This window comes from Mytilus californianus, unplaced genomic scaffold, assembly GCF_021869535.1.
Source record: "Mytilus californianus isolate M0D057914Y unplaced genomic scaffold, xbMytCali1.0.p SCAF_4, whole genome shotgun sequence".
NCBI classification, from domain to species: domain Eukaryota; kingdom Metazoa; phylum Mollusca; class Bivalvia; order Mytilida; family Mytilidae; genus Mytilus; species Mytilus californianus.
In genome coordinates, this window is record NW_026262690.1 from 73,974,754 (window position 1) to 74,046,842 (window position 72,089).

The window sequence follows — 72,089 nt, forward strand, 5'->3', positions numbered from 1 at the left end:
GATTATTTAAAGTAAACCAATCAGAATCATCCAATTAAAACAAAATGTGGAACATTCATTAAGTTTTGTATATGTGTTACCATTTGCATCAGCAATACCAATAACTATTAATAGGGTATGATTATTAAAAAGAAAAAAATATGACTAGTGGTGAATATAATTTATTTCACCATGACCTTCAATGATGCAGGATTTTTACTTTAATCTAAAGTTTAATACATACTATTTGAAATAACATTCAGAGTTGTTGCTGTAGCACATTGTTTGAAGCCAAACATCTATAGGTCCCAGCATCATTTGAATCTGCATTAAATATGGTGAGTGAAGGAACAGATGAAGTACTGCCGCTGTATTTGTTGGTTTTGGTATTTGATGTAATTGTAGTGACAGTACTTCCGACTATTCTCTGCCAGGTAACACTGGTTACAGTTGTAGTGGACGATACAGAACATATTAACATAATTGATCCTCCATTGTTCACAATGTAAGATGTCTGTTGAATTGTCACAGTTGGGGTACCTGGAGCTATGAATTAATTACAAGATTAAATCTTATTTCAAATGACTTAATATCAATTTGTTTTAAAGAAATCATACAATGATATGGGTCATTTTGAAAAAAAATGTTGAAATTTGAAATTGCTAAATCAAATCAAAGTTCCTAGTTTTAATTATCACCTTTATAGGAAAATCAAAACAAACAATACTTCTTGATCACTATATAAATCTTAATGATATTATACAAGAATATATTAAAACATTCTTTGATAGGTGATGCAATATTTTGTCTATCCTGTTACCATTTTCAAAAGGAGAAAAGATCTCGATAAAACTTTTAGCTTGTTTTTAATGAAATATTGTGATTTTCTTGAAAAAACTTCTATTTTGGCTGTGTATTGATACATTGTTTGTCAATTTTCTATGTTTAGTTCTATCCTGTTTCTAGTATTGTCTATCCTGTTACAAATAGAAACATTACAAATTGTGTGTGCTAAATTGTCAAAGATAAAAGTGTTGTGACCTGTAAAGGAGTTCAAACATTTCATTATGCTTATAAAAATATATCTATATACTATACAAAGACATTTAAGTAAAAAGTATTCTATACTTTTACTTTAACCATAGTCACAGAATATACAAATTTCTATATTTATGAATTGTGTTGTGAATAAATACTCCCTTTTTTGCAGTGATAATGTTTTGTTTTTTTTTTACAAGTATAATATTGTCTTAATTAACAAATGTGTTCGTAACAGCAAAGACATGATAAAAGACTATGCACTCATTTTTGATTACTTAATTTCTTGAATTTTCTTTCTCTTCAATACTATTAAAAAGATTCTAGGCTCTGAAGTTTACTCATCATCTTTTTATTGTTAAATTTGTTTTTAAAATTCTTTAATAACAGCAAATTTGTTTTTAAATTCATTTTTTTCAAGGGGAAATATCCTTTTCAGGTTAACTCAATAACAGGCATGTATAAGTTAGTACATACATCCTTGGTTACATAGACCGTTGTGATTTCTAAAGAGTACTGTTAATTCAGAAATTATTGCATGCTTTCAGTTTGTAATTTAGACATGACAGACCAAAATGTGAGAATTTCAGTTAGAAGAAAAGCTGCATACAAATATATTTGTCAGATTTTAGAATGTGCGTTTTATCCTTGGTTACATAGACTATTGTGATTTCTTAAGAGTTCTGTAAATTCCGAAATTATTGCGTGCTTTTAGTTTGTAATTTAGACATGACAGACCAAAGTGTGAGAATTTTGTTTACAGGAAAAGCTGCATACAAATATATTTGTCAGATTTTAAAATGTAAGTTTTACTATAATTGCAAATATCACCCAGTCACATTATTCTCATTAAACAAAAATCTCGCAATAATTTCTGAATTTACAGTAAATATTTTTTGGTAATTATGAAAAGATGTTAACTAAAATACAGGTCAATCCAAAAGGTACGGTCAATATGCAATTTTTCACTGGATATGTTATGAAATAATAGCTATTTGGCTAAAGGGATATGTTTTGAAATAATATCTATTTAGCTGAATGTTCTATCATTTCTATCAATAGGTTGAACCCATAAGTTCTTAATGACACTGCCATAATTGATCATTCAGGCATAGTTTGGTTCTAATTTGCCCTAAAGAATCATTCAGCAAAGCTTCATTCAAAATGGACCTAATTGAAAGTTTGGTTCAACTGGAACTAAACGATCATTCAGGAAAAGCTTGGTTAAAACTGGACGTTAAAGAATCATTCAGGCAAAGCTTGGTTTAAACTGGACCTTAAAGGATCAATCAGGCAAAGCTTGGTTCAAATTGGACCTAAAGTACCATTCAGGCAAAGCACGGTTCAAACTGGACCTTAAAGTATCTTCAGGCAAAGCTTGGTTCAAACTGGATTTAAAGTACTATTCAAGCAAAGCTTGGTTTAAAATTGACCTTAAATGATCATTAAGGCAAAGCTTGGTTGAAACTGGACCAAAGTATCATTCTAAAACACTTGGTTTAAACTGGACCTTAAATAATTCAGGCAAAGCATGGTTCAAACTGGACTTTAATGGATCAACCAGGCAAAGCTTTCTTCTTACTGGAACTTAAAGGATTATTCGGGCAAAGCTTGCTTCAACTGAGACTAAAGGATCATTCAGGCAAAGCTGTGATCAAATTGGACCTTAAGAATCACTCAGGCAAAGCTTGGTTCAAACTGGATCCTAAAGTATCATTTAGGCAAAGCTTGGTTCAAACTGGACCGTTATGATCATTCAGGCAAAGCTTGGTTCAAACTGGACCGTTAGGATCATTCAGGCAAAGTTTGGTTCAGTTTAACATGAATGTACCATTCAGGCAAACATAACTTCAATCTGGCCCATGATAACCTTAAGTTAGTATTCAGTTTAACACTAAAACAACTATAAAAATATTTCACTGAGAAAGATTCTAATGCTCTCTATAGTTAAAGTGTATCGAACATCTTCCCTAATAAAAATTAAGAACAGTTTATTATATATTTTCTTTATAAAGTCTTTCTAAAATATAATGTCTGAAATAAATAACAAAAAATTCTTTGTCATCAAAAATCAGATAAGAAATCAATCAAAGTAACATTTACTTTTGCCAACCTGTTCCTTAATATCGCAAAAATTCTATTGAAATTTCAGGAGCATTACACTAATAAGTTTTTATTTCTGATAGATGATATTTTGAAATAAACAGGTCACATAATCCATTCTGCCCCAAGGTTCTGATGGACTTTTTTTAAATCATACCATTTGAATAGTACCTATCTTCCATTTTTTTCATTTTATCTTAAACTTTTTTTCTCGTAATAACATATTAAGGGTAGTGTTAACTGTAATAATGCATAAAGCAATTATTTAGTATTTGACATCTCCATATGTCCTTGAACAATATTTAGTTCAAATAAGGTATGTAATAATTTGTACCAACCGTTATTGCAATAAATGTCAATAATATTTCTGCACAATTTATATTTACACTTTATTTACAAAGCCTGACTGCCAAATACTTCATAAAAACTGTTTTACCTAAAAGAGCTGTGGAAATTTGTTGTACAATATCAAGATTTTAAAAGCCTCAGGTAGGCTGTTATCATCTTTTATTTTCTTTCATTTTTCCTTTAAATGCAAAACATTTAGTAATATAATGTCTTTCAATGCATGAATGAATTTCTTTTAATTTGAATATTCTATAACACCACAACGCTTTGTGGATTTTCCAAAATATGAATTAACCGGTATACTGAACATTTCAATAAAACAAACAATGTCTTTTCCAAGAAAAATCCCTACCCATCGTGAATGAAATAAAACCTTTTGTTTTTATATCTATAGGTATACATATATTGGCAATACCTCAGTACCATAGTAGAGATAGAAAGTGTGTGCTTAATTTATTAAACATCGTGCACTGACTCAATTTTACTGGATATAAAAATACCCACTAGTACTTCAAAGGGAAATGTAATTCACTCCAATGGCCATAATCAGGTAAACAAATATGTAAATAATGTAGAGCAAAACTCATATGTTCTATCTAACTTCTCATTACATATTCATATATCAAATATCATCACAACATCTCCATGGTTAATGGACAGCAAATGAAAACAGTTCCAATGGCCACAAACATGTCAAATTTTAAGTAATTCAATTAGACAAAAATGATTTCTAAGGAATACTGTAAAAATGTTATTCAATGTAATTTTGTATTGGCTATAATTGATTAAAAGTTTGTTAACAGGAACAGAACGCACACATAATCTAAAACAAATCATAATATAATTACAAGTATTAGCTTTTCAAAAAACTTGTGTGACTTTAGATTCTCTTGAGAAGTGCCTCACTAGAAGGTAGTGCATTTTCTGGTATCATACATTGTAGCCTAAAGACTTCAGTTAAGGACATACTTTAATTTATTTAGGTGGGGAATTACTATTGATAAGAAAATCCAGTATATAATATGAAATTATGGTAATCAACATATATACAACATATTTAGTTTCTCCACTTTTGTTGCTGTTTGGATATCAAGTTTTTATAGCTAAACCTTGAAGCCCATCTGTTGGATATATATTATTATTCTTTTATGATCAAACTCAACTACTTTTCATCTAAATTTCGATATTGACTATATGAAGGCAGAGTACAGAACCAAGTACAGGTGATTGACTAAAATAATTTCCGACACAAGGAAAATAAATCATATACGTCTGATGAAAAAATTAAACCATAGGAAAACCAGAACCAATATGTATTGGTACCACATCTCAACCAAAACGAACCTGATTTAAAAAGTATCTCATTTCCATGGGAAAAATGATTCATTCACCCTAAATAAAACCTCAAAAAGTGTATCAGTCGCTTGTCTTGCTGTTAAAGAAAAAATAGTCAAAATGCAAAGAAAAGTGTACAAATCGTCATTAAAGGACACTTACACTATAAGGAGTTTACTGACAATTTAAGGTTTGATGATATATTTGCAAATCTTCCCTTGCTTATTTGTTTCGCTGTTTTTGTTCCCCTTTAGAGATTCGACTGATGATTTCAGCCACTTTGATACATTTTTAAATCTTGTCCTGCTGATCGTTTTCTCTTTTTCAGTGTCTCTTCATATGTTATGGTTTTTAAGATGGTAATAAAAATAGTACAAAATAATGGTAATAATTGTCATTTAAGGGCAATTACTTATATAAGGAGTCGACCAACGAATTCACCGATGAGAAAAATGTAGATCTTGTTTTGCTGATAATTCATTCAAAAATTTGTCTCTATCTATTATAGTTTTCAAGATTACTGGCAAAATTGGAAAAACATGGAAAAGCATGTTGATTAAAACTGGCAATTCAAACTCCTATGAAAAAAGTAAAATCACAAAAATAACGAACTCCGAGGAAAATTTAAAACGGAAAGTCCGTAATCAAATGGCAAAATCAAAAGCTCAAACACATCAAACGAATGGATAACAACTGTCATATTCCTGACTTGGTACAGGCATTTTCTTATGTAGAAAATGGTGGATTAAACCTGGTTTAATAGCTAGCCAAACCTCTCACTTGTACGACAGTCGCATAAAATTCCATTATATTGACAACGATGTGTAAGCAAAACAAACAAAAACAATAAGTAAAAAAAGACATATGCCAGTTTTGGTGTAAAAAGAGTGTTGGTAGATCTAACATTTTTAACATTTCTGCCGTGTAAGATTTTCTCTATGTATAGGGATATCCAAATTTAAAACCAAAACTTCACGTGTGGTCAGTTAACATCTGAAAAGATTCTATCACAGATTTCAACACTTTATGTGTTTCCTTTAAAGCTAATGGTATCTCAGCTAACAAGATGGTTTAATGGTGTGTTCAAGGCCATGCTATTGGTTGATACACACACCCCCTTTCCCAATCACAATACATAAAAAATGTACTACTCTACACAAAATATGCAAACAAGCTGGTACTCCAGAGTAGGAGAGATAAAATAACAACGAGGAGACAAAGAAATCAACCAAGATACAATGTATATTAAATTGCCTACAACTACTTCTTTATAATAGTATATTTGTACTGATCTAATTACCATTCAAACTGGGATAAGTACAGTTTAACTGACTGTCATTTGCCTAAAGGCAAATATTTTACATGTATGCATGTATTCAGCCCAGTTAAGAAAACCTAAAGATGTCATGGAAATGCTTGACATTTCAGCGAGGTTAGAGTTTTCCTTTAATGTTGAAGGAGTCACTGTGACTTTAAGATGAAAAACAGCATGTTTTTTTCATGTGTGTGTAGTGAATTTGTGTCACGAATTGTAAGATAATTTATACAATATACTTTCTTTTCCATTGTGTCTATAATATAGCGTATTTACTTAAAGATATCGGGATATGGGTACTTAGTGAAATCTAAACAGGAAGTTGTAATAAAATTAAAAAACCAACACGGACGAGAAATAAAGACAGCGAAATGTCCGGACTTAAATCAAATCTTTATTTGGGTAAGTCGATGCAAGCATATGATCGGTATTGTGTCTTATACTGTTAGAGGCATATAATGTTTAACAATCATGTTATATTAATGTGTAAACACGTTAATTATGAGCTATGAAAGTACAGTAGGTCGTGCATTTTTCCGAGTAGGTTTAACAAAATTTCAAACAAATATACTTTACAGTGGGTTAGCATTCGTTAGATGTCACTTTCCTATAGATTAACAACTGTTGGTTATATTGATAATTTAGAATCTTCGATAAAGCTGGAGTACGAATGCTGTGATAATTAATTCGTTTTGTGTGTCATTTGTATGCAAGAGTGACATCCCTTTGTACTATGTTTCAATTCCAAAAAGTCTATCGAATCAATGCGTGTATTGTCTCCCTTGAACAGGTTCATAATTTAACCTTTACTTATAGTTATTTGATTTAATTTTAGTTCATTACAAAATTTGTAAATCTAAAAGATCTTAGTATTTATCATTGGTTTATTAGACATTTATGTATATCTATAATTTCATTTATTTGTTTTGAAACGTATAAATTTGTTACATACCAATGTAAAGAACCTTTCATAATTTTATAAATATTATTTAGCTACGAATTAAATTACTTAATTTGATGAGGCAATCTACTGTTAGAGAACATATATTGTATCTGCCTCAAACGAATCCTAGAATTGTTTATTTTTAAGCCGTATTTTGGTAATACATAATATAAAAATTAATCTGTCTACTTTTAATTTAAGTTAAAGTATTCACGTTAATAACACATGTTTCATTCTGCTGTCAAGAATACACTGTTTTAAGTTGTTGTCTGCGTCATTAAACCTCCAACAGCATTGATCCCGCTACTTGTAAAAGCATTTATTGTTTTAATATGGTGTATATAATTCTGACAGAATTCATATAAAGCAGACATATTGCCTTAATTTATCTGCATTACTTGATTCCCTAAGGTAAAACCTCCTTTACACAAACACACACAAGATACACATACGCACAAACACAAAACCAGAACACATTAACCACCACCTTATTCCAGAAATTAATATCAAATGCTTAAGTGAGAGAAATTATAATTGAAACCTCAATAAAACATTTTAACTTTTTTTAAAAAGACTATATTTGAAAGCCGAATTATATTATCTCCCCATAATGATAAAATTTTGGGAAAATTTACCAGAGTTATCTTACATTAATCACAGAGAGGCGCTAGCACACAATTTTTTGATTAGACCTTAATTAACGTTAAAACATCTTTCCGCTAAAAATGAATGTTACTTTATTAAAATATAAGGACTTAGTTAGCCAAATCTACTAATTTTATTTGTTATGAATTTTTATGGCAATAAATAAACATGCTGCATAATATAATAATTATTCATTCCTTGGTGTGTGGAGATGGGACTCAGCAAAATCTGTTAAACTAAAAAAATAATGTAAAAGAATCACACTTACTGTTTACAGCCAATGCTGCAATAGTAGGACTTTGTCCTGTTCCAAAGGCATTACTTGCGAAACAATGGTAAGTGCCCTGGTCATTACTGTCTGTATTCAATATGGTAAGTCCTGGTACAGATGTAGTAGAACCATTGTACTTGTTTGTATTTGTATTGGAATTAATGGTGGTAATAAATCCATTCGAAGTGCGCTGCCAAAATACTGAGTTAAGTGCAGAGGAAGACGTTATTAAACATGCTAATGTTACTTGTCCTCCAGCATTGATTGAGTAAGTTGTAATTGGAATAGAGACTGTTGGAACTCCACCTGATGATAAGAAATTCAATGACAAAACTCAGACTAAGTTTCACAAGGATCATCCGGAAAAATATATAAGACTTACTTTAAGTGCAATGTTCAAATAACTCAATTAATAATTGATCAGACCTAAAATTTACAATCATTCGAATAAATAGGGTGAGGTCACTAAATTATTTTTTTGGTTGATATTTCACAATAATTTAATTTTGGATGTAACGCGTCTTCTGATTGGCTGACGTTGTTTTGTTTATCAGCTCATAGACATAATTCTGTCACGTGACCGTGACGTCATCAACGTTTTTTCATGGTTTACTCCGGTTTAAAATGGAATTTAGAATTAAATTATAAGAAATGACTGTAATATTTTTTTCTGTCTATTCGAAATAACATAAAAAATGTGGTGCACACTTTAAAATAACCCGCTACGCGGGTTATTCAGTGTGCACCACATTTTTGATGTTATTTCTTTATAGACAGAAAAAATATTACAGTCATTCCTTAAATATTTTATTTTTCATATATGTAAGTTGTCAACAAGGTCTTGACAAACTTGAAATTCATCAGCAGCTAAGAAAGTTAATTTGATCTTCAAAACATTGCTACTGTGGCAGGTATATGGATGTATTCATTTTATTGATTACCATTTTTTATGGATTGAGGTCAATTTGCATTTTTCTGCATATTTGAATTCATGGTTGTGCAAAAGTTTGTGTAGAAGACTATAGAAAATATACACTTCGTTGAACATTCAAATTCATGGTTTATCTATACCCATGAAATCTACAAAATTGATATCCTCCCAATAACATTTAACCCACAGTATTCCTTCCAATGCATGTAAACAAATTACTAAGACCTATTTGTTTGTAGAATCCTTATTCCTTAAGTGAACTAGTTCAACCCAGACTTGACATTTATGTTTCAATAACAAATTAGACTGATTGATTGACTGTTGTTTGCTTATCGTTTAGTAGCAAATTTACATGCACGTTCGAGCAGTGAATAGATCACCAAAAATCCAATAGGTTGGTTCTGCTTGTGGTTCACTTGGGTATGAGGGGCAGGAATTTCTACTAATACTGGATAAAAAGGTATACCGCAGGCCACCTTTGGACCCCTCATAAAGTTGTTATAATAAAATTTGTTAATTAATCTCCTGTTAGAAAGTTAAAAAAAAATATGTCACGTTATATATTACACTAACAACGACAATGTCTACACAAGATCTGACTCAATACCAAATCTCCAAATAGCAAAAACATTAGGCTATAGCATAAGTCAACCACTAACAAGGTTCCGGACTTAAAACAAGCAAATACATATAGTTTTTGAGATCTCAAATGTTTCATCATGTCAATTTGATGCAAATCATGGTACATTCATACATCTGTAACTTCTTTTTCCCCAAACGAATTTCTGAAAAAATTGTGTCATTGATTATTTGTTCAATTTCTACTGGGACAATATGTGAGGATATTTATTCTTATAATTAAAAATAATCTCAAAGGAAAATGGAAGCTTAACCCTTTCACGTTTCACCAAATTGGACCTTAACTCATAGAAAAGACACTATCCAAATTCAATCGAATATAGCATTCGCACCAAACCTTACATAAAGGTCATTGATGATCCATATGAAAGATAATTGATTGAATATTTCTGAAATTTTAATATTTCAGAAAATTTGTTTTTTTAAGTCACATTGTATCTTTCCAAAAATCAAGTGACATGCTAAAACTATAGAAAAAATACAAAATTCTTTTCACAATACAAAAGTCGTGTGGAGACATTTTTATGCGCTAATAGGATATAGTTTTGCAAACTCAAATTAAAAACGATGTTAGTTTGTTTTTAAAGAATTTGTGTCCTAATTGCACCCCCCCCCCCTTCCTTCATTTTGTCATTGCTACAGTCCAGTATGGGCCACAACACCAAGTTATTATTGGTCATTCATTGAATCTTTACTTTTGAAAGGCTATATTTTGTTTGCTGCTTGAATTGACATGATTAAGCCGTAAATTTGTGTCAAGTATTAGATTTGGACGAAAAAAACTTTTGAAGTCCGTTATTTTTCATGTTGCAGGCATCAACATTGCGAGTCATAAAGCACGTATTTCCTTTGTCTTTACCATTATGACAACTTTTCTGTTTCTATCAGACTTGAGTCATTGCTTTGACACCAAAACTATATCCTATAAGCGCATAAAAATGTCTCCACACGACTTTTGTATTGTGAAAAGAATTTTGTATTTTTTCTATAGTTTTAGCATGTCACGTGATTTTTGGAAAGATACAATGTGACTTAAAAAAACTAATTTTCTGAAATATTAAAATTTCAGAAATATTCAATCAATTATCTTTCATATGGATCATCAATGACCTTTATGTAAGGTTTGGTGCGAATGCTATATTCGATTGAATTTGGATAGTGTCTTTTCTATGAGTTAAGGTCCAATTTGGTGAAACGTGAAAGGGTTAAGCTTCCATTTTCCTTTGAGATTATTTTTAATTATAAGAATAAATATCCTCACATATTGTCCCAGTAGAAATTGAACAAATAATCAATGACACAATTTTTTCAGAAATTCGTTTGGGGAAAAAGAAGTTACAGATGTATGAATGTACCATGATTTGCATCAAATTGACATGATGAAACATTTGAGATCTCAAAAACTATATGTATTTGCTTGTTTTAAGTCCGGAACCTTGTTAGTGGTTGACTTATGCTATAGCTTAATGTTTTTGCTATTTGGAGATTTGGTATTGAGTCAGATCTTGTGTAGACATTGTCGTTGTTAGTGTAATATATAACGTGACATATTTTTTTTTTAACTTTCTAACAGGAGATTAATTAACAAATTTTATTATAACAACTTTATGAGGGGTCCAAAGGTGGCCTGCGGTATACCTTTTTATCCAGTATTAGTAGAAATTCCTGCCCCTCATACCCAAGTGAACCACAAGCAGAACCAACCTATTGGATTTTTGGTGATCTATTCACTACTCGAACGTGCATGTAAATTTGCTACTAAACGATAAGCAAACAACAGTCAATCAATCAGTCTAATTTGTTATTGAAACATAAATGTCAAGTCTGGGTTGAACTAGTTCACTTAAGGAATAAAGATTCTACAAACAAATAGGTCTTAGTAATTTGTTTACATGCATTGGAAAGAATACTGTGGGTTAAATGTTATTGGGAGGATATCAATTTTGTAGATTTCATGGGTATAGATAAACCATGAATTTGAATGTTCAACGAAGTGTATATTTTCTATAGTCTTCTACACAAACTTTTGCACAACCATGAATTCAAATATGCAGAAAAATGCAAATTGACCTCAATCCATAAAAAATGGTAATCAATAAAATGAATACATCCATATACCTGCCACAGTAGCAATGTTTTGAAGATCAAATTAACTTTCTTAGCTGCTGATGAATTTCAAGTTTGTCAAGACCTTGTTGACAACTTACATATATGAAAAATAAAATATTTAAGGAATGACTGTAATATTTTTCTGTCTATGAAGAAATAACACCAAAAATGTGGTGCACACTGAATAACCCGCGTAGCGGGTTATTTTAAAGTGTGCACCACATTTTTTTATGTTATTTCGAATAGACAGAAAAAAATATTACAGTCATTCCTTAAATATTTTATTTTTCAGGACTCTCGTTTTGAAATTAAAAGTTAAGTTATGTAACATTTAATATAGGACATTAATTTTTCACCTCCGGCTTTGAGATCTACCTGCTGCGGGTTGGTACATCTTTCCATTGCACCACTGGAATACCAGGTCAAAATGTCGAAAATTTTAGTAGTTTACTCTACCATTAACGATGTGAGAGTAAAAAAAAAACAAAAAAACAGCCTGTTTTCGTTTAGAAATTAAGTGTTGACATAACATATAATTGTTGCCAATTCCATTATTTTAAACAAAAATAGGAGGATACTTAGTCTGCCATTTTTCTTGACTTATGCCTGTACCTTCATTTCAACAAAGGTGTTTTCAGCATTACTAGGAGCAAGCCCTTAAGAAACAATGTTTTGTTACTTCTATTTCAACTTCGCTAAAATAAATTATGATATTTTGAGGGTTTTTGTCTCTTTTTCAATTATTTGCTAAGAAATGACCACAAATTTTGAGTGCATTTCAAATTTATGATTGCGTTGGTACACTTTAAACTACTTATTAAACTTATGTTCATTTTTAATCATAATTTGAATAGTTTTCTTTCAAAATACACGGTATAGTTAATAAAAAAAAGTCATATGGCCCCCGAAATCAACAGTATACTTTACCATACTCTATGGAAATATTGTGTTCAAATTATTAAAAAAAACGGTGTTTACGGGATAAAATCTTGTCAGTAAGAGGCGATTTGATATCAAACAGTACTTGGAAGAAGTTTAAAAGGCACAATGAATCATAAAACTGTGATATAGAGTATTGATGTGAGCCCTTAACCACTACTGTACGTAAACAAAAGTCAGAGATTCAAGACTTTACGCAAACTAGTTGCTCGAAAACTTAGCCAATCGGTACGAAAGTATCGATGGGAACGTGAAGGGGTTAAAGAAATGAATTCTTATACTACATAGCAAAACAACTTAAAAGTGGTTAATCTCTTAAATTTCAACGTTTTTTTATTTTTTTTTTTGTAAAACTCACATTTGCTGAAATGACAATAATTTGAAATTAACAGATTTCATAATAAGCAATAACAGTTAAGATAGAAGTACAGTAGTTTTTTTTTTCAAAAACAATTATCAGTGTCTTTAACTTACAGATAGTAATATTAAGAAATATAGGCAAGTATGATGTTTATAATATAAATTGTACATGTGCTTACTTTGTGCCAGAACTGTAACTCTATGTTACTCTACCCAGTTCCTGCACTGTTGACAGCAAAACAAGTATTGTCACCGGTATCAACAATCTCAGTATTTAATATGGTTAATGCAGGATTTGTTGTGATACTACCAGAATATTTATTGTTAGGATTATTTACAGTTGGGTTTATAGTAGTTATAGTACCACTTGAGTTTCTCCTCTAGTAAATAAACATTAGTTCCAGGCTGGGGGATACAGTACAATTAAGTGTTACTTAGTTTCCTTGCCTCACATTAATGGCACTATTGAGAATGATTACAGTTGTTAAATAGGGGAACATATTTAAAGTACACAGTTATGTCTGCAAACATTAAATTTTATGCATCAACTAAATACATCAACTTAAAGTTTGTTCCACATTTTATAAATAATCGAAATACTTTAAAAACAAGAATATGTCCATAGTACTCGGATGCCCCACTCGCACTATCATTTTCTATGTTCAGTGGACCGTGAAATTGAGGTCAAAACTCTACAATGAGAAAAAGCATATTATTGGGAACATGTGTACTAAGTTTTAAGTTGATTAGACTTTAACTTCATCAAAAACTACCTTGATCAAAAACTTTAACCAAAATCTTCAACCTGATGCGGGACAGACGGAGAGACGAACGAACGAACGGACGCAAAGAACGAAAAGCATAATGCCCCTAGGTGGGGCATAAAAAAGGTAGCATGCATTACCTCTCTTATCAAATGCAAGAACCACCACTGGAGTCTCTATCATATTAAAATCAGGTCTTCAATTGCACATGCTTCATGATATATAATGAGTGGTGCTGATGAAGTGACCTTTTAAGTTAAACACCAACCCATCATCATCATTATCATTTAAAGCTTAAATAAAATTAACGAAAAGACTAGTCCATTACATTTGAAAAAAACCCACACTGTTCATATATTATCTGCATACTTGAAGTCGTTCAACAAAATCTTGAAAAGTGGAAAGGGGGGGGGGGGGGGGGGATGTAACAATCAAATCAACAACAACGTTGCCTCTGGTGGTCATGATTTGATATACACAATACATTTTAAAAGATCCTTTCATAATTCATTCCTCCAAGTTTTGTTAAGACCAATGTTGCATTTCAGAGAAAACGAAAATGGGCACAGTATAATTACAATGACACACAACTATATCTGACAAATAGACTTATGGTCAAGTTGAGATAAATATTTTTTCGACTCTGCTGAACTGAAACTAATTAAATGATCTAACTGTACAAAAAGCATTGAATTCTGTTTTAATGTTATTGGACTGCATAAAAGGATAAAATCAGACATTTCTGAGTGAGCAACATCTAGATATAAAATAATGCAGAATAGACACATCACATTACTTACTATTTGAGATAACAGAGAGACTTGCTGTGGTAGCACTTTGTCCTGTACCAGGACTGTTTGAAGCAAAACATCATTTTACTGCAAGAAAATGACCTCTAATTCTGTTTAAATTTTTTGTTTGTAGTGCATACAATGATTAAATGAGGAATATCAGTACTTAATCTAGATAATAGATAGTGCTACTACTAGATATAAAATAATACAGAATGAATATAAACATTACTTACTATTTGAGGTAACAGATAGACTTGCTGTGTTAGCACTTTGTCCTGTACCAGCACTATTTGAAGCAAAACATCTATATGTTCCAGCATCATTTGAATCTGCATTGAATATGTCGAGCGATGGATTAGATGAAGTACTGCCGCTCTATTTGTTGGTGTTGGTATTGGATGTGATTGTAGTGATAGTACTACCGACTGTCCTCTGCCAGGTTACACTTGTTACAGTTGTTGTTGACGATACAGTACATGCCAAGGTCACAGAACTTCCCGAATTGACTGAGTAGGATGTCTGTGTAATGGTCACTGTTGGAACAGCTGTAACTTAACGAACAATTATATTTTATAGGAATTTTCGACTCTGTGTGATATGAAGGTGTTATGGAGTTGGGATATTCAAACATGCCCCCTGGTAGTTGTATGTTTATCTGACACAATAAATTCTGAAATATTATTTCATTACTGGTAATTCTCCCACAAATCATTGTTTAGACTGCAGAGTTTCCATGATGACAGTTAATTACCTGCTACAGTTTTCAGAGAATTTCAGAGAAAATGAAAATGTGCAAAATCGTAATACAATGCAGCACAACAATAGCTGAAAAATATGAGGTAAAATATTGTTTTAAATTCTACTGTACGGAAACTAATTTAATCATTTCACTGCAAAAAAAATGACCCCTAATTCTGCTTGAAATGTTTGTATGTATTGGATAAAAGGGTAAAATGAGGAATATCAGTACTAAATCTAGATAATAGATAGTGCTACTACTAGATATAAAATAATACAGAATGAATATAAACATTACTTACTATTTGAGGTAACAGACAGACTTGCTGTGTTAGCACTTTGTCCTGTACCAGCACTGTTTGAAGCAAAACATCTATAGGTTCCAGCATCATTTGAATCGGCATTGAATATGGTGAGTGAAGGAGTAGATGAAGTACTGCCGCTGTATTTGTTGGTGTTGGTATTGGATGTGATTGTAGTGATAGCACTATTGACTGTTCTCTGCCAGGTTACACTTGTTACAGTTGTTGTTGACGATACAGTACATGCCAAGGTCACAGAACTTCCTGAATTGACTGAGTAGGATGGCTGTGTAATGGTCACTGTTGGAACAGCTGTAACAGAACGACAAATTGCATTTTATAGGAATTTTCGACTCTGTGTGATATGAAGTTGTTATGGAGTTGTGAGATACAAGAATGGCCTCTGGTGGTTATTTTTTATCTGACACAATAAATTCTGAAAGATTATTTCAATACTGGTAATTCTCCCACAAATTGTTGTTTAGACTGCAGAATTTCCATGATGATAGTTAATTACCTGCTATAGTTTTCAGAGAATTTCAGAGAAAATGAAAATGTGCAAAATCATATTACAATGAAGCAGAACTATAGCTGAAAAATAGACTTTTGATCGAGTTGAGATAAAATATTGTTTTAAATTCTACTGTACTGAAACTAATTTAATAATTTTACTGCAAAAAATAACCTCTAAATCTGTTTAAATTTTTTGTTTGTAGTGCATACAATGATTAAATGAGGAATATCAGTACTTAATCTAGATAATAGATAGTGCTACTACTAGATATAAAATAATAAAGAATGAATTTAAACATTACTTACTATTTGAGGTAACAGACAGACTTGCTGTGTTAGCACTTTGTCCTGTACCAGCACTGTTTGAAGCAAAACATCTATATATTCCAGCATCATTTGAATCTGCATTGAATATGGTGAGCGATGGATTAGATGAAGTACTGCCGCTGTATTTGTTGGTGTTGGTATTGGATGTGATTGTAGTGATAGCACTATTGACTGTTCTCTGCCAGGTTACACTTGTTACAGTTGTTGTTGACGATACAGTACATGCCAAGGTCACAGAACTTCCCGAATTGACTGAGTAGGATATCTGTGTAATGGTCACTGTTGGAACAGCTGTAACATAACGAACAATTGTATTTTATAGGAATTTTCGACTCTGTGTGATATGAAGGTGTTATGGAGTTGGGATATTCAAACATGCCCCCTGGTAGTTGTATGTTTATCTGACACAATAAATTCTGAAATATTATTTCATTACTGGTAATTCTCCCACAAATCATTGTTTAGACTGCAGAGTTTCCATGATGATAGTTAATTACCTGCTATAGTTTTCAGAGAATTTCAGAGAAAATGAAAATGTGCAAAATCGTAATACAATGCAGCACAACAATAGCTGAAAAATATGAGGTAAAATATTGTTTTAAATTCTACTGTACGGAAACTAATTTAATCATTTCACTGCAAAAAAATGACCCCTAATTCTGCTTGAAATGTTTGTATGTATTGGATAAAAGGGTAAAATGAGGAATATCAGTACTAAATCTAGATAATAGATAGTGCTACTACTAGATATAAAATAATACAGAATGAATATAAACATTACTTACTATTTGAGGTAACAGACAGACTTGCTGTGTTAGCACTTTGTCCTGTACCAGCACTGTTTGAAGCAAAACATCTATAGGTTCCAGCATCATTTGAATCGGCATTGAATATGGTGAGTGAAGGAGTAGATGAAGTACTGCCGCTGTATTTGTTGGTGTTGGTATTGGATGTGATTGTAGTGATAGCACTATTGACTGTTCTCTGCCAGGTTACACTTGTTACAGTTGTTGTTGACGATACAGTACATGCCAAGGTCACAGAACTTCCTGAATTGACTGAGTAGGATGGCTGTGTAATGGTCACTGTTGGAACAGCTGTAACAGAACGACAAATTGCATTTTATAGGAATTTTCGACTCTGTGTGATATGAAGTTGTTATGGAGTTGTGAGATACAAGAATGGCCTCTGGTGGTTATTTTTTATCTGACACAATAAATTCTGAAAGATTATTTCAATACTGGTAATTCTCCCACAAATTGTTGTTTAGACTGCAGAATTTCCATGATGATAGTTAATTACCTGCTATAGTTTTCAGAGAATATCAGAGAAAATGAAAATGTGCAAAATCATATTACAATGAAGCAGAACTATAGCTGAAAAATAGACTTTTGATCGAGTTGAGATAAAATATTGTTTTAAATTCTACTGTACTGAAACTAATTTAATAATTTTACTGCAAAAAATAACCTCTAAATCTGTTTAAATTTTTTGTTTGTAGTGCATACAATGATTAAATGAGGAATATCAGTACTTAATCTAGATAATAGATAGTGCTACTACTAGATATAAAATAATACAGAATGAATTTAAACATTACTTACTATTTGAGGTAACAGACAGACTTGCTGTGTTAGCACTTTGTCCTGTACCAGCACTGTTTGAAGCAAAACATCTATATATTCCAGCATCCTTTGAATCTGCATTGAATATGGTGAGCGATGGATTAGATGAAGTACTGCCGCTGTATTTGTTTGTGTTGGTATTGGATGTGATTGTAGTGATAGCACTATTGACTGTTCTCTGCCAGGTTACACTTGTTACAGTTGTTGTTGACGATACAGTACATGCCAAGGTCACAGAACTTCCCGAATTGACTGAGTAGGATATCTGTGTAATGGTCACTGTTGGAACAGCTGTAACATAACGAACAATTGTAATTTATAGGAATTTTCGACTCTGTGTGATATGAAGGTGTTATGGAGTTGGGATATTCAAACATGCCCCCTGGTAGTTGTATGTTTATCTGACACAATAAATTCTGAAATATTATTTCATTACTGGTAATTCTCCCACAAATCATTGTTTAGACTGCAGAGTTTCCATGATGATAGTTAATTACCTGCTATAGTTTTCAGAGAATTTCAGAGAAAATGAAAATGTGCAAAATCGTAATACAATGCAGCACAACAATAGCTGAAAATTTATGGTAAAATATTGTTTTAAATTCTACTGTACGGAAACTAATTTAATCATTTCACTGCAAAAAAATGACCCCTAATTCTGCTTGAAATGTTTGTATGTATTGGATAAAAGGGTAAAATGAGGAATATCAGTACTAAATCTAGATAATAGATAGTGCTACTACTAGATATAAAATAATACAGAATGAATATAAACATTACTTACTATTTGAGGTAACAGACAAACTTGCTGTGTTAGCACTTTGTCCTGTACCAGCACTGTTTGAAGCAAAACATCTATAGGTTCCAGCATCATTTGAATCTGCATTGAATATGGTGAGTGAAGGAGTAGATGAAGTACTGCCGCTGTATTTGTTGGTGTTGGTATTGGATGTGATTGTAGTGATAGCACTATTGACTGTTCTCTGCCAGGTTACACTTGTTACAGTTGTTGTTGACGATACAGTACATGCCAAGGTCACAGAACTTCCTGAATTGACTGAGTAGGATGGCTGTGTAATGGTCACTGTTGGAACAGCTGTAACAGAACGACAAATTGCATTTTATAGGAATTTTCGACTCTGTGTGATATGAAGGTGTTATGGAGTTGGGATATTCAATCATGCCCCCTGGTAGTTGTATGTTTATCCGACACAATAAATTCTGAAATATTATTTCATTACTGATAATTCTCCCACAAATCATTGTTTAGACTGCAGAGTTTCCATGATGATAGTTAATTATCTGCTATAGTTTTCATAGAATTTCAGAGAAAATGAAAATGTGCAAAATCGTAATACAATGCAGCACAACAATAGCTGAAAAATATGAGGTAAAAAATTGTTTTAAATTTTACTGTACGGAAACTAATTTAATCATTTCACTGCAAAAAAAATGACCTCTAATTCTACTTGAAATGTTTGTATGTATTGGATAAAAGGGTAAGATGAGGAATATCAGTACTAAATCTAGATAATAGATAGTGCTACTACTAGACATAAAATAACACAGAATGAATATAAACATTACTTACTATTTGAGGTAACAGACAAACTTGCTGTGTTAGCACTTTGTCCTGTACCAGCACTGTTTGAAGCAAAACATCTATAGGTTCCAGCATCATTTGAATCTGCATTGAATATGGTGAGTGAAGGATTAGATGAAGTACTGCCGCTGTATTTGTTGGTGTTGGTATTGGATGTGATTGTAGTGATAGCACTATTGACTGTTCTCTGCCAGGTTACACTTGTTACAGTTGTTGTTGACGATACAGTACATGCCAAGGTCACAGAACTTCCTGAATTGACTGAGTAGGATGACTGTGTAATGGTCACTATTGGAACAGCTGTAACAGAACGACAAATTGCATTTTATAGGAATTTTCGACTCTGTGTGATATGAAGTTGTTATGGAGTTGTGAGATACAAGCATGGCCTCTGGTGTTTTTTTTATCTGACACAATAAATTCTGAAAGATTATTTCAATACTGGTAATTCTCCCACAAATTATTGTTTAGACTGCAGAGTTTCCATGGTGATAGTTAATTACCTGCTATAGTTTTCAGAGAATTTCAGAGAAAATGAAAATGTGCAAAATCATATTACAAAGAAGCAGAACTATAGCTGAAAAATAGACTTTTGATCGAGTTGAGATAAAATATTGTTTTAAATTCTACTGTACTGAAACTAATTTAATAATTTTACTGCAAAAAATAACCTCTAAATCTGTTTAAATTTTTTGTTTGTAGTGCATACAATGATTAAATGAGGAATATCAGTACTTAATCTAGATAACAGATAGTGCTACTACTAGATATAAAATAATACAGAATGAATATAAACATTACTTACTATTTGAGGTAACAGACAGACTTGCTGTGTTAGCACTTTGTCCTGTACCAGCACTGTTTGAAGCAAAACATCTATATGTTCCAGCATCCTTTGAATCTGCATTGAATATGGTGAGCGATGGATTAGATGAAGTACTGCCGCTGTATTTGTTGGTGTTGGTATTGGATGTAATTGTAGTGATAGCACTGTCGACTGTTTTCTGCCAAGTAATACTTGTTACAGTTGTAGTTGATGATACAGAACATGATAAAATAATTTTACTTCCATTGTTCACAGAGTAAGATGTCTGTTGAATTGTAACAGTTGGAATGCCTGAAGCTATAATAAGAAGAATCCTGATTTCAAACGACTGAGTTAGTATCAGTCTAAATTAAAATCATACAATGATATGGGTCATTTAGAATAAAAGGTGGAATTTTGAATTGCAAATGGAATCAAAGTTACAACTAACTATCATTTTTATAAGAAAATAAAGACAAACAATACTTTATATGAAAAATGGAATCTTAATGATGTCATACAATAGTATATTAAAACATTCTTTGATAGGTGGTGCAATATCTTGTTATCAATTTTAAAAGGAAGTTTGCACAATTAAAAAAGATGATAAAAACTTTTAGCTTGATTTTCGTGAAATATAAAGTTAGTTCTAGAACGAAACTTTCATATATTACCTTTCGTGTGTTAATACATTGTTTGTCAATTTTCCATGTTTAGTTCTATCCTGTTTCTAGTATGTTCTACCTTGTAACCAATAGCAGTATTACATTGTGTGTGGTAACAGGCGAAGATGAAGATTGAACCGCTAAATAAGTTCCAATAATCTAACATTTTTTTGAGTGATATGTATCTTTTTGAAGCGTTTAAGTTTCAAAAAGTCTATGCTGTTACTTTAATGATCATAGTCACAGGGTAGGTATGCGTAGGAACTATTTTGTTTAAAATATGTACATCTCTCTGGCCAGGCCGAAACTAGTAGTTCTAGTGGCAGACTATTAATTTACAGTCTTTTTAAATTACTTTCGAAAAATATTTTTTACCCTTGACTGGTTTAGGGCTTGACATACTGTATTTAAACCTAATTCTTGTTGAAGACCTTGTGTTGATCTTTTGATGTATTTTTGTTTTTGTGTTGTTAGGTTGGTGTCGCATTTATTTTTAGATCAATGGATTTTTATTTTTATTTATATGTGGGTCATTTAAAAAAAAAGGTACATCTTTGCTAAAATTTTAAACTTTTAAATGAACAATTCTGTTTTATGTGTTTAATGGAAGTTTGTATGAATCAAGAGTCATAACAAGAATTAAAAACATCACTTGCATCATTTAAATATTTGCATTAATTACATGGGTAACATACCAGGGTAACATATTTCAAAATATATTTTTCCTGTTTTCTGATTGCCTTAATTTGCCTTATATAACTATTGAGTATGATTATTTTAACCATAACAGAATATCTCAGTTTCTTTTTTATAGCATTAAACACATTTTAGAGGTTATTGATGTGTAAACTGGAGCGATTAACTCACACACTGAATAAAACTAAATGACAGTTTATACATCAATAACATCTAAAAAACAGTATGTTATCCTTATGATTCTTAACCAAAATAATTGCTACTTTAAATTAACTTTTTTTTTTAATTGGATACGTTTTCTGTGAATTCCATAGCTGACATGTTGTAACAAAGGAATGAGTCGCCATACTGACCTGAAGATATTCATAAATGTTTGATTGATGCAATATCGAAAATGAAACATTATTTTCCTAACAAATAGTGTTGAAAAAGGTTACAAAAGTAGTTCACAGCTGTTATCCATTCGTTTGATGTGTTTGAGCTTTTGATTTTGCCATTTGATTAGGGACTTTCCGTTTTGAATTTTCCTCAGAGTTTGGTATTTTTGTTGTTTTACTTTTTTTCAACAAGTTGAACATGATTTTCAATTGTAAAACAAAGGTCGGAATAAAATTCTGACGGATCAGTTCCATTCAAGTATTTGTAGATATAAAATTGAGAATGGAAATGGGGAATGTGTCAAAGAGACAACAATCACATAACAATTATTATTCTATGAAACAATTTTCAACCAACTAAATTCAATTGGCTTTGATAAAATGCATGTCGATCCTGTAACCGATACTAGAGCAACTGTTTTAATCGCTTTAACTTAAGGAAAAAAACATTTGTGTAATCTTGGTATGAGATGACAGTTTAACGCCTTGGGATCTCTATAGATCTCTTGTTGAAAGTTTCATTGACATGATAAAAAATATATAATATATATATAAAATTGAAATAGGAGGGCAAATTTGTCCCGATTATCAGATTAGAAGTACCCAATTTTGTACTACCAAACTTTCGGGAAATAGTTCAATCTTATATGCAATAAGAAGCATAAAGATATGTAGAATTTGTAAGCACAAGTCAGGATAATTATTTGGCTGAAGGTTCTATCATTTTGATCAATAGGTTGAACCAATAAATGTAACTCTGAATGACAGTGCCCCGAAGGATCATTCGGTTAAAACTAGGTTCTAACTGGACCTGAAGGATCAAGTATTTAACACTTCAATACATAAAATTCACATAAAGCATTAATTGGTGACATTTTTTTTTATTAAAGACCAAAAAATATGAAATTAATAGTCAGGGTTTATATATACCATATATAAACATACATAAAAAATGTTGATTTGAAATAAAATAAGAATTTATTTCTGCACATATATACAAGTCAAACGGAATATATGTAACAGTTTGTACCAATTGTTTAAATATTTCTATAAACGTCAATAATATTTATTTAAAATTTATGGACAATTTATATTTAAATCTTTAAAAAACCTGACCTTTAAAATACTTCATACAATTTTTTTTCCAAAAATAACGTTGGAAAGTTATTCCTCAGTACCGAAATTAAACAAGCTGTATGTAGGCTATTATATTTTTTGTTCATCTTTCATTTTTCCTTTCAATGTAAAAATGTTTAGTATTAATATGACTTTCAATGCATGAGTGACTATTATATAATTTGAATAGTCTATAATACCACAATGCGTTGTGGCCTTTCCACAATTAAATCGACCGGAAAGTGGAAATACTAAATAATTTAATGGAATTTGAATAAAATTAACAATGTCTTTTCAAAGAAAATGTTTGTTAACAGGAACAAAACTCATACATGATTTAAAAAACATATAATGAAATTATAAACCAGCCATCCGCTCAATGTTGGTACACAGCCAAGAGAACAGAGTTAAAACGGTAACATTTCGATGAAATTTCGAGGGCAGTATTCCCCCCTATGTTCTCCTTTAAGTAACAGTGACAGGAATGTTGGAGAAATGTTTGAAATGAAACACACAAAGGAAGACTCTCATAAAGTTTGATTACTTGTTTCGGAAGTGAAGAGTTACAAAGTTTATAAACATGTGTAAAGGGTTCCACGAAACCCTGTGTATTGCCTGCAATTGCTGACGTCAGTGTAAAAGTGCAATGTTGACTGCCAAAAGTTAAGTCAATTTATCAGTAAAATACAGAAAAAAGGAAAATAAAACTAAATTTAAAATTTTGTTCTGGGTACTTACTGTCTTTTGATCACAAAAATGCTTATGTCAAAGTATAAAAAAAAATTCAGAAAGGGAGAAAAGGAGATGCGTGTTAGTAAGATTCTGTGAAAGTTTCTCAAAATTCTGCCAAACTGTTCAGTAGGATACATAGGTGGACAGAAATAAAAAATGATGTACCAATGGAAGAGATGAAAGACATAACCACCATTATATACTGCCTGCTTCAAAAATACTGACTAGGTCGCAGTCACTGTGATGTTTCCCAAATTTTCCTATCTGATTTTTAAAGATTCTTCACAATTTAGATCTTACAAAACCAGGCCAATGTTGTGAACATAGAATCTTGCAAGACAATTACACATGCAAGCATGATGCAATAGATTGATGTATACTATCCACCAAAGTTCATATGGAGTGGATGTAAGTAATTATAGGCAACCGTACGGCCTTCAAAAATGAGAAAAACTCATACCGTATAGTCGGCTATAAAAGACCCCGACATGAAAAATATAAAACTATTTCATTGAGTAAACTAGCGCCTCATTTAAAACAAGACAATTTACGAAAAGCAAATATGACAGACATGAACCAAAGACAACCACAGGCTCCTGGCTTGTGTGCAGCACAGCATACGAACCATCTATAAAAATCAGTTGAAAAGGGCTTAACTGGTAAGATCAACACAAAGCTAAATGAAACAAAACTACAAAACGAACTTGGCAGGGAATTTATACATCTCTAATAACAAAAAAGACACAAAGTACATATTTTAGAGTACTCGTAGTTAACGACAGCTAATTCAAAGCTAATAAAAACTAATAAAAAATGTATCTTAGACTTAAATATCGATCAGTACAAACTCAACAAATGGATTTAGTGTAAAGACGTCATTAAGAGTCAGAGAAAAACAAGACCTTGAGCAATGCCAAAATATAAGTATCGACAGATTGTAGTACCGTGAACGTGCATATGTGTATAACAATAATATTTAGTATGATTTTAATTAACAGATAAAGAAAATCAATATTTATACCATTAAATACAATATTCAAAGATCTAATTACCATGTTGAATTGGTAACCTTTTAGAGTAAGTTTATTTAAAAGATTGATAAGTTTACCCGGATGAGTATCTTATGAATTTCTGGGCTCGTTAAACAACATCACCGTAAAAATTAGGATGTGCTATCCCGTTTGATATAAGTTTTCTACAGGTACAGCCAAACTTGCAAACCAAATCTTTGTATCAATGGAAGAATTTAGTTATGGTTTTAAGTAATTAGTTGTAACGAAATCCCTGACTTAATAATTTATCAGTAATACATAGGTTACGTTTATTGAGATTCAAAACGTCACCACAGACACAGGCATAGCGAACGATTTGGATAAAATAAACGCCTTAAGGCGGCGTAAAAGGAACATCACCGTCCAATAATGGAAACCAACTGTACGAAGCTCAACAGACTTTATCAAATTGCCTAAAAAATGATACTTAATAACTATTTTGACCAACATAATGTTGCATGTATTAGGGTTATTTTGGGGGAAAAAGGATTTGTGATTCTTTGAAGAAAATATTAAATTGTTAATGCATATCTTAAAGCAGATTCAAGAAAATGAGACAGGAGTGGCAACTACAGTTTTAACCTGTTTCTTTCAGATTACAAAAGGGCACGTGTCTATGGCAGTATATAAATGCTCTAACTCAGACATTCTAATATTACTAATTGTTATATGACAATTACAATTCCACTAGCTGAAGTTTTCAACAATATAAATTAAGAAAGACTGATAACATTAATGTCTTCACAGTGTTTGCACAATATCCAGATGTCAAATTCATGACGTTTTCTATTTTCCAAGGCATCAAACAGGTCAGAAACTGGTCAACAGAACAAGACGTATATAATATCTATTATTTTTCATTATATCATAATAAACTAATTATCAGATTAATTTCTGCAGGGAAGGCAAAAGAGGTAAACATCTCAATTTTCTTTCAAAATCCCCGACAAAGTTCTCTTATTTGATAAAAATTTTGTCAACTAGAATGAAACCCGCAAGTCATCAATTACATTGTTACTGCAAACTTATTTTAGAACAATATCAAAATGCAAGCTAAATGTTTCAAAAACATAGCCCTTAATAAGTATATCTTTGTTAAACATAGGCATAATTCAATAAGATGTGCGAGACTTTCGATGATGGCTTGTGTTGCCTGTCCTATTTTTTTTAAGGGAAGTGAATATGCATGATATGTTCACAGAAATTTTAGAATGGTTAAGAAATATTCAAAGTGGGAAAAATGACTAGCAACTTTTAAGATTACATTTCATTTCGCTTAAGACATTCTACTTCTTAGTTGAGAATTCTGCAGACAAACCTTTTTGTGAATCTTTGTTAAGTAGCATGTATATAATGATCCCAACAGCTATGCTAATTGTAATTCCTGACACCAATGCAGACAACATACATTTTTGTTTCCATGTACAGTATCTTTGCTTCGAAATCTCATTTTGACGTATCTCCGTATTTGCCCGGTCCTGTAATATATAATAATCTTAAAAACGAATATACCCTTAAATTAAAAGCGTATTATGTACTTATTTAGCATGATTGCTTCAAGTTTAGTCAGCAAGACATAAAAATGTATATTATGAAACTTTTTTTTACAAACGTGACATACACAAAATTAATGTGGAAAAATAATGTAGTTGTATACCTAAAAAAATATCCAGTATTCAATTTGATATTTGTTTGACCAGAGGACACACATTCTAGTCTAGCTTATAAATTACAGTTTAAGCTAAAAATTGGCGGATATAATTACAGCTTACCTTGTTTGGATTCAGCAAGTGTCTGACTCTTAAAGGTTCAAAATCAAGTATTTTATTCGACTTGAATTTTGTTTTTTAAATTAACGGATCTATTTTATGAGAAATTGTTAATAACGAAATGCACTATGGGTGACCAGATTTACTGTCTAGGCTTAGTATCGTGGTCATGTTTCTTTTCTGATCGAATCATGTGAATTTTTTAGTAGACAATCTTCATATATTTCAAATCCGGCCAATAAGAATAAAAGATTTTCAGCTATTATTAATTTCGATCGTAACTTAATAATTATTGCCTGTAGTGTCCCTGCCAAACAGTTGTCCTGCCATTTCGTTTGTATTTAAATCTGGCAAAGTTATTTTAGAGATTATGATTAAAAGAGACGGAAGATACCAAACAACATCGAAAACAAAACTGAAACTGAGGTAGCAATAGACAGTTAGAAAAAAACAACAACTTAAAATTGACACTTATAATGTGTAATATCTCTCTTTTCCCATGTTTCTAACAAATAAGGCTTTCTGTTTGTATCATGTATGTGTATATGTATGGAAATAGCATTTTACATATATTTGATTTCCAATAGTTAGAATCTTGAAATATTATCTCTTTTTGGTGTAACCATGTCAACAATATGCATTTACTTGATGCAAAATGTTGTAAAAAGGGAGGGGGGGTTGAAAATGTTTCAAAAATTCCCAACAGTTGGTCCAATGTAGAATTTCAATCCATTTGAGTGACACTTTTCTGAAACCATTGAAATTTATATATCCATAGGTCCAATACAAATCATATGCATTTCACCTAATTTTTCTATACATTTGCTTTGAAAAGTTCGAGCGTAAAATATTTGTTGAAAACACTACAGTAATTTCTGGACCTAGGGGAGGCACGGATGAGAAAATTCGGACCGTCAAACAGAAAAAGATATATTATAACATACCAAAAACAATCTTGATGTTCAAAAAAATCCACTTCGAAGGCTTTATTAATCTTCAGCTATCTAAAAATCAACTTTATTGCACTATTGCACAATATCTTTCATATTTGAAAATTCAACGGGGCCAAAATCCGAAACTTAACTCCTAACTCTGTATTAAGCAACATAAACCCCACCATAAGCCAGGAGTAACCAGTGACGACGACAAAGAACGATGGCAAAAGACACTGAAAGCTAGAAGGGTTAAGAAGGAAAAATGTAACTTATGGCAACCAAGCCATATAAAATCAGACAACGCCAAGGTCAAAACAGAAAAAGACAAACAAACAATTCAAGCAACCGTCCACGAAACTAACTATTGATCGACAGTAACTCCATCAAAAACCGAGTGAACCAAGGTTCAAACGAGATAAAAGAGAGCTTCTGCGCCATTTGGGGCATCCGCTGTGTTGTTCATGGCAGATAGACATCTGGTATAAATTCGCTTTCTATGATGTCAGAATTGACATAGACTATGTGGCTCTGACAGGTTGAACAAACCGTGGTCATCTATAACACCGATATAGTCCATGACTGTCAACCAAATTATCATGGCGTTCATTTAAACGTATCAACGATACTGGGCGTATACTATATAGATAGGAAGACGCGTGTTTTATCAAGACAAGACTCAGCATAGACCCTGGAATTTATGCAGTTGGTAGGCCAAGTCAAAAAGGATGTTAAAGACTATAAGAAACCACAAATTCAAAATAAGTTGTACCAAATTTGGCAAAGGCCATATATATGTCCATAAGATAAAAATCTGAAAATTGCAATGATTTTAAAGGTTTACAACAGCAAATTTACAATGATAACGTATCAATGATATTTCATGTCTGCACTGTAATGTTTATTACTGGACTGGTGCTACCTTCGGGAACGAAATGCTACATGTTCCAGCTATGGAATCGACCCAGTTGTTGTGAAAATAAGTTATAATTATCAAATATATTACCTCAACTTTACATGAAAACCCATGACACAATAACTTTCTTTAACGAATCCACCCTTTATCAAATGTATGACGGTAGGATAATATTTAATAATAAAGTATCAACTGCTTGAAGGTTGCTATTTGAATACTGAAATATCGCTATCATGGTACAACTTAAAACTGCTATCCCTTCCAGAGCACCTGAGTTAGCTAAAGGTTGTCGGTGTGGTTCGAGTTGCTTAGTTCTTAGTTTTCTCTGTTATGTTTTGTATATTGTTGTTTGTCTTTTGGTCAGTTATGCTTTTTTGCCATGGCATTACCATTGTGTTTTCGGCTTTGAATATTCCTTTGGTATTTATTGCCTCTCTTTTGAATTAGGTACCCGCTGTCGTATCAATTAGTTCTAAACCGACACACATTTTAAATTTCTATTTGTAGGTTAAAGTCATATGAAACTTCAAATTTGAAAAAAAAATAAATATGGTTTAAATACTTGAATGGCTAATTAGTTTAACTTAAAAAGTGGACGTGACCTTTTTTTTTTAAAGAAAATCCTTTATATTATCAAAACTTCATAAATGTACCGATATTGAATTATTGACTTCCCAGACACTAGTTCGCCGATATTTTCCCGTATGCATTTACCTTAACTACGAAACCTCTTGTTATAACTTCGTCCACCGCACTGCCCAAGTGCGAGGGGAAACCGTGATGAAAGAATGTAAACAAATGAGCACTGGAAGGTAAATAGTGTAATATTTTAATGTTTTGTAAATATTGACCTCTGGTTAAATTGGCTTTATAACTGTTTATTTGTGTACAGAGAAAATTAATGACGCAAGGCTAATTTGACAAATGGCTAGTTTTATTATCTGCATTTAAAGTTGAACTGTCCGATGTAATTAAGACAAGTAACGATGTCTTGGGGTGTAGGGTATTAAAATTAGTTATGCCTATTTGTTTTGTCTAGAGTGAAAGTAATTAAACTTTCTGATAAAGGTCAGTTGGTCAAGATACTGGCAGATTGTTTATTAGCTGTTATACTGTTAGGATGTGATTTTTCCTTGAAGTCTTGAATCAGTAAAGATTCTGGAGGACTTGTGTTTAAAGTTTATATGTTTAAACTTTGTAAGCTAACTTTGTCAATAAGTCTGAAGTAATGTACATTTGTGAATAAACTTGTAAATAAATACCGCATTATTTAGTTTATGGAATTTACCACAGGATACATTGTCGTGCCGTAATATGGTTATGTTCGTCTGTCTGTGTCGTTGTCGTTCCTCCCCTCGGTCACGTTACAATAGTAGTTCAAGATTCTTTAAAAACAAATTTAATACAAAAATCATCAAGTGAACGTTTAATTAACAAATGTGCACACACGGAAAATATATAAAAAAAAACGAATGTCATGGCTCTTTAAATTCACTTATTTGTCATTTTAGCACGTGCTCTGTTTATATTGTTTATCAATGTCACGATCCGGTAAACTTCGGCAAAAAACTCGAAAGTGAATTAGCTTGCGATCAACAATCACTGAATGAGATATTATTTGTCGATAATACGTTATAGATTCGTAATAAATAAATAAAAGAAAAACGTGCATACAGGTCTGAGTTTAGTATATATGCATGCATTGGTTCAATAATTTCGATAATATTAAAAGTTCAATAAACTCGTTTCATATGACTTTAACTATAAAGCAGATTAAGGTTCATGTGGACCCTTTGATTAAAATGGCTGTGTTTTCACCTCAAAATTTCCTTTGAGTACAAACAAACCTGTGTATCTGGAAATGTTTTAAAGTATAGCATGCTCTAGGTAAATAAAATTCAAATGCATTTTATATTTTTAGAAAATTGAACACTTAACTAGATTTAGTAGTGCACTTTTTGTTCCGACAGAAAGTTCCAAAATAAACAAAGTTGGAAAAGAGGTTTGAGAACTTCCCCACAAGTAATTATTGCAGAGAACTGTATTGATTGACAAGGACAATAGATACCTGACTATAATTGGTGATTTAAATTGTGTATCTGAGTGGATCATATCATGTAAAACTCGACTGTTTGTTAATTTTATCATCTTCTACCAGTACGAAAATTGCATTGCAATATCCAGTTAGGTTTTTTTAATTTTCTTAAACATTAAATGCATTTGAATTTGTTAACATAGAGCATGCTATGCCTTAAAACTTTTCCAGATGCACAAGTTTGTCTGTACGCAGCCATTTCGGCCAAAGGGTCCACATGAACTTTAAGTAACACTGAATATAACAAACAAAGGCTGCTGATCCGAATGCATTGCAAAACTGTCAATTGTATCCATTGGATATAGTGGGATGTTTGGGAAATTGAAAACCACAAGTACAAGTATGCCAAAAGTCATATATTATATATTTATATCAGATATTATGTAAACAAATTAAAATAAGCTATAAAATATATTTGCTTACATTATGTGTTTGTAATATTGTACCGTCCAAATGTGTTTCACTATCCAATTGATAGGCATGATTCAAGTTTGGTACAACCGTATCATCTATTTCATCATATGTGTTTTCATGTAGACGAATTGAATCAAATTCAATAATGTCCTGCTCACTTCTATTCATATGTTTGTTTTCTGTGTCTGCATTATTTTTATGAAGAGAATCGTCTTGTCTAATGGGTAGTTGATTAGTTTTGACCGATCCATACACTCTCAAGTAATCATGTTTTATATTATCACTTCCCATATCCGTGTTGCTGAGTTCAGGCAATTGTAAATATTCATGATGTGATTGAGTTTTTACAATAGTTCTAGGTGATAACTGGTCATACTTATTTTCGAAATCAACACTTGCGGCATTTCTGTTTATTTGTTGGTACACTCGACGTTGTGCAGTATTTTGGCCATCTAGAGTATGAGAAGTTTGATTATAATCCGTGCTACTCTCTCCTGCATGAGAAAGTTCCATGATATGTCTATTGTATCTCTTCTCTATCTTTTTCTGAGTGTCTTATAAAATATTTTTATATATATAATACCCGTGTCATGTTTCCGTAATGACCCGCTTTCAAAAAATGCTGAATGACTTCACACAAACGTGTTAGTAAAAAGATTTAAATACTGCGCTGAAGGTAAATACCAATATCGATACAAGATTTAATTGTGGAATTTCTTTACAAAATACAATTGCTTTGAAAAGTATTCAGGCGTAGTATAATATAATTTTTTTTGTGTGTTTGATACAATATAGTAATAAACGTTTACTACAAATTTTAAGACATGCATTTGTATTGGTTTGATATAGGTATGCAAAGCAAAACAAATATATAAAAATAGGAATGATGGATTTTACGTGACGTGACGTGGCCATAAAACCAGGTTTAATCCACCATTTTCTACATTAGAAAATGCCTCTAACAGGTCAGGAATATGACAGTTGTTATCCATTTGTTTTATGTGTTTGAACTTTTGATTTTGATATTTGATTACGGACTTTCCCTTTTGAATTTTCCTTGGAGTTCGATATTTTTGTTATTTTACTTTTTACATGACTGCACCAAATGATACAAATAGGATTGATTTAAACAATTGTCGGTTGAAATATGTACAGGTGGATCATTGCCTGTTTACCTTTCAGATCACTTGAGTTCACCACTCGTGATGTATTAAAAAGGTTCTGACTGAATTTGGTTCCCGTTTTCAGTGTTGTGTGCATTTTCCATGTTGTGTCTGCAGTCAACGTGCAGTATATTTTTTTTTCCTAAAACATGTGCTTTCATTTCAAACTTTCGAATTCATATTTATGGGTTACACAAATTTTATGTAGCAATGGTTTATGAATTAAGAGATATCTTAGTGTTATGCAAACGACAATTACCAAAAATGGTGCGGTGTCATCTGATATAATTCTAAAACTAATTTTGTTAAGATTAATTTGGCAGGTGTCACAAGCTTAGCAGTTACTACTGACTCTTCCCGAGTTCAACCATGGTTTTTGAAGTAATTAGGCAGTGCTTAATGTCTTGATTATTAATCAGGAAAATTAAGATTAACCAATCGACCATGAAAATGAGGTCAAGGTAAAAGAAACCTGCCAAATAGACATGAACATCTTGTAGTATTTTACACACTTTGCAAATCCTGAAATAATAGATCAATACCTTTATTGCTGTTATTTATCTTAAAGTCAAGTCTAGACCAGAACTTTTCATGATTAAAATATACAAGCAAATTATCCGGATTAATGTTGTTAGTTTAAAGATATTTATTTGTCATCATTACAAATGTATCATCATACTAAATTGAAAATACACTATAATAAAATGATTCGGGAACAAGCTGTACATAGCTTATATTAATCCGTTTCCTTGAAAAACCACCTCTAATTAACGATTTCATAAAAATAGTATGCTATGTTATAATGATATGGAAGAAGAATAAATAAGTAATTACATAATAAAGAAAGAAGGGGGAAATATTTGTAATTTGAAAAGAATGGAAATAACAAAAATACAACAAAAGAAGAATAAAAAAATAGAAGAAAATAAAATCACTAAAATACTATACAAATGTGCAGATGAAATGCAACATTGTCAAATCAGTGAATAAAAGTTTAACTTGTAAATTTCTTCCACTCTAGTAAGAATTGTACTTTTTCAAAAATATCCTTGTTCTGATCTAAGGTTGTTAACCACTTTGCATCTTACTTTTGCATTGGAAATAGCCGCGGGTAAACCATGCAAAACTTGAGTACTGTTGTAATTCCACAGTTTACTGTCGTGTTTAATTTAGTTGTATAGATAGGACTTATGATTTGAAAATTATCATTTCCTGTCAACAGTATTTCAACCGTTATGATCTCTGGTAGACCGCCTACATTACTAGTGTATGTATGGCCAATTGAAGTTCTTGCGAACGTTTGACGAACGATTTAATTGGCGTGTTATGTCATATGCTGTAAAAACAATTTACCTCTATTGTTTTTTTTTAAAGAATCCAGAACCGGGTTTGAAAACCAACACGTTATTTTACAAGAAACAAAAACCGGATTTTCTCGGATTCAAGAAATGGTTAAACCTGCCCTGAAACAAGATTTATCGGATTCAAGAAACGGTTAAACCTGCCCTGAAACAAGATTTATCGGATTCAAGATGGGAGGTATTTAACCGGTTCGCTTATTAGATACCAGTTCATCTATAGACAGATGTTTTGGGATAAACTCAACAATGAAGTGACCAGTTGTGGTCATTGATCCGTTTAATGTAAAATATGTAAACAATATAATTATGTGTATTTGCAAAGTAAATACTATTAGACACAGTCGTTGATTTTCTTGTAAAGCGGAGTTTAAAAATATTTAAAAAATTGTCACATTTTGGAAATTATGGCTATGAAAGTATAACTATGACGACGGCAGTTGCTAAATATTCATATGTCGCTATTTTATAACGTTTTGATATAATTTTTTTCATCCTTATTATATTCCGAATGCATATTTTTTATTGGGGGGGGGGGGGGGGGGGGCTTTGAATTCTTCGTGTAGTATAGCCTCGCTGACCAGGGGGTAGCTCTTGCAATTCTCTTTGTAGAGGCATTAGTGGAGTGGCCGTCGGTTGCTGAATCTGCGACTCGAAAAACTTTGACACGTTGTAGACTATTAAAATTTGACTGAGACGAAAGTATCTTTTTACGCTGTTTTTTACCCGAACTAGCAGATAATTATGCTCAAATAGAAAATCTAATAAGCGGTAAAACATACACGCGTAAATCGAAATATTCTTGTTTGAAAGCTGTATATTATGATCATATTTAAGGAGGGAAAATAGGGTGTAAATATTTGATTTTTTATATATAATTTTCATGAATCACGTTTAATATTGTCAATGATCTTGCAAATAGAAAGGTTTTAAATAGATTAATACCATAGCCGATACTTTAAAATACTAAAAAATGCTATCAGTTTTAAACTATTTTATTCGTCTCATATTACCATAACCCCGTATAACCCCGATACAAATGAATCCGGACGTTAACGCGTTCGAAGCGATAATCAGGATAACATTTTGGATGACAACGATTTTTGAATGTCATTCTAGAACTTATTTGAGTATATATCAGTGTTTCAATGTGCATGGTCGTTTATCTAATCAATTATGTTCTAATTCACTTGTTCAAACGAACATAAAGTATTTCTGTGCACAACGCTACTTAATTTCTGAAACCTACTTCAAACCCAAACTGTATACGCTATCATTCTTGATATAAAATAAGAAACACATTTCTGATTTTGTCCGGCTAGGTGACCATGTTATTTTATTAAACATTACAAGCTAATTCAAACATCATTTTACTGTCCACAAAAACATTGGATTCACTGTATGCGAATAACGTCCACTAAATAAAAACTTTGTTACGGTACACTGGCCTTACAGAATATCTAAAAATAAACAAATATCATAATTAGTACACATTAAATTGATCTCTGAATTACATATTATTAACAATTCTACACTACTGTAAATATGTCTACACTATATTAGAACATACTCACCCATTCTCGTCCAATGGAAAATCAGTATTTTCCCTTCTATTTTTCATAGTACATGGCTTTCCATGCACTATAAAATACTATACATGAATGACTTTTCATTGTAAATTAATTATGAAAGTGAACTCTTAAAAATTACACTAACGAAGTGTACAATCCCTCAAGGCAATTTCTTAGGGAAATGAGCAAAAGAAAAAAATCACGAGTACTGTTTGTCTGTCTAATTATTATAAATGAAATCAGAAGAATACAACTATAAAATCATTTTGAGTAAAGATTTCAACATTGTAAATGTTATTTAATGGTACATACTAACCCCCCCCCCCCCCCCCCAAAAAAAAAGAGAATTGAAAAGGGGGCAAAGGTGTAGGTAAAATACATATAATATTTAAACTAATTTTTAAACGATACCTTAAAATCAATACATCTGATGTTGAAACGATTCTAAATTAATAAAATTTATTGATGAAGTTTTGTCATTATTATACAATTTTAGAAAAGCTGATTTATATAACATTCTGAGTTTTTAAAATAAGGGAATTTTAGAAATACAAGATTTAATTGTACCCGAAGAAGAAGAAATCTCAATTTTTGAATAATTTATCCTTTTTTGTTATCACAAAACTATCTCATTACTCTTTCATTCCATCTGTTGAAATGACCATTAAATGATTTATATCCCTTTACTAACCATGTTAACACTTAAGGTGAGCTAATATCAAAGTTTGATTATTACAATGAGAGGCTAATTTTGTTATGTCACTCGAAGGTGTAAATATGTTCTAAATTGGTCAAACAATACTTGGTCATGTTTTATGCCTCGGGCTCTAAATATTAACAAAACATGACCAAGTATTATCTAACATATAAGTAAATAACGTGTTCACCGCCCAACCGCGATCGATAACTGAAAAAACGTGATCCTTTTCTTATATACTAGCCGCGAAATTCAAACCGGTTTTTTCAATAGGCACTACGTGACTAAAAATTAATACGCGTACATAAATATATTTATACGGTTGTTTCAAGTTTCAGATTTTGTATAGAATATTTGATAAAACTGCTAGATGCAAAACGCACAGACAGGTGCAATTTTCTACGTTTTATGATGTAAACCATGTTGAATAACTTGTCTTAATTACATAAACTTTAGCGTAGCAATATTTAAGCATCATAAATAACTACACGTTAAATTACTACGTGCCTTCAAATGTTCAAAAGAGTCAGAATACACACGATTTCACACTAAATAAATTTTCTTTTACTGTACCGTTCGTTTCATCAAATGTATCGAGTTCGTTGCTCTCTTACAAATAATCAATGTAAAGTTCGTTGACAAACCGTCACGAATCCTTTTCTTTTTAAGGTATTCGAGATGGCATCAGCGACCCTTTTTCTGTGTTTTATTGTAAATTTTTGTCTGTAAACTTTGTCGAAATAGTAGACCATAAAATAATCCGTCATCCAAAGCCAAAATTGGAATGTTTTAACCAGCTCACATCTGACAGCAATTTTTCTATAGTAGACTAGGAATTTCAACGTTATTCCAGATGAAATAAACTGTTAAAAATATATATCACAGTTAATAAAACTTCAATAACTCTTTTACTTTTTTACAATTTGAGGCTTATTTAAATGCAGATGTTGGTCCAAGTTCGCCAAAACTAAAGCGGTCAGGGGAGCTCGTTGAAAATTGTTTGCCGAATGCATTAGATGACAGTCCAAATGGTTTTTTTTTATATAAAAATATGTAGATATGTTATGACGGCCAATGAGATAACTATCCACTGGAGTTAAAATGAAGTTTAAGTAAGCATTTATCGTACGGCATCAACAATGAGAAAAACCCATACCGTTTAGTCAGCTATAAAAGGCATTGATAAAAAAATGTGAAACATTTAAAACGAGAAAACTAACGATCTAATTTATAACTAAACAATTAACGAAAAACAAGTATGACAGACATAACCATTGTTCTACAGGCTCCTGACTTTGGACAGGCACATAAAGAATGCGGCGGGCCTATACAACATTGTACATGTGAGACCTCAATCATCTCCCTAAACTGGGACACTGGTGTAACAGCACAACATAAGAACAAACTATAAAAATCAGTTGCATCTGGCTGAACTCAAAATATCGGTACGGGGCACAAAAACATCTGACGTAAAAAAAAGTACAGATACAGTACCATAATAAGAGTACTTGTAGTTACTGGTAGTTATTTTATAGCCAAATACAACTAAAAGATAAATCATGTTCCTCAAGACTAACGTATCAGTCAGTAAATTTCCAACGGATTTAGAGTAAAGACGTCAAAGAAACGCAAGAACTTGTTCAATGCCAAAATATAAGTAAATAACATCGACAGATGTTCGATCTCACGAGTTCTCATAAGTGTGCATGTATAGTAATATATATTCAGTTATGTTTTGATTTTTCAAAAAAACAAATTCAATTTAGTACCGATAAAACAATAATTAAAGATTTTACTACTGGCTATTGAATCAACACCGGCGTAAAAATTCGGATATGATATCTCGTTTTAATAAGAATTCAATAGGTACAACCAAATCTTTTTTTATCTATAAAGGAATTTGGTAAAGTCTATTCTCATCTTGTGTTTTTACACCACTGTCTTAGTTTAAGCAGATAATTGACTTGCAAACATGTTTAACCCAACCGCATTATGTACCGGTGAACCCAAAGGGTAACTGGGGAATATAAATATGGTCACTTTGGTATTCTACCGACTAGCAGTAAAACCTTCGCCGAAGTGGGGCGCCCTTTTAGCTGTGCGAGATGTACAAGTACGCAGCCACGTCCAGTCAGAATGGGGATATTATATCCGATGCCTCGTATAGAGAGAGAGAGATTGTCACGCTCTCTGCACTTTAATAACACTTGCAGCAACTCTATAAGGGGTCCGTAGGTTGCCGGTTACAAGGCAAAATGTGTGTCCCTATCGAATATACCCTCATCCTATCAGTGGCAGTCCAAACTTCCCCGACGTAACTATGGACAGCCTCTATTACAGGACCTACCTATTGTATGTATTAATAATTTGTGACAAGCCTGAACATGCATGGAATATTTTCAAGCGGACGTTAAGCAACCAACAATCAACCATTATGTTCCGGTGTCATTGACAAAGGGGGGTCCAGAAATTTTCAGGGCAGTGTCACCAATACCAACTTTCAAACGTTTCATTTTTTACTGATAATTATAAAGACATGGCACTCATGCCACATCTTCTTATATCTATGAAGGTAGCAACAAAGCAAATGTCTTAGGTTAGGTAGATGATTGGTATTTTACCCAACCGCCTTATGTACCAATGACCCCAAGGGTGACTGGGGAATATAAATATGGTCACTTTGGTCTTCTTCTGACCGGCAGTAAAACACTCGACGAAGTGGGACGTTTGGCTGTGTTGAGTGTCTAAATTAGCAACCACGTTCGGTCAGATTTGGGACTTTCACTCCAATCCCTCGTTTAGAGAGCGCCATGCCCTCTGCACGTTAAGAACCATTGTAACAATTCTTTGAGGGAGACATTTTGCATGGCTAAATTTTATTTTCAAATGCCAGTCTTAATCCCCCGCACACTACCACCACCATCTCATCCCGATCAACCCTTATCATATGACCTACATATCGTATTTACTGTTCATTAATAATGTACATGTATGACTATTTGTCATAGGACGCTAGGAAAACAACAATCCATCATATTGCATGTGCATCAGTCAATCCAATTAGTCATTTTTATCCTATTTTTTAAGTTAAAAAAAATATGCAGGGCAAATGTTTCGAAAGTCAAACTTTTTGTGTTTCTAAATGCTTGTAGTTGATGACTTTGGTAACATTGAATTTGTATTTCACACCAAATACACCACACTTTATTTTCGAATGATATAAAATTGAGAATGGAAATAGGGAATATTTCAAAGAGACAACAACCTAACCAAAGAGCAGAAAACAGCCAAAGGCCACCAATTATGGGTCTTCAACGCAGCGAGAAAATCCTGCACCCGAAGGCGGGCTTTAGCTGGCCCCTTAATAAAATGGGTACTAGTTCAGTGAAAATGGACGTCATACTAAACTCCAAAACATATAAATGAACTAAAATTAAAAAACATACAAAACTAACAAATGCCAGAGGCTCCTGACTTGGGATAGGCGCCAAAATGCGGCGGGGTTAAACATGTTTTGTGAGATCTCAACCCTCCCCCTATACCTTTAGCCAATGTAGAATAAAGAAACACAGAAATACGCACAGTAAAACTCAGTTTAAAAGAAGTCCGAGTCCGATGTCAGAATAGGTAACAAAAAAAAACTAAGCAAAATGACAATAATACATTTATTAACAAAGGACTACTAGCAGTTACTGACATGCCAGCTCCAGACCTCAATTTAACTGAAAGATTATGTCTTCATCATATGAAAATCAAGAAGAAATCCCTCCCGTTAGGGGTTTAGTATCATACCATCATAAAATATATGAGAAGAACATAACCCGTATCATGCCAACAACTGGTTTTAGAATAAATGTGTTTATTTCCGATGCAAAGACCCTATGAGTGAATCAATATTAATACCAAAATATGCCATGCTTAATGACCTGACAACAGTATCGTAACTATATCCCTTCTGAATAAGTCTGTTTAAATGTTTGGTTAGCTTTTGAGATGAATGTCGACATGTTTGTGCTTTGTAAAGAATATTACCATAAAAGATCGGATGCGAAATACCTGAACGTATAAGTTGTCTGCATGTTGATTTATATTTACCAATGATGTCTTTTTACCGATGATAAAATTTAGTAAATGTTTTGACTAGTTTGTGATATCGAAAACCCTGGTGTAATAATTTTTCAGTAATACATTGATTTCTTTCATTAAAATCAAATACGTTGTTACATACACGAGCGAATCGAAAAGTTGAGATATATAAACACCTTAAGATGGTGACAAAGGAACGTCAACATCTAAAAATGGATAATTAACAATAGGAAATGAAAAATCATCTCTTTTATCATAAATTTTGGTATTAAGCTTCCCGTTAAAGATAAAGATATCAAGATCCAGGAAAGGGCAGTGTTCATTGTTAGTATTAGCTTTATTTAAAGTAAGTTCGGCAGGATAAATCTCTTTAGTGTACATACTGAAGTCGTCATTATTGAGAGCCAATATATCATCCAAATATCTAAAAGTTTTATTAAATTTTTGAATCAGATGTTGTTTCGATAGGTCTTTGCTGATTTTAGTCATAAATTATATTTCATAACAATACAGAAACAGGTCCGCAATAAGAGGTGCACAGTAAACCACATGGGAATTCCGATAACTTGACGATATACGGAATCTACATAGCGAACAAAAATGTTATCTAGTAAAAATTCCAGGGCAGTTATAGTATCAGGTTCAATTGACATAGTTCTTTTGTTTGTTGTTACTAAAAAATGATCTAAAACAGTTTGAACATATATATTCGCATTCTGACTTTTTAAATGTCCATTTAATGAGGTGTGTGAATTTTTTCTTAATAGGATTATGAGGCAAAGTGGTATATAGGGTAGAAAAATCAAAACTTTGAACAGATTCGAAATCACCTATATAAGCATGCAATTTATCAAGTACTTCCAACGATTTTTTGACACTCCAAAAGTAATTAATTCCACTACTTTCAAAGGCCTTGTTTGAACAATTTATTACCAGATTTTTGATTGTAGCAAGTGTACTAGTAAGAAGAATAGATAGTTTAGTAGTGGAACAATGGCTTGAAGACGAAATATATCTATATTTGTAAGGAGTTTTGTGCAGCATATTTTCAACATAACCTGCAATAGACTATTATACGTGTGTTTTTGTCCCTCTTTGTTCTTCCAGCAGCAATAAAATTAATAATTGGTATAAAATTTAAATCATCATCGACAAGGAAATCAAGCACAGGATACCTTGTAACATTTATATTCATTAATTTAATCTATAATATTCTTTGGTCTCCAAATGAAATCAAACACAATTATTTAGTTTTAGCGTTTGATTTCATTTGCAATTTTTCGAAAAACCGGATAATGAAACCGTATCTAGTCGTCTTGTAATCAAAAACGACCTAAGTGTTCAGTCACGTACCCATCGGACCAGGTGAGCTGAAAAATAACGGAAGTGATATATTTTTTGTTCTATTATAATAAGTGTAATTAGAAGGATCTTTGAGTGATTCATAACAGCAGGATAGTAGAGGGTGCATTTTAGTACTGTTTATATTATATTTCAAACCCAGTTTACAGAAGGTCATTTTCTGTAATATAGTTATACTTTATGTGATTCTCTAACTTTACAAGAAAGTACTACCAGGAATGTAAATTTTTGTTTATTAATTGTTATTTATGTAAGTATTTATATCCTTGAAGCATGTTTATGTGGCAGCAATTTTAACTTGTTTGACCTCTGTCGTGAGTCTTTCAGAGAGAACGATGTTTGCAATCGGTAGTTGGAGTTGAAATTATAAACTGAAACTGATTTAAATAGTGTTCCTACAAATGATAGATAAAATTGAAACTATCACTTTTCAATTACTTGAACTGAACAGGTACTGATCATAGATACCTGATTTAACACTTGGTACACTATACGCGCGTTTCGCCTGGTAGACTCATCAGTGACGCTTGTTTAAAAAAAGTTTTAAAAAAAGTCAAATATATAAGTATGAAGTTAAAGTCATATGAAACGAGTGATTGGTGAAAAATAATGGTAATCCAATTCTTGAAACCAATAGATATAAGAAGATGTGGTATGAGCGCCAATGAGACAACTCTCCATCTAAGTCACAATTTGTAAAAGTAAACCATTATAGGTCAAAGTACGGCCTTTAACACGGAGCCTTGGCTGACATCGAACAGCAAGCTATAAAGGACCCCATGCATGTATATATCATAAACTTAGTCTTCTGTGTACGATTTTATATTTTTTACGCATCCATATCGCATAAACGTCAAAAAAATATTTCACTCGATCTGTTTTGATGTGAAAATATGGCAGCTAATTAATTGTCGTTTTTTTTAAAGCCGAATGTGACCGATTGTCACCTTGGTAAACAATCAACAAAGAAGCATAATTATTGAGGTAAGCACGTGTATAACATTGACAAAAATACTTCTATTTAACTTTCTCACATGTCTTTTCATCAACTTAAAACATTTTTTTATCCTGAAACATTAAACGTGTACATGAGGTATAGTTTATTTCGATGACGGAGCAATGCGTATTGCGATCACCGGATTTTTGCGAGAAAGGTCACGCTGGGGTCACTGCATACGGAAAACATGTCGGCGAATTATTATCTTGGAAGCCAATAATTAAAAAAAGGTAGATTTCTTCTAAATTTGGACAAATTAAAGAACTATCTTGAGAAAAAAATATAGGTACATAAGTTTTATAATAAAAACTACCCATTTAGTTATAAAAAAACATATGCATCATTTTTTTTTTTAATTTGAAGTTTCATATGACTTTAAATTAGTATTGCGGATATAGTGGACTGATCAGAAAGTTGGTGCATTGTATTATGGCATAATGCAATTAATTACAGTCATTGTTTAGAAATTGATCATTTAATTCTCGCTTCGTATACTTACATATTATATTGAAATAACATGAACCGCTCGACAGGATTTTTTATCAAAACTTTTTGTTTTTGTTTATTTATGCTTGGGTTTCGGTCATATCCGATTTTGTTTTTTGATCTGCTGGCAGTTATACAGATGTTCGAATGAATAATGGGTTTGAAGTATACAATAGCTTAAATACCGAATAGTGCAAGACTTGTCCTGTTGGGGGTTTGTATACTCCGCATATATGTACAAACACGTAAAGTTATTAGATTTCAATTTATCATGTTAATATTAATTTAACACAGATTTTTGTAATATTTTGGCATCGCACAAAATCATGTTTTTCCTTGACTATTTATGACGTCTTTACGCTAAACCATTTGATGTGTACTGATTCATATTTCAGTCTGAGATATAAAATTAGGTCTTTCCACTATTTTTTGGAAAGACCTATTGTATTTGTTCTGATTATTTTTCTTCTTCTTCCGACAAATTTCAAAACTTGTTTTGTGGTTTCGCAAGATGTCGCTTAGATTTTTTGCATATGATATCGAACAGTTATTGCGCTTTTGAGACTGACCCTGTTTAGTCGAAGACTTTTTATTGTAAGAGTTATCTCCCCAAACACTGTCTTTCTTTTTGGTGAGATCTCCTCCGTAACCGTAAAAGAAAGCGACAAATTTATTTTACTAAATTGCTCGTTATATCCTCAGGATGATTTGTCGAATTTTAACCGAATCAATTCGTAGACTCCATATGGGTCCGTGTATATTTGCGTCCATTCGTTTTTCATTTTGAAATATCAAAAACAAAAAACAAAAAACGAGAGTGTTTTCATTTTTCGTTAATGATTTCTCAAAAACCAAAACGAAAAACAAAAGTGTTTTCATTTTTCGTTTTTTGATTTCTCTAAAACCAAAACGGAAAACGAAAGTGTTTTCATTTTTTGTTTTTGATTTCTCTAAAACCAAAATCAAAATCAAAAGTGTTTCCGTTTTTCGTTTTTGATTTCACTAATACAACAAGAATTTTGTATTTAATTTTAATTATTTCTCGTTTTATAATGTACAATGTTTTCTTTTCTTGTTTCACAGTCAAATTACAACTGGAACAACTTCCGAACGGTAACGGTAACCTTTGTTTGCATCAAAACTTGAAGACCACATTTTGGCCGTTGGAGTTCTCGATCATGTTACACATATATGCATACTCATAAAATCATTAAACAAGGCCGGCTATCCTTTATATCGAGGAAGTTTAGTGCTTCTTATCAACACATTTGCTTATTGTATATCTGTTAGCTGAATAGTGTCCCTTTTAATTTAACAATGGCATACTAATATTTTTTATGCTGTGTTACATGGTAATACTAATCCCTTCGTAAACTAACATAAATATTTATTTTCAATGTACAGGGGCATCATAACCCCCTTTGTATGCAGTGTGTTGCTTATTTTTACTACGGTATAAAAATCCCATTTGCTAGAAGGATTTTGCTTTTTAACTAGGCTTTACAACCCCTAATTTGAAGAGTATTGTTAACCGGGGCATACTAATCTCATCTGCGGTTTTAAGAAATAGTATGGGCACATAATAGTGTGAGTGTGATACTTATTTTTATATGTAGTGTTAAAACATATTTATGCATGACTATCGCGAACAGATGAATATTATTCCCCATAGTTCATGTATATAACTGTAATTTGGTCACACGAGCCTCAATTTTGTCATTTCCTCACTTGACCTGCATAACCTCAAATTCTGTTTTTGGTTATTCTAGATTAAACCATAGAGAATTGTCACGTTGTTGTGATTCGTGAAGTGTAATTCCATACCATATTGTATCTTTAGACTAGTAATTAATCAGTTCTCATCTTAATTCAGAGTTAGTTTGAATTTGAGATACGTATTCTTTACTTAGTTAATATATATCTGATATGAGATACTTAAAACCGTGGAACTTACTTTGATTGTTAAAATTAGTTTATCTCGGTCCTATCACAAAATCGGATTACGCCATGTAGACGTCTACATGAAAATTGTAAACTCGTGATATAATCTAAATACTTTCATTATTTAATCCTTAGTGCAAGTAAATACAAATCGGTCACCTGATTTACAATTTTACATATCAAACAATATACATAGACAACAATATTCGAATGTATATATTGTAATTTTTCTGGGTACATTGTTTTGTACACTATTCCCTCCAATTTTGGGTCCAGCTGTTTCGTTGACCTAAATGACAGTTTTACGGGGTACTCAGTTGTCAGTAACATTCAGACACTTTCTTGTACTTGTTTTATACAGAACGTACAATTGGCACCTACGGTCATTCTGACTGCAGTTTACAAATAACGACACTAATGTTATTTTGTTTTAAAAATCCGGTTAATGTGATCATTGTTGTTGATATGTCTCCGGTTTATGCAATATTCCAATGCTAGCATTTTCTAGCCTGATTTATTTTATTGAGGGTTGTTCTTTACATGGAAGCTGTTAAACCTAGAGTTCCAAGTGGTGAATGTGAAGTCATTCCTTCGAACATTTTACGGACGCCATCACGAGTTGGTTGACCGTTATGATTTATATGTTTCATAGATGACGACTGATACGTTCCAATTGTTGTAACCACAATTCCATCCTCTTTTCCTCAAATGTGACCTACCAAATTAGACTGATCACCAAATTTGTACTTAAATGAGGGACACGACGGATGCCACATGTGGAGCAGGATCTGCATACCCTTCCGGATCACCAGAGATCATCGCAATCATTGGTAGGGTTTGTGTTGTTCAGATTATAGTTTTCTATGTTGTTTTTTTTGTTTATTACCATGGCATTGTTAGTCCCTTTTCGAGTTATGAGCTTGGATATCCCTTTGATATGTTTTGCCTTACTTTTATTCATATGGCATATGATCGATATGTTCTTAAATTTTTACATTTATTGTTGTATCAGGTAAATGACCGAATATATGTCTACTGTTCAAGTACATGGTTTCAGAGAACGTACTAAGTGTTTACTTATATTTTAATTATAGTGAAAGTCTTGCCCTTTGGTCTGACTATAAAGCTCAAACAAAGGATTTGCTACTGGTTTTGTAGTTCGGCTCTCTCTGCGTTCTACTATATCTGGTGCTACTCATCTGAGCCACAATTCGGATGCTTCGTATTCACATATTCGGGAACCAGGAGAAGGGAGAGTGTTTATGTTATAACCTTAAACTGAACAGGCACTGTGCACTAACCAGTCGTTCTGATTGTTAAAGTTGTGCTGGCTTTGAAATCTCGCGGCTAGTCACATCTGATATACTTGCGAGAAGGTACGCTTAGAGGCCATTTTGACTTGAAAATTAAATGTACTTCATACTGTGTCATATTTCAAATTCAAAAGTTGAAATATTGTTCTTGAATAAAACATTACAGTTTTTGATGTAAAGTTTCCCCCCGTTTAGGGATAAATGGCTGTACATTCAGTAAATGCCGACATTGTGTACAGTCTTGACCTCTTGACTTTCAAATGCTTAAAAATAATAGTGCACAATCGTCAACTAACAATATAATCGCACAAAAGTGTATTTTGTATTTATCTATTCATTGGTTTAAACCTTTGTGGACGAAGTTTGTGTTAAATTTAACTATAATGTTCCTAAAATTTGCCAATGTTTGCAACACTATGGGAAATCTTCCTTATGACGTCACAATATAAAAAAAGGCTGATGTAATATAAATTTTCTGAAAGTATTTCATACACAATTCAAAGCATGTGATTCATAAAGATATTGTGCAATTCCTTGTTTTTGATAAATTCATAGGAAAAAATAACCCTCAAAATGTTCCATCTCCCTTCAATAACTATAAATGTGTCAATCTATCCGAATGTGCGATGGATTGGTTAAATTTTGGGAAGTAGCAGTCGCAAAATAAACTGAGTTATCTCTCTTAAAGCACGTGTCATAGTGAAAGCCTTATCGGAACCGGGTCGCGTGAGCCAGTGAGCCAACAACGTGTACCAAGAGTTCCAAGTGGTGAAATTAAAATCATCCCTTCGAAAATTTAACGGACGCCATCATGAGTTGGTTGACCGTAACGGAATATCTGTTTCACAGATGACAACGGATATGTTCCAATCGTCGTAACCACAATCCCATCCTTCTTTTCCCAAAATGTGACCTACCTGATTAGACTTATCACCGGGTTTGAACTTAAAAAACGGCTTCGATTACGTTCAGGTGAATTTCAATGGTCGGCGTCAATCTTTTTTAAAAATTTTGAAATTTTATTTTAACAAAAACAGCATGAGGCTTATTTAGAAAAAAAAGGTATAAAAGAAATTCAGCCTGGGCGAATATCAGACACCATCAACGATTAAAACCAGTTTATAAGTACATTTGAACACATACATGAGAATTATATGAAAATAGATTTCAGTGTGTATAGATTTAGAATAAAAAGTAGCTAATCGGTCTATCTTCTGTTTTTCGAAAGCCGGTGCCTTAGTTAAGAATTGGAAAAATAGTACCAATCTTTCCAAACATAAAAAAAAAAAACATACTGGTAGTACAAAAGAGTATACCTGACAAAATTTCTGACTTATCACAAGCATATCAACATTTGGTAGGGCTAATAAAACTAACTACGCCAAGTTTACTGCACCAAATACGCAATTTGACGATTAATGTCTCTTCAGTGATGATCGCGGCGAAAATATTAGAAAAACCAAAACCAATACAAACTTTGTATACTGTTGTTTGTCATTTGGTCGTTTTTCGATTTTCTGCCATGGCATTGCTAGTTATCCCTCAGTTTTTGCTTGTTCCATTGAATTGATTTGCCACTTCGATCTTTATTAATTTATGAGATTTTAATATAGGTAAACTACTGTCGCCATAGTTTACCTTGCTCAAATTAAAGGCAGAAATGGTTTTTATAATAAACTAATTTGGGGACCTATAATTGTTAACTTCTACGTTATTTGGTGTCTTGTGTCATGTCGGAGCCTTTTAGCTCACTATTCGGTATATGATTTACTCATTGTTGAAGACCGTAGGGTAACCTATACTTGCTAAAATCCACCTAATTTGGACTCTGGTTGATAATTGTTTTATTGGCAATCATTAAACATCTCCTTATTGTATCCTTGTTGGCTTTGATTTTTCTAGGCTCGCAAAATATGTTATATGTTTTACACTTCATTTGTATATCTGACCTAATTTGTGCACCCCTTAATTCTTTAATGAATAAATTTAGGAAATTACGTTAACATTATTAATTTCAAGTTTAATGTTATCAGCGACTTTTATAAAAGAAAAATCCTTCTTAAAATGTTGGTGTTATAAAGACAAGTTTATGTTTATTTCTTTTTAGATTTAGAAAACCTTAAAGTTTAAAATTTTTGAAGCAAGACAATTGCTATTTGTTGTATATTGACAAAGCACATCTAATTTCTCTAACATGCCAACTACATACTATTATTTCAGTTTATTGAAAAGGTTGTGTTTAGTGATATTTCGTACGTGCTTGAAATCTTAGAACAGAACAAAACTAATGCAAATTAAAATGGAAAAAAAGACACCATACGCAGATTATTTTTATTTTTTAAGTTACAATATAAAATATAGATGTATAATCACAAGGGGAATATATTCAACAATCTAAACAATAAAACAAGGATACAGACGACATAATCCCATGAATGTCATAAATTCTGTCGTTAGATCAGTTAACCTTTACATGGAAATTAAAAACTGAAGAGTAATTGATTTTTTTATAAATCACATATAAAGTTATTTCATGGTTCTGGACAAGGCACTTCGTTACAATTGGAGCATGTGACCGTGGCATTGAAAAAGCAAAGAGGACTTGCACATTGGTTTGAGACCATACCATTAGTCAAACAACGTACGTAATGATAACAGCTCTTTGGATGATATTTATATTCTTCGCCGGTTGAGCAGTAGTTTTCTGAAATGTGAAAGACATCGATATTTAAGGTAACATTTTATCACTTGATAAAGACAAAATATTAAATTGTATCATTTACATGATTGGTTGGCAATTAAACAACATCTCCTCGTTGTTATAAGGTTAAAATAACTATGACAAGGTTCAAACAGGCAATTTTGAATGTCATCTTTAGGCCATTATTAATTTTGTATGTTATAAAACGATTTCTGTATTTGAACTCATAACGTTTGCCTTGAAAAGAATGCACAAATATATTTAAACGTTTAAAATATCATCATAGATACATAGCTTATAACTGTGTACGCCAGACGCGAGTTTCGTTCAACAAAAGATTCAATTGTGACTCCCGAATCAAATCAATTTGGAAGACCAAACACATCAATATGAAATACGACGTCGAAGAGCATTAAAACCAAAATTCCAAAAAATTACAGCCTAAGTTTGTCGAAGAAGAATTATTTTATTAACAGTCAATTTGAAGAAAAAACATTTCAATAATATTGCATGTCAACAACAACTTGCTAACTACTGGGCTGGTGATACTTCCGGGGACGAAACGAAAAATGTCAATTAGCATTGACATCATATCAGTGATTGTAAGGCACACACTAAATCATCGACAAAAACACACGATTTACGGAAAGTTGTTTGTTTATTTCACTTGAGCTCATTGTTATGATATAGCTGTTGTGTAGAGTACCTTACCACATGATAGTTATCACCTAATATTATCAATATAAAAAAGAAAATGTGGTATGATTGCCAATGAGACAACTCTTCACATGAGACCAAATGACACAGAAATTAACAACTATAGGTCACTGTACGGCCTTCAATAATGAGCAAAGCCCATACCGCATAGTCAGCTATAAAAGGCCCCGAAATGACAAATGTAAAACAATTCAAACGAGAAAACTAACGGCCTAATTTATGTACAAAAAAATGAACGAAAAACAAATATGTAACACAGCAACAAACGACAACCACTGAATTACAGGCTCCTGACTTGGGACAGGCACATACATACAGAATGTGGTGGGGTTAAACATGTTAGCGGGATCCCAACCCTCCCCCTAACCTGGGACAGTGGTGTAATAGTACAATATAAGAACGAACTATAAAAATCAGTTGAAAAAGGCTTAACTCATCAGATGGATACAAATAGAAATACATCTAACAAAAACACAGAGAGTGGACGTGGCCGGGTTCTTGTACATCCCAACAACAAAAAGACACTAAGTACAGATCTGAGAGTACTCGCAGTTACATGACCAATTGCAATGCCAAGATACAGGTACCGACAGATTGTAGATCCATGAATGTGCATGTATATAACAATAATATTTAGTTTGCTTTTAATTTACTGATAACAAAATCAATATTAATACCAATAAAAACAATATTCAAAGATCTAATTAGAGTGTTGAATTGGTTACCTTTTAGAATAAGTTTATTTAAAGGATCGATAAGTTTACCAGGATCGTTTCTAAATTTCCGGGCACGGTAAACAACATCTCCGTAAAAATGAAGATCTGCTATCTCGTTTGAAATAAGTTTTCTACAGGTACAACCAAGCTTCAAAACCAAATCTTTATATCTATGAAAGAATTTAGTAAAGGTTTTAAGTAATTTGTGGTAAAGAAATCCTTGACTTAATAATTTACCAGTAATACATAGATTACGTTCATTAAAATCCAAAACGTCACAACAGACACGGGCATAGCAAACGAGTTGTGATATATAAACATCGAAAGATGGTGCTAAAGGAACATCACCATCTAAAAAAAGGAAAATTAAACAATAGGGAACGAAAAATCGTCCCTTTTGTCGTAAATTTTAGTGTGGAGTTTCCCGTGTAAATCTGAAATATCTAAATCTAGGAAAGGACAGTTATTACCGTTTACATTTGATTTATTTAAAGTAAGTTCATTTGGGTAAATTTCGGCAGTATATTTCGAAAATTCTTGGTTATTTTACGAAAAAATATCATCAAGATAACGGTAAGTGTTGTTGAACTTATCAATTAAATGCAATTTAGACGGGCCTTTACTGAGTTTGGTCATAAACTGTGATTCATAACAGTACACAAACAAGTCTGCTATTAAAGGGGCGCAATTAGTGCCCATAGGAATACCTACAACCTGTCGATAAACTTTGTTGCCGAAACGTACATAAATATTATCAAGGAGAAAATTAACAGCTTCAATCATCTCATCACATCTCCAGTAAGTACATGTATATCTAGCATATTTACCTTTCTCATTAGAGAAGAAGGCTTTAAATAAGTGGCAGCAAATATATTTGCATTCAGATTTACCAAACGACCATTTAATTAAATAGGAAAACTTTAGTTTGATAAGATTGTGTGGAAGTGTAGTGTAAAGAGTTGAAAAGTCGAAACTGTCAACAGAATCAAAAGGACCATCAAAAGCACGTAATTTATCTAAAACATCCAAAGAATTTTTTACACCGAAAATAGTTAATTCCACTATTTTCATATATTTTATTACAAAAGTTAATGATAAGTTCTTTGATAGTAGTTAATGAACTAGTTAAAAGCACTGAAAGATTAGTTGTAGAACACTTACTACAGGCCGAGATGAAACGATATTTTACTGGTTTTTTGTGTAGTTTAGGTAACCAATACATAGTAAGGACCTTCAAATGTTCAGAAGAGGCCATAAGCTGTGATGTGGTTATGCTATGTTTGTTTACTATATGACTCTCTGTGGAGCGTACGGACTTGAATGTAGATGAATTTAAAATTTCATTCTTAAGAACGTCCGTGTAGTATTTACGGCATACCACCACCACATTGTTGGCTGCTTTGTCGGCCCTTACAAACACAAACCGCTTTGAAAGTTCTTGAAGTAGGCGTATCATGTACTCTTTTATTTATTTCTGAATTATTTTCAAAATCTGATATTCGAATATCCATAACATTCATACATTTATTTAAATAAAAATCAAGAGATTTTTTATCAGATTTTTCCCGTTTACATCAATGTCTCACATAAAGTACTAGTGCCGATTTTGTTTTCAAACATATCAATCGAGTTGTTCGATAGCGTGCCCGGACACACTTGCAGTCGAAATACACCAGATAAAAGCATATTGAAGGCCTTACGGTGACCTATAGTTGTTAATTTCTGTGTAATTTGGTCTGTCTCATTGGCAATCATACCACATCTTCTTTTATTTTTATATAATCTGTATCCTGTTTAACATAGAGTCGCATTTAAAAATAAAAGTTTAAATGAAACAAATTGAAAACATCTACCTTCAATTAATACAATCTGTGATTCTTCCGATGTGTAGTAAAGACTATCATCGTCTTCGGCTGCTGTCTCCTGATTAACAGCTTTACATTGAATAGTTGTTAAATTCCAATCAGATGTGAGAATTTCATCTAGTGTAACTGTTTCCTCATGGCTACATATTTTTGGTTTTTGAGTAACTTGTACATAATCATTACTGATGTTAAGTGTAATGGTGTCACTGACATTTAGTCTTTTGATTAATATTTGAAGCGACCCTGCAGGACTTCCAGTATTCCCTGTGCAGGTGATTGCTATTTTATGATTTTCAACTGTATGAAAAGGTATTTGAAGTGTTGGTTTATCTGGTCTTGCTAAAATGAAAATTTTGATAAGTTTTTTAATTTGTTAATATGCTGCTCTGATAAAGGTTATTAAATTAAACTTAGAAGATAAAACACAATTTATATATCTTAATAAACCAGGTTTAATCCACCGTTTTCTACATAAGAAAATGCCTGTACCAAGTCAGGAATATGACAGTTGTTATCCATTCGTTTGATGTGTTTGGGCTTTTGATTTTGCCATTTGATTAGGGGCTTTCCGTTTTGAATTAACTGGGAGTTCGGTATTTTTTTATTTTACTTTTTGCAGATCAAATCAAATTAATGTCGTTTTAGTTTGCTCGTTTGAACTGTTTTACATTTGTCATTTCGGGGCCTTTCATAGCTTACTATGCGCTATGGTTTTTGCTCATTGTTGACGGCCGTTCGGTGACCTATAGTTCTTAACTTCTTCATCTTGTGGTCTCTGGTGGAGAGTTGTCTCATCTGCATTCATACAACATCTTCTTATTTTTATATTAAATAAAAAAAATATCTACTTTTTTTTCGTATTGCTAAACAAAATGAAACAACATTAAACAAAAAAGGCTCTTACATGTATGTTATCATACAGAGATAATGTGCAATCACAAACCATTTGGTGCGGCATTGATTTGTTTGGTAGTCAAAGGAAGACAAATTGATTAATGTCAGAATAATTTTTTTTTTCTGAATGGTTAAATCAGCAAACACAGAATGTTTCATAACTCCCTAAAATGTTCCTGTTATCTAAGGATACAATATGCATCTTTGTTATCAATAGGGAGCCATAATATAATTTCCTTATTCTATCAAAATTGTGAAGAAAAAATATTTTTGTTTAAACTTTCCTTGCAAGGACATTCTGAGTACCAGTCGGTTCATTTAAATTTTGTGCCTAAAGAGCATTTAATTTTTTCATTTATTTTCTGAAAAAAATGAATAAATCAGCTTTAGAAGTAGAATGTTTACAAGTAATAAAGATTCTTATCGACTTACATGCAGTAACCCTATTGCCAAGTCTGTTTATTTTGAAAATAAAGTTTGTAAAATTTCAAATAAAATTTCAATCAAATATAAATGTCAAAATATATTTCATTACACAAACAATGTTGCATAAGAACATTCATTCAAATAGAATTGAGGATGAAACGGGGAATGTGTAAAAGAGGCAACTACCCAACAAAAGAGCAGATAACAGCCCAAGGCACGAATGTGTTTTCAACGCAGAGAGAAAATCCCACATACGGAGGCGTGCTTCAGCTGGCCCCTAAACAATAATGTATACTTGATCAACGTACTGCCTTCAACAAAGAGCAAAGCCCATACCGCATAGTCAGCTATAAAAGGCCCCAAAATGACAAATGTAGAACAATTCAAACGAGAAAACAAACGGCTTAATTTATGTACAAAAACATGAACGAAAAACAAATATGTAACACAGCAACAAACGACAACCGCTGAATTACAGGCTCCTGACTTGGGACAGGCACATACATACAGAATGTGGCGGGTTTAAACATGTTAGCGGGATCCCAACCCTCCCCCTAACCTGGGACAGTGGTGTAACAGTACAACATAAGAACGAACTATAAAAATCAGTTGAAAAAGGCTTAACTCATCAGATGGATACAAATAGAAATACATCTAACAAAAACACAGAGTGGACGTGGCTGGGTACTTGTACATCCCAACAACAAAAAGACACTAAGTACAGATCTGAGAGTACTCGCAGTTACTGACAGCTAGTTCAAAGCCAATAACAACTAATAAAAAAAATCATGCACCCAAGACAAAATTATCAATCATTACACATCCAACATCCAATGGATTTAGTGTAAAGACGTCACAAACAGTCAGAGAAAAACATGACCTTGTGCAATGCCAAGATACAGTTATCGACAGATTGTAGATCCATGAATGTGCATATGTATATAACAGTAATATTTAGTTTGCTTTTAATTTACTAATAACAAAATCAATATTAATACAAATAAAAACAATATACAAAGATCTAATTACAGTGTTGAATTGGTAACCTTTTAGAATAAGTTTATATAAAGGATCGTGCATGACGTAATAAGCCAAAGTTATTGACATTGCTTAGGAAAAACTATTTATACATGTTATAGGTACAGGATAGCTGTTCCAAATCTTATATTAACCTATCGTTACTTTTCACGCGGTGAATACAACGTTTTATCAAAGAGGATTCCCTACTTTTTTAGCCAATGAAAAATAAATGTATAGTCATATAATAATAATAACTCAATGCCTTATCTACTGCAAAGATAACAAATGTTACGTTCGTATCGTAAAACAATAACTCATTTTTTTTCTTTCTGAAATGTAAAACAGAGCACGATTTTAGCTGCTTTATCTTTGTATCATAAATTTAAATTCAGACATACTTTTAATGGTTAATTGGCCTTGTGCAATAGCTATTTCGCTCCCTAAGTCCACTGCAACCACATAAAGACCGCTATCGATGCATGATGCATTCAGAAGTTCTACTGTTACAATTTTGCTAGATATTCGGACAACAATTTTTCCACTCGTGTCAACCAATTTTACAGTTCTATTGCTAGCTATTTGCGCAATAAGATTTGATTGTTTTGTGGTCTCAAAAGTCACATTTATTGACGAAAACTCTGTTTGATTTAAAACACAAACTATTTGAACTTTTCCTGAATACTGAAATGTAGAATTTCCGTAACACTGGATATCTGTAATAGTAATATATATTATTTTAAAACTTTTTTTTTGTAAATTAAACAATAGTTCTAAAATACTTTCGCTTTTCTTGCACATCTGCATGGATATTTGTTTACTTGCAAAGTCTCTCTAGAAATAAACACTTCTTAATCACCTCTTTATTTTTATTTTATCAAAAGAAACATAGTTGTGTCACTTAACGTTAAATATAACTGCATATATTTTTGGTCCAGTAGTTTGTTATTTGCGATGATGATATTTTTGTCTGTACATTTCACATGCATTCAATTATGTGTGTTTTATTAAAAAATCAAACTTCCGCGTGTAATTTTGACATTTAATGCCAATGTTGTTTTTGGTTTGATTGGTGTTTTTCAATCGCTATCTTCTATATTGTTTTTGTATACTGTTGTTTGTCATTTGGCCATTTTTGCCATGGCTTGTCAGTTTTTCATCGACCTATGAGTTTGAATGTCCCTTTATTATCTTCCGCCTCTCTTTTGATTCCTTTAGATGTTTTGTTTTAACACTTAATATCTTTTTGGAAATCTTCGGCTTCAAGACATCAATGGGATGCCGCTGGACGTTAAGCAACCAACAATCAATCAATCAAGACATCCGATTGCGATATCAAGTGTAACTGTATCTAATCTACGTATTACATTTAACATTACATTTGGAAGATTTAAGATAGCTGTAAACAATCTGGTGTAAAACTACTTTTTAAACCCGTAGCAAAAACATCACCACGATTTGCACATTATCTCAATATACCTATTAGTGCTTTCAGTAATGATTAATTGTAAACCATAAAGGGCTATCATTTTTCTGTTTTGTGGTTTTGGGAGAAAACAATATTGATAAAAAGAAGAAATTTTAACAACGAAAAACTTGTATACTTACGTTGAGAAGTTGCAACAGCTGGTAACATAGGTGCAGGGGTTGTACAGAATCCTGAAAAATAATATGATATGTCATTAATACAATGTAGGAGTCATTAAGTCATATTTTAAATGTTTGTGTTTTTCCTGTGAAGCAATACTTTCAAATGAAAGCATATCTACTAAAAGCTCGAAACAGAACAAGCATTGCACAAAGAAAACGCCAAACTAACGCAGAGTGCATTTCTCTTAAGTGTTCTCCAGGTTTCTGGGTTTTTTTTCGAACAAATGCGCTTTTTCTTTAATTACGTTTTGCAATCAAAAAAAAAAAGAAAAAGAAAAGAAATAGGGCTATATGTAGGTAGGGCTTAATACGATCCTGAAATACGATTTTGTGATATCATATTTCAAAACATTATTTACGGACTCAATAATATTCAATGTAGGATAACCTAGAGTTTTTTCTCGCCTACTTTACATTTCAATCAATCAGTGAAAGCTTCAAAAGTATGACATAACTCAATCTATATATCATTATATATGCATGTTTTTTTCTTCATTTTTTTAATATGCATTATAACCTTATTAGAACTCTTTTAGATATTAGAATTCGAGTCTCTCTGTGTTAAATTGATAACCTTTTAGGATACTGATTGAATAACGTTTTGTAAAGATTTGAGAAGAAAATTTTCTATTTAAATAAATACATTTGTAAGTAACATAAATAAATTTTTGGGAGTTTAAAATAGCACTTACGATATTTGGCGTTGGAAATGCTGGAAGATGAATAACACTTTTAATAACTGTATGTATTTAGAAACGAGAATCATGTTTAACCTTTCTTATTGTATTTTTCAAATATAAACTTAGAGCGGATGGCGGCGGATAAGCCAAATAAAATAATACTATTTTACGAAAGAAAAAAAAAATTAAAGAGATTCGCACCTTACATCTCGGCGTGCTGCTCTCATAAAGGTTTTTTCTTTTTGTTAAATCGTCTTGCGTGTTTGTGAATTTGATAATACATTCAATTGACAGCCAACAAATATGGGATTAGAAAACATAACTTATTAATTATCTTTATCAAAATGGACAGAAAAAGAAAAGTGACTAAAGCAAATAAAAGGGGGATGATTAAGATAATTCGAAATTCAAAGGCATCTTAGAGATGGTAAAATAAAAATAAAAAAAAAAAACGAATTTGTCATACTAGTACCACATATTAAATAGATAAAAATATGTCATAACAGAATGGTATAAAAGGAGATAGTATATGTATGATAAGGCATCTTTTTGGCTCATTCAAAAACAAAATCAAAAGTATTACAAATCTATAAAAAAAACATTCTTCAAGCGTTTACTCGTCATTATTCTGCCATACGTATATATTTATATTTCTGAATAACGTCTGACATTTTGCAGAAGGGCTTCAAACTTCTAAAATTTAGTTCAAATATGCAATACTGTCAGAATAGCTTTATTTTGAGATTTTGTGGTGTATATTTAAATATGAACCAAGACTTTACAAAAATAAAAATTTTGCTACAAACTATATTTAAAAAAATGTGAATATGATATCTTCTCAAATGTATCTTATCAATAAACTAGTGGACGAAATGTTTGGGTTTTTTTTGTCATATATAATTCTTTTTTGTTTTCACATGTCTACCTATGCTGATTTGTGTACTTTAATAGCTCGAAGAAAATTGGTGCATTTTGTTCTATTGTCAGAAACGAAATATTTACTTAGGCCCACGTTAAAACATTCTTTATTAACATATAAGGTACTCATTATGTTGACATAGTACTTATATGCATATCATTGCACATGTTTCTGTGAATATCTAGCTTTCCATTTCTATGATAATCACAGGTCCCATAAACTAACAAAAATGATTACCTGAAGGAACAGTTTCGCTACATACTGCCTGTGAGCAATTTGTCGAACATTCTCCAGTGATGCTATTTCTACACTGTTCAAGTGGACATGCTATTCCAAAAGGATAGACAGTACCATCAATTTCTATACATAACACATAAGCGTAGCAGCTCTGGGGGTGACCTATAGAGTCTAAATGCTTACCACAAGAGCATATATTGCCTGGAATTATAGTTATTCTAACACCTTAAACATTTTGTGTAAATGAACAACTATACCTTTTGCAGAAAGCACTCATATTGACTGCATACGACTTCTTAAAAAACAATACTGCTATCTACTGTAAAGTAATTACAAGAACTAATTTGTTTCATTACACTTTTACTTATGCTGACAATGCACGTTTCTATTTTTTGCAAATGCAATAGCGGTGACATACAAGATAAAAAGACTATAACAACTTTTTATCGGGTAATCAGACAGCCTCATTAAATATAGGACAAATTCGTGTTTTGCGGGTTTGGCATTAAATATTCAAGAGTTACATGTATGCCCCTGAGTTATCTTAAATATAGTATTTCTTTGGTTCACATGTAATTAAAGTCATATTTGACAAAATCTCTTGAAATTTTAACACAATTTCGATGATTATTATATACAGTTCAAATTCAAATTTGAATATTTTAACATTAACTGTTCGTGATGTGTACTGGTCCTTCTTAACTTACATTATGATTTGTTTAGAGTTTCCATAAATTAAGGACAATAATGTTTGAATGATTTTTTTAGAATAAAAAACAATGTTTTGCAACATGAAATAGAGGTCACGTTCAATTTCAATTTTAGTTGCCGTTAAAGAATTATTCTACAAAAATGGTTAAATGTGATCAGTAGCCATATAGATAATATAATTCAATTTTATTGTATAACTCTTGTTCAAATTACGTATAGATCTATGCAAAAAAAAAAGCCTATAAGCCTACAGACCTTTAACTGAATATGTTTTTGTTGTTGTTCAAATGACAGTTTCTGTTCCTCAACGTTTGTATCTGGTATTATGTATGTGTTTTTTTTCACATAATTCCAACTTATGTAATAATGCTGTATTTTGATTGGATGAGAGGAATGGTATTTTTCACTAATTTTCTATTTATTGAGATTCTCTTTTCTCTGCCGGTGTATTTGTCAATAGGGAATTCCATGTCCCGGGGTATTTGCTAGCATACCACGGCAGATGGGAAATACCATGTCTAAAAATAAAGCGACTTCCGAAGACCTCTAGACTTTTCGTTGAGATGGATACAAAGAGCATTCGGTGGAATTAAACAATTATATCATGCTTACAAGGGGTATTTGCCAAAAATACCGGTTGAGAGGTAAACAAACGGCTCTGGAAATTTGTTTACATCTCAACCGGTATTTTTGGTAATTACCCCTTGTAAGCATGATGTATTTGTATAAAATAGCTTGTAATATTTTGAGTGTTTCTTTGCTATCCTGTCAATATTGGACATATTAAAACCTGCATTTTGCACATCTGTATAAGAAAAAAAAGCTATAGTACAAACTTTCTGTTAGTATGAATTAACAGTGATCACCATATGCTTGTTCAACAACTGAACGGATATGATATAACTAATAAACTATCATCGTTGGAATGGTCTATTCCGAAATATCACAACTTTTGAGCAAACATAACTACCTTAAAAAATTAGAAAAACCTGATACGCACTATCACATTTTCATGTTTAATGAACCGTGAAATATTAATCAAAAGTTTCAATCTGTCGTTACCAGAATTTTATTGCATATAACTGTGACCTAGAACTTTAACCTTGTACAAGACATACGAACAGACGGATGTACAGACCACAAAATAAAATGCATATACCCTATATTATCGTAGGTGGGTCATAACAACATAAAATTTAAACAAAAAGATCAGGTTGAGGACAACATCTTACGTGGAATCAATGCCAGATCAATGTCACTTTTAGTTGAATTAGCATCACTCCCATTAACGCTACATCTCACTTTACCACCATTCATTTCAGACGTAAATGAGATACCAAATGTAACTGTTTCACTATTTTGACAATTTCCACTTTCTAGGTGACGAGACTCAATATTTGCTCCTCTAATTTGGAATTCACTTCCGTTTGCATACACCAACTCGATTATCAAATGTTTCGATGGTACACCAACATCGCCAGTACATGTGTGAAGACGATCTTCTCTGTAATATCCCAAATCAATAATTTGATCGATATGAAGTGCAATCAAAGGTTTTCCGGGATTGCCTGTTAGTAACTAAAATAGTTTAGAGTTTTGTTACGTATGGGATGTTACAGAACACTATGTGTCAAAGTTTGCAAATCGCTTTAGCTATTGGAATTATAAAATGAGCTTTAATTCTCTAATGCAATCTTAATTGCAGTTTACAATGTAAGATTTATGCCGTTATATGTTTTACCGTAAGTTGGACTTTTGTTATGTTTCAAATTGTTTTAACCTAATTTGTTTTCAGTCCAATTCATTTTTTATTATATTTGTATGTCCCCGCCATAGGCCATGGGGGAATTAAGTGTTACCCTTGACCGTCTTTCCGTCCAGCTTTTCGTTCGTCTTTCCGTGCGTCCCATTTTTTCGTTTCCACACTCTTACTTAAGTTTACCTCCTCCAAATGTTATGAAACTCATACACAATGCTAGGAACTAAAACTAGCAGTTAGAGTTCGAATTTGGGCATTGAGTCATTTAACGTTCTAGAGTTATGCCCCTTTATAACTTGGAAAATTGCAAAGCTTGAGCGAGGGCATTCATGTCCTCAGACACATTCTTATTTGTTGTTTGTTTGTATGTGCCTGTTTTTTTTTTCTGTTTTTGTTATTTCTAATTCACTGTTTTAGGCATTTGTAGTATGAACAAATGAATTTTCTGTAAGGTAGAAATATTGATAAAAACAACCTAGACAAAAGAGAGGTAGAAGATACCAAAGGGATATACAAACTTGTAAGTCGAAGACAAACTGACAACACCTTGGCAAAAAACAAAAACAACACAAAACCACCAAAAAAAAAATAAAATCTGCAATAAGCAACATAAAAAACAAAAGACAGAGCAACACGAACACAACCGAACATCGAGAGATCTAAGGTGCTCCGGCAAGGTAAGCGGATTCTGCTCCATCTAAGGCATCTGTCGTGTAGCTCATGTACGAACAAATTAAAATGGTCAACAACTCGTGATTGCTTCCGTAATTTTTACGAAATGATGCCTATAACTGCATTACTTCGAATCTTTGATTTAAAAGCTTCATTATTTATAAGTAGCAACTTTATCATGGAAATCAAGCAACTATATAGGTGACCGTATGACCTACAATAACCAAAACCCATTCCGTAGAAAACGTTTTAAAAGACCAGAGCATAACAAAATATGAAACATTTCAAAATACGGAACCAAAGGTCCGTTATTTAAAATCCGAGATGTAACTTCATACACCCCAACGTACTGAGACAATTAGACGGAACATCACCTATATCCATATTTCTAATGCGCAGCATTCATTTTTCCTGAAATAGTATTATACTCTTTTTTTCCGAAATTCGATATAAAATATTTGTACATTTATTATTGTTTTATGTTTTTAAAATGCGTTTTTTCATGTATTTTGGCTCGTCGCGATATAGCCTTTTTTTGTGTTGATGCGGCGTAAAGCAATCACCAATCAATCAATCGTGTAGTTTGTCGAGAGACTGGTCTATAAGAGTTTTTTCAAGCATGGTTCTGAATCCCATATTTGACTTCTATGTAAAATAGTACTATTATGGCATTGTTATAATTATCAATAATAAATATGTTCAAATAAACTCTCAAGTGTATTGTGCAATGTTGATTAGGTTTAACAATTTACAGTTAGATCATCATGGTCTATATACTGCTAATCATGCCGCGGTGGCAAAGTACACACTTATGTAACTTGTACTTACTTGTCACCTGTAGATGCCCTTTAGCGCTTTTAATCTCTTCTAAGTTATTGGAAACATTTCTTACAAGTGCAACGCGGTAAAAACCATTCATTGCACAAGACACATTTTTGAATTTTACCATTAGCTTGAATACCGATGATGTAACTTCAAAAACAATTTCCATATCACTATTGTCAATATAAGTTTCGAATACTGATCCATCTTTATTCATCAACATTTTATACAACGAAGTATTCAAACCACCTTCATGATGAAATACTATATAGTCAAAGTTTTCAAACTTAGGTATAGTACATATCATTGTAAGAGGTCCAGAATAAAGTTTTGCCTCTGAAATATTAGTGCATGATAACTCTGAAACGAAAGTGCAACAATTATAAATTTTTCACTCGATCTGGTTAGTACAACAAGGAATGGAAGTATAAATGTTAAGGGTTTCGTTGTGATGGCAGAACATCACTGTAGCCTAATGAAACATATTTGTATTTAAATTACAACTAAGTCCTTTGCACCGATCCATTTATCATTAGACAATTTCGCAGTTTCTTGAATTGGAACAGGTTCAGATTGCATGGTCGAAATTGGAGTGTTACTACGTTTGAAAATTCGTTTGATTGGATTATTTTCTACTTTTCATGTCTTATTAAAGAATTGGAATCTTATAACATGATAATAAATGTAATGGTTACTGTCGGTTATTTCTTTCTATCAAATTTATTATGTGATGGCAATCAGACATCGTTTTAGCTTACGTTACCCTTGGACTAGCAAAAGCTATTTTAAGGTCAGATACGTCTTAAAACTATTTGCTATACTGAAACCAATCAGCATGCAAAGTGAAGCTATAAAAGTCAGTCAGGCTATGGTCCTTCGGGAAAGTGTCCGGATTTCGAACTTATATCATATCAGTAGGTATTATAGGGGTGGGTAGAGTTGGATAATCGGTTGAAATTACCAACCGATTACCTATTACTATCGGTTGACAGCAACCAACCAACTATCGGTTATAATCGCATCATTATATCTTGTCCTTTTTTAAATGAAATCATGCATTCAGACACATTGAACATGTCTAATGCGTATATTCCATATCATTGCAGAGTTTTATATCTTCATATTGGATCTTTTGTTTCCTTTTCATATTTTATTTAGCCATTAAAACAGTGAATCAATAAGAATCCAGATTCAGATTGAACTTATTTTCAATTGTCTTATAATTACAACATTTACCAAATATGACACTAAAAATTTTAAATTTCAATGGTATCATTCACATTATAATTTCAAATACATAGCTGTATCAAAATTTAAATGCTTCTCAGTAAAAAAAAATATCATAGTATAAAAATGTCCTATATACAAAGCGCAAATGTCCTATAAATTGAAGCGCACATGTCCATTAAAAAAAGCGCAAAGTCCTATGAAAAAGCGCAAACCTTTGATTATACATTATACATTAAACTGTTATGTGTTGATAAAAAAAAACCATGCGTTTCAGCAATAACAACATCTGAGCTGTTTATAAGTAGTATATCGTAGGTTCCTAGTATTTCATCGGAAATATTTCTGAACGTCAAAGTTAGTGTTGTACTTTTATCGAAATAAATGGTGATATCTGGATGACCAAGTACAACATTTATTGATCCATTTCTATATACTACTATAGCAAATAAAGGAGCGCTGATATTTCCTCGTAGGATTCCAATTAGATTGTAGTCGTATGCATTGCCAATGGTGCATGTCATAATTTCTGGCCCCAAATATAGATTTGCTGTAACATTTGTGCAATAAAAGACTGGAAAAAAATTGTCTTCAATAATGACATATAATGTATATAAATTGTAAAATTGAGTGGTTTCTTTGAAGTTTATTTTTACATGTAATAATACGTCTTTATATTTCTTTCATTGATAATGTAAACAAAAAGATAAATAGTCATTCAATATCTCACAATTTAAAAAAAAAAGTACTCGTCGTTGACTCGAACATTTTAACATCTTTTCCTTATTAGCACCACCTAGATTTATCATCAATAAGAACAGAATTGTTTCTTAGTTCAGCATCAATTGTTAAAGGAAGATCATTAATTAATATGTTAAGTAGATGTACCCACACTTCTTACGATGTACGATATTAATTTCCAAGATACATTTAGGAAATATTTTGAAAAACATATCTTAAACTAAGAGGCGCAAGGTTCCAAGGGAACATTCAAAACGGAAAGGCCGATGGGATTCTGACAACGCCATAGCAAAAAAAAAAAAAACCAAAGCCAACAAAAATACAAAAAGTACCCTACATATAAAACAAAACACTTAACAACTGGAACCATACCAAAAACTCGGGATGATCCCAGGTACCCCCGAGTAAAGATTTTTTTATGGGCCATTTAAAGTATGGAAACATCATAGTTTTATCTATATATGATAGTTAATGAGCTGTAACGTTTTAAGAGTTTCAATAATTAAAAATCAATTCCACCGATTTATTTAAGATACCAACAAGCACTGAACTCGATAATTATTTGTTATTTCATAAAATGTTTGGATCATGGCAGGATCGGTTACACATTTCGTCGTGTGAATCTTGTAATGATGTATTTCTCATTTGGTAATAGTGGTAAAAACTTACATAAAATTTTAAAGACGCAATATCATAAATATTTGATTGAGATATAAAGCGTCATATTGGAATCAAATGTACGTACATGAAGAGTAACCCTTTGTTTGATTGTGTTGTTTTAATAGTCAAGCAACTTAGATAAAAAAAATTGCTTAACTCACAGGCACTTTGGTCATTGATTCCTCTTTCTTTTCTTTTTTAATTTTTTTTTGTGCTGAAATTTTTTTTATGAACTTATAATATCTTGAAAATTTCTTATTGTTTTTAGTTAATTTGTTCATGTGTTCTTGTTCCTATTCATACGATCTTACAATGACAGTAAGATCGTATGAGTAGGAGCAAAAACACATCAATTTAACGAAAATAAGCAGAATTAAGAAGATTTTTTTTATCTGAAATAATAATTTAAACACTAGGAAAACAGAAAAAAAGATCCATGCTTAAAACTCATGTGATTTCACTTACGGACAAATATCGCCAGTATAAAGGCGATTTGAATTGACTCCAAGAGAATGCAAGACAACAGATACACCAAGATTCAGACAATATGTTAAAGATAAAATAATTCAGATAGTAATTTTTTGTTCAGAGAATGACCTGTGTGATTCTGCAAAGGAATCTGGAATTATATATATATATATATATATATATATATATATATATATATATATATATATAATATCTATAATCCCTATAGATGGATGAAAGCGCTAGACACTAAAAGACATTTTGACGCACTTTCTATTGTTCGATAACTTGGCAGGAAATAACGTATGTAAAGGGCAAATAATTCGTGTAAGTAACTTTGTAAGTTATAGCATCATCAACTCGGGCCCGGTCAAAAGGAACATACGGGAAAATAGTGCATCTTAAAAACAAAATAGTTCATATTCATAGGTGTAATTAACAATTTATGAAGAAGATATATTGGTACCGTATAATTTGGAAAAAAAAATGAATTAAATCTAAAATGGAGGGCATATAAAGCCTGGTTTTCAGATTTAAGTACCTGGTTTAGTATACCCAATTGAAATCAATGGGGCCAAAAATAGATGGTATGCGTCTTACTAAACTTTTATTACACAAACTGACCAGAAATAGGGAGAATGATGTTGCACACATAAAAAAGTCATCTCTGTTTAATTTTTTTGATTCAAGTCATTGTTGAGTTTTTTTGTAGACGAAAAGCCTGTCTGGCGTACAAAATTAAATACTGGCATCTATGATAAGTTGATTATAAATATTTTATAATCTGCAAGAACTTTGAAATTGTAGAATTGTATCCTTCCTTAAAGTTTCCTTTGCCAACAAAGGTCTCGATGCCATTAACTTGGGCAATATTCTTCATCATTAATCAGTTCACTCGAAAATACCTCCTCATTTTAAAGATCAGAGTGATCCTATAATTTCTTATACCTATACCAAACCAATTGTATCTAACATTTTTAAGTACAAACACGTGTTGCAGGATCTCGATATTGACGACTTCAAGTTTAAACCTTATGATTGCAGATGTGCTAGTTCCCCATTCATATATAAATCGGCTGGCCACGTTATTACTGGTGACCTAAACATTGTCAATAACACTTCTCTGCAAAATGTGTTCTCCAAAGGCTCGAAATATCGTGAGCCTAAATCCATCAATTTGAAATACAACTTCAAAATACTGATGGATTCAGTCGAAGATTATTCCAGGCAATGGATTAAACACGGGAAAGAAGACGTCGATACTCTTTCAGAAAAGATTAAGGCTGTGGGGTCGTTGATACAAATCAGAATTAAGAAACTGAATGGGTCTATGAATACCCATGCTACATCAATCTTTATAGACCGAATTTAGTGTTTCTTCTGATACTTCCTCCATGACAAATATGTTGTTGTCCCCGCAGATAAAGCCCAAATTGAAACAACATCGTTTTTGTGTGTAAATCACATTACATAAACTGCTTGATAATTGAATTAGGTATTGATAATTCACTTGGAAACTCAACATATACGCCTACGGCACTTACCATAGAAGAAATCCTGGATAATCATAGGTCTGTTCTATGTTCCTTTGGAATTTCAACCAAATGTGAAGAACTGGATTTTATTCATTGTATTGGATACCTATACTACATAAGTGTCCTTACAAACAACATTATATTGCTGGGTTTTCCAAGTGCTCCACGATACTTCTTTCTAAATTATTAACATTAATCTTATCAGCAATCAAAGCCGGGCTAAAAAGTTATTATGAAACTGCTTATTCTAGAGATGGCGTGAATCAGATGTGGATACTTAAAATATCCAAAGATCTTTTAGAGTGCATTCAATCTAAGACTCTTTCATATTGCGATAGTATTTAAAACACTTGACTTTTCTACACTTTACACAAGTATTCCCTATTCCAAACTAAAAGACAAATTGAAAGAGTTGGTCCTGCCTTGATTTTAAAAAAGAATGGCCAACGTAGATACAAATATCTTGTCTGTAAAAAATCACTCTAATTCAAACAAAAAAATCTCCAAAACTGACATTATCAAGATGATTGATTTCTTGATTGACAACATATTTGTTACGTTTGAAGTACGTGTTTTTCAACAAACAATCGATATTTTCATGAGAACAAACTGTGCCCCTCTTCTTGCCGTCTTGTTTCTTTATTCTCATGAGGCTGACTTCATATAGAAACTTCTTAGGAAGAAAGAAAAGACGTTAGCAGTATCCTTTAACTTAACTTTTCGCTATATAGATGATGTGTTCTCACTAAATAATTCAAAATTTGGTGCCTATGTTGAACGCATTTATCCCATCGAACTTGAAATAAAGGATACAATAGATACAGTCAAGTCTGCCTCATATCTAGACTTACGTCTAGAAATTGACAATGAGGGTCGGTTAAAAACAAAACTTTACTACAAAAGATATGAAGTTAGCTTCCCAATTGTGAACTTTCCATATCTATGTAGCATTATTCCAGCAGCGCCTGCATACGGAGTATATATTTCCCAGTTGATACGATATTTCAAGGCTTGTATTTCCTCTCATGATTTTCTTGATAGAGGGTTGCTGCTCACAATGAAGCTATTAAACCAAGAATTTCAAGTGGTAAGTTGAAATTATCCCTTCGTAAATTTTACAGACGCCATCACGAGTTGGTTGGCCGTTATGGCATATCCATTTCTCAAATGATAGTGGATAATGTTCCAAATGTCGTAACTACAATCCCATCCCTTTTCCCTCGAATGAGACCTGCTGAATTACTTATTAACGGGTTTTTACTAACATAAGCAATCTGACGGGTGCCAAATGTGGAGCAGGATCTGCCTACCTTTCTGGAGCAACTGAGACCATCCCCCCCCCCCCCTTCCCCGCTTTCTTTAGATTTCTATGTTGTGAGGTGTATACTGTTGTTTGTCTATTTGTATTTTTTTTTTTTTGGCCATGGCGTTGTCTGTTTATTTTCGATTTATTCGTTTGGATGTCTCTTTGGTATCTTTCGAGAGAGAGAGAGAGAGAGAGAGAGAGAGAGAGAGAGAGAGAGAGAGAGAGAGAGAAAGAGAGATTACCATTTAGTGTTTCTTCTGTTACTAATGATGTAGAAGGTCCAGATGAAACAGTCTGCGACATTTTAGTTGATGGTTCGGTAAATGACGATATATATTCTTTTGTTGCAGGAAAATTCGTTTTTTCTCTTGTCGTGGCAATAGCTGTAACAACCAAAACTGTACCTATTAAAATACAGGCAATACTAACGACACTTGGTGAGTCAGTACGACATGAATTCGACCGCATGTAGAATTTTGTTCAAAATATGTCATTCAAGCATCTAGAACAATACGCGAACTATATGTGTTACCACCAAAAAAATTTCAAAACAAAAAACACAGAAAAAAAGCTTCAGAAACTCCGAAAAAACGGAACTGAAATGAATCGCACTGTTCACGTTACTTTTGTCAATATGCTGTCATAGTTGGTAATACGGATTAAAACGTTTAAACCCGCTGCAATTGTTTGCACCTGTTCTAAGTCAGGATTCTGATGTTCAGTAGTTGTCGTTTGTTGATGTGGTTCATAAGTGTTTCTCGTTTCTCGTTTTTTATATAGATTAGACCGTTGGTTTCCCCGTTTTAATGGTTTTACACTAGTAATTTTTGGGGCCCTAGTTTATAGCTTGCTGTTCGGAGTGAGCCAAGGCTCCGTGTTGAAGACCGTACTTTGACCTTTAATGGTTTACTTTTATAAATTGTGACTTGGATGGAGAGTTGTCTCATTGGCACTCATACCACATCTTCTTATATCTATATAATAAGAATAGTTAGATATATGTATATTATCTCTTGTTCATTACTCAAGACATAAAACTTCGGTATATAATAAAACGAAGAGCATATAAAAAAGGAAGCAATACAGAACATATTAAGTACAAGAAAAACAGACATCTTTGCAAAAAAGAAAAAGGACGAAAAGACAAACAGCAATTCGCAGAACGCTACACGGAAAACTAAACATTTACCGAGAAACACGAACCCCAACGAAAACAGACAGTAAATATTTTAAAATATTTATATATATAAGCTTACAATAACACACGCACAAATCTAATGTATATTCTATAAAATACACAAGTTGGGGGATATTGTATTAGGAACTATATCATAAAATAAAAGTAGAAGCTAGTTTACACATAAGCCAGCGAAATACGGAATTGTGTAAAACAAAAATATCTAAACGCCAGACAGGGTCCATTACATGAATTGTGATGCATCTTTTGGATAAATAACTCAGATAATTTATGATTTCATATCATTCAGTTAATGAAAAAAGTTCGAAAAATTCTTTGGTTTAATGATACTTATTCTATATATAGACTGTTGTACTGTGCAAAATTATCGCCCTTTTGTCATGCACTTTTTTAAATATTTATATAACATTCCAATTTCGAAACCTTACTGGTTTTTTTTCACCTTGAATCATTCCCTGCCTCATGAATAACTAATTTAGCATTCACTGTTGTTATTTGAATGTTTATTATATCAAACGGTAATCTTTCGAACATATGCCGTATAGGTCCGCTTCGAACACAATTCCAAAATTTATTCATTATTTATAATAAGATTTTCATTCAGGTTATATATTTTTTGCAATTATTTATGTCCTCCTTATCGCTGAGGATTAACAAGACTGCAATACGTTTAAATCTCCAATAAACCACGGCCACAGTAAAATATTTCTGATATTATTTATTACATTAAATGCTGTATGTAAAACTGGGAGCAGAATAAAAAAGGAAAAAACCAATTTTCCTCTTTTTTCCCTTCAATTTCTGACAAGTGCAATTAGAGGCTAAATTTGGACCAGAATGTAATAAATTTATTCTATAAACCATGTATTTGAGTAAAAAAGATGAAAAACGAAGACAATTCTGTTATATTAGTATTTATTTGTTACATTTCAAAATAAATTTATACTGAATTCTACACTTAGCTGTACATTTTCAGTCAACTCTCTGTAAAGGATGCAACATAGAATAAATTTATTATGAATGCATGGTGCTTTCTGTATATGATAATTTATAAAATAAATTTATTTTATAGAGCCCTTATATCTATTATTAGTTCGAGAAAAACAGAATAAGTTTATTCTACTTGTAATGTGATGCATGACTATATAACATAAATTTATTTTGAAAGTAAAGTTATCTGTATGGTGAGGCTAAAATACAGAATAAATTTATTCTACATTCAATGTGATTTATGATTATAATAATATATGAAATAAATTTATTTTATAGAGCCTTAACATCTATTATAAGTTCGAGAAAAACATAGAATAAATTTATTCTACATTCAATGTGATTTATGATTATAATAATATATAAAATAAATTCATTTTGAAAGTCCAGTAATCTATATGGTGAGGCTGAGACACAGAATAAATTTATTCTACACTCTAAGTGATTTAAAATTTATGATTATAATAATATATAGAATAAATTTGTTTTGAAAGTAAAGTTATTTGTATGGTGAGGCTGAGACATAGAATAAATTTATTCTACATTCAATGTGATTTTTGTTTTATATAATAATATATAAAATAAATTTATTATGAAAGTACAGTAATTATGTTAAGGTTGAGACACAGAATAAATTTATTCTACATTGAAATTGCTTTATGATTATTGTGATATAAATGAAATAAACTTTATTTGGAAAATCCTTTGAAATGTTTATCTTTTTTGCAACATAGGATGTTTTAATAATTGTGAATTTTGATAGTATTAAATATATTCACAAAATAATTAAATAAGTACATTTAGGAAACAGAAAATAATTACTCCATCAATGTTTCAACCATGATTAAAATAAAAAAAACAGGATGGTATAGTGATTTATAAAAGTACTCGACATGATTAAACTTAAAAAAATTTAAAAGAAAATTCCAACGGTGTTATTTATTACAGTCATGACAGTCAAACTGATAAAGAATGTTTTGTTCATGATCATGAATTATACCTTTTTTCCGCTGTCATTTTTAATACTATTAAATATTCCAAAATGATTGCAATTATGATTATGTCCAATTTATCTTATCACAAATATTCTAGAGGAACAGTTCAGAAAGCATGTAAAACAAACGTAATGCTATATGGCCAAAAATCAATTTCCTTATTGTTTCGATTTATCATGTGATGGCATACAAACATTTTAAAAAATACATCAATTTGAAAGTCATTTGTGTTGTCTTATATAATCCTGAACATTTTGTTTAATGTTTTGTCAATGGTCATCTGTTGGAAATTTCTGGGGTTTTTTTTCACACAAGTCTGTCTTCGTTATAATGTATTTGGTATCAATCGTTTGGACATCTGATCTTTTAATGATATAGCTGGAATTTTTCATCTTTAAACTCTTCTTAACTTTTCCAACAATTGTCTTTGTAAATGTCAGCTTTGTATCTTCTAATATTCCCAAATACATGTTTCCATTATTTCGTTCAACCAAAGCTATCCTCTTGTGGATAGTTGTCTTGTTGGCAACCATACCACATCTCCTTATTTTATGTATATGTTTCTTTATTCTACATTGGCTAGAGGTATAGGGGGAGGGTTGAGATCTCACAAAACATGTTTAATCCCGCCGCATTTTGCGCCTGTCCCAAGTCAGGAGCGTCTGGCCTTTGTTAGTCAGTATGTTTTTTTAATTTTAGTTCATTTATATGTTTTGGAGTTTAGTATGACGTCCATTTTCACTGAACTAGCACACAATTTTATTTAGGGGCCAGCTGAGGACCACCTCCAGGTGCGGGATTTTCTCGCTGCATTGAAGACCCATTGGTGGCCTTCAGCTGTTGTCTGCTCTTTGGTCGGGTTGTTGTCTCTTTGACATATTCCCCATTTCCATTCTCAATCTTATATATATTTCTTATATCATGAGTATTAAATTTGCAGTAACGCTTACTATGGACGTATGTTGCACTGCATTATCATATTCCTTGCCTAAAATGAGACCTGGGGACAAAATACGTGC

At 32.1% G+C, this 72,089-nt stretch overlaps 2 protein-coding genes across 2 annotated transcripts; both read right to left on the minus strand.

The window, feature by feature from the left end:
* Positions 1-238: 238 nt before the first annotated feature.
* LOC127737074 (hemicentin-1-like) lies at positions 239-31,801 on the minus strand. The gene is made up of 11 exons (XM_052247606.1): positions 31,200-31,801; positions 26,383-26,542; positions 20,427-20,744; positions 19,610-19,921; positions 18,803-19,114; positions 17,998-18,309; positions 17,179-17,490; positions 16,373-16,684; positions 15,554-15,865; positions 7,975-8,283; positions 239-525 (listed from the first exon to the last, which is right to left on the minus strand). Exons 1-11 carry the CDS (start codon positions 31,701-31,703, stop codon positions 239-241), a joined length of 3,450 nt encoding a protein of 1,149 aa, XP_052103566.1. The 5' UTR covers positions 31,704-31,801.
* A 16,682-nt stretch (positions 31,802-48,483) lies between these two features.
* Positions 48,484-60,259, minus strand: LOC127738495 (uncharacterized). The gene is made up of 6 exons (XM_052249781.1): positions 59,930-60,259; positions 57,987-58,187; positions 56,109-56,159; positions 54,902-55,216; positions 52,152-52,502; positions 48,484-48,868 (listed from the first exon to the last, which is right to left on the minus strand). The coding sequence occupies exons 1-6, from the start codon at positions 60,012-60,014 to the stop codon at positions 48,696-48,698; spliced, it is 1,176 nt and encodes a 391-aa protein (XP_052105741.1). The 5' UTR covers positions 60,015-60,259; the 3' UTR covers positions 48,484-48,695.
* Between the last annotated feature and the right edge of the window lie 11,830 nt (positions 60,260-72,089).

Coding starts and splice junctions, on each gene's coding strand:
- LOC127737074 (XM_052247606.1), bottom strand. CDS start 31,703: ATGGAACTTTCTCATGCAGGAGAGAGTAGCACGGATTATAATCAAACT. Junction 15,866..16,372: donor TCTGTCTGTTACCTCAAATA/GTAAGTAATGTT, acceptor GTTCTGTTACAG/CTGTTCCAACAGTGACCATT. Junction 526..7,974: donor TGCAGCATTGGCTGTAAACA/GTAAGTGTGATT, acceptor ATTAATTCATAG/CTCCAGGTACCCCAACTGTG.
- LOC127738495 (XM_052249781.1), bottom strand. CDS start 60,014: ATGAATGGTGGTAAAGTGAGATGTAGCGTTAATGGGAGTGATGCTAAT. Junction 55,217..56,108: donor AGCTGTTGCAACTTCTCAAC/GTAAGTATACAA, acceptor TTACTATTACAG/ATATCCAGTGTTACGGAAAT. Junction 48,869..52,151: donor ACAGATTGTATTAATTGAAG/GTAGATGTTTTC, acceptor TTCACATTTCAG/AAAACTACTGCTCAACCGGC.